The sequence below is a fragment of the Argopecten irradians genome, chromosome 16 (assembly GCF_041381155.1).
Source record: "Argopecten irradians isolate NY chromosome 16, Ai_NY, whole genome shotgun sequence".
NCBI lineage: Eukaryota > Metazoa > Mollusca > Bivalvia > Pectinida > Pectinidae > Argopecten > Argopecten irradians.
In genome coordinates this window covers 26,398,415-26,456,591 of record NC_091149.1, presented here as the reverse complement: position 1 = coordinate 26,456,591, position 58,177 = coordinate 26,398,415, and the positions used below count along the sequence as shown (strand labels likewise).

At 37.4% G+C, this 58,177-nt stretch overlaps 1 long non-coding RNA gene across 1 annotated transcript; it reads right to left on the bottom strand.

The window, feature by feature from the left end:
• Positions 1–25,748: 25,748 nt before the first annotated feature.
• LOC138310678 (uncharacterized) lies at positions 25,749–29,375 on the bottom strand. The gene is made up of 3 exons (XR_011206472.1): positions 28,409–29,375; positions 26,471–27,764; positions 25,749–26,038 (listed from the first exon to the last, which is right to left on the bottom strand). It is a non-coding gene; the product is annotated as an uncharacterized lncRNA (long non-coding RNA).
• Between the last annotated feature and the right edge of the window lie 28,802 nt (positions 29,376–58,177).

Here is a 58,177-nt window from a genome sequence, read left to right as displayed (position 1 = left end):
TTCTATAGCCAAAAATTATCAGTAATATTAAAAGAGTAAAGAAATGAACGACGGCTCACACGAATTCAATCGTAAAAGCGGCGTACTTGCTATTCAGGAGTTTTATAGAATCCAAGGTTACACAACGAAATCCCAAGAAATTATGCGAAATAGTGACCAATCAGAGGCCGAAGTGAATGCGCCTTAGTCTCGAACCCAAAGTTATTTCGGAGAAAACGTTGCAGCAGCACTGCCCGCGTACCGAGAGCTAGTGTAGCTATATCTAGTTAATTTTGTAAACTACTAACCTAAAGACTGGAATGACAAATGAGTTTAAAACAAATCATAGCAAATATACTATGATGGCAAAATACAAAGTAATGGTTCCAGTTACACATATATGTCAAATAAAGCTGAAGTAGGTATTGTCTTTAAATACCGAACTAAGAAATAAATATTTAACATTAATTAGCATAAGATTGTGTTATTACTGTTATCGTAAAGTGTTAAGATGAATAATTATGTTCAATGAAGTTAAACCAGTGGTTGATATTATGAATAAATAATTATGCATACAGCAAAGTCGGCTATTAACACATTTTTTGCTTGCATACTCGCGTTTACGATCATTGCAATGAATTTGCCTCGATGTTAACACGGAAATAAAAAAAAAATACCGCAGTCTCCCTAAACACGCGCTTCGCAAAACATACACGCAACACACAAACAAACCTCATCTCTAGTTAAAACTGGTTTTGTACTAGGAGAAATATGCTCTTCTGATACTCTACCAGATAACTTGTCCAAGAGGGTTGTCCTGGGCACCCTGTAGACCTTTGCTGCAGACTTCTTCGACAGCCGTTCGTCTCCGACTGCAGCAATGGCTAGCTGCATTTGCTCTGGCGCATACTGGCACCTCTTTGCAGCACTCATTCTTAAGGAGAAAATATCATTGCTGTAGTTTATTTCCAAAACTGCGCACGATTAGATAATATAATGAAGTGGTTGTGTTTTATAAGAAATATGTTGTTTCATGGCCCTGTGTTAGTTGAACTATTAAACATTCATATCTTGTCCACGAGTACATGTCATGCTAGTCCGCTAAACCTGTCTATATTATTAGGCTTTTTTAATTAATTTTTTTTTTTTTTTTTTTGCCCAATATATATTAGGCAAAAAAAAATTTTGAAAGCCTAATAATATAGGCAGGTTTAGCGGACTAATGTCATGCATATTTGGTCATTGTATCTAGTATCTGGGTTTTGTCCTGCTCGTCTTTTTTATCGGTCGTGCGTGTATTGTTTCTACTATACATGCGCGACTGTTTTAAATACCTATAATCGTCAATACCACAACATGTCCCATTGAATTTTGGCCCTGCAGGTAGGGCGTTAGAATTGTACCTGCTGCCCCTATTGCATGATCGTAAAAGGCGACTAAATTTAGGATCTTATCTTTTCTCTTCTTCCTAACTGACTTTATCTTTCCTAATGCCTCCCTTGGCACCGCCTCACTTTTGGCCTTGAGTTGAGCGTTCGCCCCTGTGAGGAAGGCTCTGGGTTCTGTCCCCTGGCCGAGACACACCAAAGTCTATAAAAGTGGTAGTTTCTGCTCCTGCTTAGCGCTCAGCATACAGGGAGTGGGACGACTGGTTCGCCCGTTGTCAGTATAATGTGACCGGGTGGGGTGTGTTGCTTGGTGTCTTCGGCGGCATGCTTCAGTGATATAGCACTATAAAAAGGGCAACAGTTCCACTATACAAGAAGACACAACATGAATATACCGCAGTCTCCCAAAACACGCACCTCGCACAACATACACGCAACACACCGCATACATGGGAGGCCGTCCTTACATGACCATAGCTGTTAATGGGACGTTAATTAATCAAACAAACAAACAAACAAATTGAATTTTCCCGGCTCTTGTCACATCTGTTGGTCTCAGATGACGTCACGAATCTACGACCATCTGGTGATATCGGGGGCGACAAGCGATGCGATCGCTCTAGACAAGGGTCGTTGTACAATACAGAGTTGTCTGCCCTTGTGGGTAGTTAATGATTGTGATCGTAAAGGCGGTACGAAAAGCATCGAAATATTCCGTATAAATATTACCTCTAGGAAAAAACAGAAGAAACACATCGAAAGAACAACAATGGGGCACCCTAGTGGTACATATTACATGCGAGGTGTCGATAACTCGAGAGTGTCGATAATAGCCGAATTTGCTCTATATTATTATATCATAGCATATATAATGCGTATTGTGGTGGTATCAATAATGTCAATAAACATTGATATTGATGAAATGGCATCAAATAGTAGAAGAAAAAACCTAATCAAATAATGCTATATAACTTACTACTAGATGATGTATATTGTCTTCCTGTGTCTTTTCTGAAATATGTCAGATCCTGAAATTCATCGTTTCGTCAACATTGTGCATGAGAGTTATTCTCATGTGTTTTAGCCAAAAATCAACATTTACAATTTTGTTTTAGTTTTTGCTTGCCTTTTTCTTATCCTGAACTTTTAGATACAGCCCTTGTTTATCCTGGTTCTAATGCCTACCCTGTAGTTTTTGGCCTTATGACTCTTATATTGTCGATCTTATCATTTCAATCACATAAACATTTAATTTTATCCATACAATGGACCTAACCACAAACCAGGCCGGATATATAGGGACATATACAATACTAAACTCCAGATCTTGGTGCAGATTTTGTAAATGCAAAACTATATCGATGATATTTTTTAACTATTGATGACCTTCAAATAATCATTTTGAAATGATTTTCTCTCAGGTATTGCAATCTTATTATAAGAGGCCCAATAGTTGGTTTGTTTGTGTTTCACGGCAAATCGTCAACTATGGTCATTTAGAGCCAAACTACACATCATGTAGCAGGACAGAAGACTAGTAATGATTGTAAAATGATTTTGGTTTAAACACATGAAAAAAACCTCATGCAATGTTGATGAAACGACACAATGTTGGGTTCAATTTGATTTAAATAAAGATCCTTACAACCACTTCGTTTTTAAAGGATCTGACAATATCACATAGGGGGTTACATACTTCGCTGATGGCGGCCTCGTTGAAAGTGTACACACTTTGTAGAGAGGCATTGATGGTATTATAGATCTTGGTGGAGATTTTGTAAATGCAAACTATATCGAGATATTTTTTAACATTGATGACCTTCAAATAATCATTTTGAAATGATTTTCTCTCAGGTATTGCAATCTTATTATAAGAGGCCCAATAGTTGGTTTGTTTGTGTTTCACGGCAAATCGTCAACTATGGTCATTTAGAGCCAAACTACACATCATGTAGCAGGACAGAAGACTAGACTAGTGATGATTAGGATATCACAGCAAAGTAAAAGAGGCCCAGAGGCCTGTATCTAAACATTATCACAAGACAAAGTAAGAATTAAAAAAAATAGCAAAATTTGACTCCCAAAGTTTAATTTTGAATCACAACCATACAATGATGCTATTGATACCATACAAATATGCTATCCAATACATAGGTTCAGAGACAAAGTAACTTTTATATGAAAATAGTACCTAATTGACCTTTTGACCTCGCATCTATTGCCCGTCTAAGGCCCCGGGGTCAGCCCTATCATTTGTACAATTTCAAATTACCAACCCTATAATGATGCTACCATTGCATTATAGAGTGCTCTTCCATTCTTAGTTGCAGAGAAGAAGTCGTTTATATGGAAAATAGCTAAATTGACCCCTTTTGACCCCACCCTTCAGGCCCCGGGGGGTCAGCCCCATCATTTGCAAAATTTTGAATTCAAACCCTATAAGGATGTAACCATTGCATAATGAGCGTAATCCCATGTTAAGTTGCAGAGAAAAAGTTATTTTATATGGAAATTTGACCACTTTTGACCCCGCCCCTCAGGCCCCCCCGGGGGGTCACGCCCTATCATTTGCACAATTTTGAATTCCCACACTTTAAGGATACTACCATTGTATTATGGGTGCTATAACGTGCTTAGTTTCAGAGAAGAAGTCGTTTATATGGAAATAGCCAAATTGGCCCCTTTTGACCCCGCCCCTCAGGCCCCCTGGGGGGTCAGCCCCATCATTTGTACACAATTTTGAATCCCCATCCTATAAGGATGCTACCATTGCATTATGGGTGCTATCCCATGCTTGGTTTCAGAGAAGAAGTCGTTTATATGGAAATAGCCAAATTGAACCCTTTTTGACCCCGCCCCTCAGGCCCCCCGGGGTCAGCCACATCATTTGTACAATTTTGAATCCCCAACCTATAAAGATACTACCATTGCATTATGAGTGCTATCTCATGCTTAGTTTTCAAAGAAGAAGTCGTTTATATGAAAAATAGCCAAATTGAACCCTTTTGACCCCCGCCCCTCAGGCCCCCGGGGGGGTCAGCCACATCATTTGTACAATTTTTAATCCCTACCCTATAACGATACTGCCATTGCATTATGAGTGCTATCTCATGCTTAGTTTCAGAGAAGAAGTCGTTTATATGGAAATAGCCAAATTGACCCCATTTGACCCCGCCCCTCAGGCCCCCGGGGGGTCACCCCATCATTTGTACAATTTTGAATCCCCACCCTATAAGGATGCTACCATTGCATTATGGGTGCTATTCCATGCTTGGTTTCAGAGAAGAAGTCGTTTATATGGAAATAGCCAAATGGACCCCATTTGACCCCGCCCCTCAGGCCCCCGGGGGGTCAGCCCCATCATTTGTACAATTTTGAATCCCCACCCTATAAGGATGCTACCATTGCATTATGGGTGCTATCCCATGCTTGGTTTCAGAGAAGAAGTCGTTTATATGGAAATAGCCAAATGGACCCCATTTGACCCCGCCCCCCCTCAGGCCCCCGGGGGTCAGCCCCATCATTTGTACAATTTTGAATCCCCATCCTATAAGGATGCTACCATTGTATTATGGGTGCTATCCCATGCTTGGTTTCAGAGAAGAAGTCGTTTATATGGAAATAGCCAAATTGACCACTTTTGGCCCCGCCCCTCAGGCCCCTGGGGGGTCAAAAACCCCATCATTTGTACAATTTTCAGTTAGTAGCCCATTTTTTTTTTTATAAAAAGACGGACGACGGACGACGGACGACGGACGACGGACGACGTATGGGTCCTTCGGACCATGATAAAAACCACAGATTGTAAAGTAATTTTGGTTTAAACACATGAAAAAAAACCTCATGCAATGTTGATGAAACGACACAATATTGGGTTCAATTTGATTTAAATACAGATCCTTACAACAACTTCGTTTTATAAAGGATCTGACAATATCACATAGGGGGTACAAACCTCGCTGATACTTCGCTGATGGCGGCCTCGTTGAAAGTGTACACACTTGTAGAGAGGCATTGATGGTATTATAGATCTTGGTGGAGATAGGGGTTTTTTTAACCCCCCTCCAATACAAATGATTTTCCTCAGGATTGATCTTATTATAAGGGCCCAATTTGGTTGAGTTTCACGGCAAATCGTCACGCACGAGCCAAATACAGATATTTAGGACAGTTATTTTACAAATATTTAAAAGACAATGAAAAAAACCTCACAATGTTGATGAAACAAAATGTTGGGTTCAATAATTAAATAATTTTTTATATATCTGACAATCATAGGGGGTTACAGGACAGAAAATGTATGTATCATTTTAAAATGTTGGTGTAGGGGTTTCCCCCTCCTAACCGACTGAATTGAGTTCCGAAGCACAGATATTTAGTGTTATTACAAATATTTAAAAGTATCCACTATTAACAAAAGATAATATTTTTTATATATTCCAGTCAAAAGGACAGAAAATATGTATCATTTTAAAATGTTGGTGTCAAATGAATTGAGGGTACCCTATGTGTAACGTACTAGTTAATAGATTTAGTTTCATAAAAATTTGATCTGATACAATGATATATAATGGGGAACACTGATACTAGTGGCGGGACAATCCCCAAACAACTTGTACCTACTTAATGGTAAATGAGTATATAAAACCTGAATAGACTGGGGATTAGAATTGGTCTATAGGCTGCATAGGTGTTTTATAGAGTCTCTTTTGCAGTTTCCTTAGACCAAATCTATTTTAAAAGTTACACTACCGGCCTCACTAAGGATGTTCACTTAGGACAAACTTGTTGTTGGTCTTCCAATATTTGTTTAGCTGACCTGTCTCTTGAACAGTTTGTGGGTATTTCCTCGGGTTGACTGGTATGGTCGACTACTAAACATTGTGTCTGAAACTATTTTATCATGCTAATTAATAATCTTGTATAGTTGAATCAAATCACAACGTTTTCGTCTAAACTCCAGTGTAGGGAAACCCAATGTTTTAAGTCTGTCTTCGTAGGACAAGTCTTTGATATTTTTAATCCTCTTTGTAGCTCTACGTTGTACATTTTCGATTTTGATGATATCTTTTTGTAGGAATGATGACCAGATGGTAGTGGCATATTCTAGGTGCGGTCGCACCAGGGATTTGTAAAGAGTTCTGAATATATGTTGGTCCATGTATGTATATGTCTTAAAAATTACTCCCATGATACGATTTCCTTTTTGTGCTGCTATGTTAGCTTGTTCCGTGAAGTTCAGCTTCTCATCTATGATCACACCTAGATCCTTTTCTGTTGAGACTTTCTGGATAGTTATGTTAGAGGATTCGTTCCGGATGTTGTATTGGATGTTTGGGATGTTTGCAGGTAAATTGAGAGTCATCAGCCAGTTCTCTGCCCAATTTACCATTTTATCTATGCTATTTTGTAGTTCTTGTCTGCTACCCAGAGTAGATATTTGTTTGTAAAGTTTGGTGTCGTCAGCAAATATTTTAACAAGGCATGGCACAACTTCTGGAATATCATTTACATAGATCAGAAAAAGTACAGGTCCCAGAACACTTCCTTGGGGAACTCCACTTGTTACAGGTAGACTATGGGAACGTGTTCCGTTAACAATTACTCGCTGTTCCATGTCCGTGAGAAAATTTCTGATCCATTGGAGTACTCTCCCTTTAATACCATATTGTTCCAGTTTGTGAAGCAGTAAGCTGTGACATACCTTGTCAAACGCCTTGCTGAAGTCCAGGTATATCACGTCGGTATTGTGGCCTTCATCCATTGCTATTGTCCAGTCTTCCAGGCATTCCAGTAATTGAGTGGTGCATGAACGTCCCTGTCTGAATCCGTGTTGTTCTTTTCTGAATATGTTGTTGGTATCCATATGTTTGACAATTTCGTCTCTCACTATTCTTTGTAAAATCTTGCTAGGTACTGAGGTCAGGCTGATTGGTCTGTAGTTACTTGGGTCTTTCCTTGATCCTTTTTTGATTATTGGGCAAACGTTGGCTTTTTTCCATGGGTCTGGAAGTGTCCCTTCTTGGATTGATTTGTTGAATATAATAGTTATATAATAGTTAGAACACTTTTTATTTCATTAACTGTTTTTGCCAGCAGCATTGGATGTAGCTGTGTTGGTTTTAGTTCTAACATATTTCCAGAAAAGCTTCGGATTAGTTTTTATTTTGTCAGCCAGGTCTTTTTCGTAGTAGTATTTGGAATGCCTCAGAGTTTGTGTAGCTCGGTTCCTAGCCATTTTATATTCTATGTTTGTTTGTTTGTTTGATTAATTAACGTCCTAATAACAGCCATGGTCATGCAAGGACGGCCTCCCATGTATGTGGCGTGTTGCATGTATTTTTTGCGAGGTGCGTGTTTTGGGAGGCCGCGGTATATTCATGTTGTGTCTTCTTGTATAGTGGAACTGTTGCCCTTTTTATAGTGCTATATCACTGAAGCATGCCGCCGAAGACACCGAGCAACACACCCCACCCGGTCACATTATACTGACAACGGGCGAACCAGTCGTCCCACTCCCTGTATGCTGAGCGCTTGTGAGCGGATTTACAATGTAGGTATTTGGACCAGCATTTCCGTTTTCGTCTAACTGCATCCTGAGCTGTTTTGGATATGTATGGTTTTGAATTTCTTTGGCTGCAAGTTTGATGTAGTGGAATGTTCTCCCTAATTTCCCTATCGAGTTGTTGACTGAAGACTTCCCAGGCTTCCGATACATTAGAACAGTTCTCAATGTCTTGTAGTTGGATGTTTGTAAGATTTTGCCTGATAGTTTCATAGTCTCCTTTATGGAAGTTGTATCTTGTTTTAGTGTTGTCTTTAGGGTTGCTATCAACATACACGATTAGGTCAAATGCTAGTACTAGGTGGTCACTGGATCCTAGACTTGGATTATACTCAAGATTTTCTACCATTCCTTCCTCATTTGTGTTGATCAGGTCCAGGATATAACTTACTTGGCCTTCTCAATATCTAGTCGGATCCTTTACGTGTTGAAACATGTAGCAGTCCTCGATAGTAGACAGAAATTTGTTAGCAGGGTGGTTGTTTCCGACCGTTGTTGACATAGGCTCCAAGTTGATATGTTCGAAGTTCAAATCTCCTACTACTAATATATGTGTAAAGTTCATAGTATACAGCCTGTCAAAGATTTCTAGTTTTATTGTTGTTTCTCTTCTGTGTTATTTGGGCTCCTATAGATATTCCAAATAAGGAGTTGGTCTCTATTTCGTAGATTAATGGTGCAGGATACTTGATCTTCTAGAGGGTCTAGCTCAACGTATTCCGAGCTGATGTTACTCTTAATGTAAATCAATACTCCTCTCTTCATGTTGCTAGCTACATAGTGGTGGTAGTTTTCTATCTTGTAGTGACGATCGTCATAAGTATATGATGGTGTTTTTTTAAGAATCTCGGTTAGACATATTATGTCAGGGTGATCCGTATGTCTTCTCTTCTAATTCAGCTTTTTTTGGTTTGTGTTAGTGTATCACAGTTCGAGTACCTAGTAGTTAGTTTCCCACATACTTCATTTTGAACATCATCTTGGGTAAAACAGGTATCCTATAATATGGTCTTTTGGGAACCTGATTCGGTAATGGTACCGTTGACCGGGTCATCGTCCGAATCAATTGCGTATGCTAGTGTTTCCTCTTGGTCGTCCATGATGGAAATTTGGGAAGAGTTGAGAGTTGTATCATTATATACACTAGCTGTAACCATTCTCAACTTGGCTGACCTTTGGCTGGGCCTTATAGGACTTACAAAGTCTACTGTTTGTAGTGACCTAACATCATCCACGGTTGTTCATTTCTGGATGGTTGAAGGTTTTTGATGACTAGGGTTTCGGATAGGACCTGTGGCGGGGCTATCCCCAGACAGCAGGTCTTTCTCCTTAGATTTTTTTGTTTTCTTGGTTCCAGAGGAGCTTGAGCTTGAGGAGGACTCCTGTAAGTTTTCCTCAGTCTTTCTTGCGTTGAATTTTGCCTTTCGTTCCTCACGTTGTAGTTTGGTTAAGATCTCTTGTCAATATGGCATTCTTTAGAGATGGAGGGGCTCTGTCTTTGATATTTCTTGCCTTCTCAAGGAGTTGTTTACGCTCCTGTTTTGCCTTCATTACAGCTACTAGTGGCCTGGATTGTTTGTTTGTTTGTTTGTTTGTTTGAGTTTTACGGCCCATCGACAACTAAGGTCATTTAGGGCCAAACTACAAGTCAGGCATTAATATCAGGATAAAAGATCAGGGTAAGAAAAGGCAAGTAAGGATTAAAACACAGATTGTAAACGTTTATTTGATAAAAAAGGTTTGCATGTGATAAAATAGTTTTGGCTAAAACACACGAGAAAACTCATGCAAAATGTTGATGAAACGATGAAATGTTGAGTTGATACGATGATATGATGAGAAAAAACGTTCATATTTTATCTAAAATACCAATTTCTTTGAGATAATTAAAAATACTATTATGTCTCACGGCATGAAACAAAGTGTACATGTCGGAGACATCGTAGTGCTTATCTCGTATGTGCTTAAAATCAATACAGTGCACCAAGATATTCTCCACTGTGAGAGGAGAATCACATGCATGACATGTTGGAGGATCCTCCCCTCTCAATAGATAGGAATGTGTAAAATATGCGTGTCCAGTTCGGAGCCGAGAGAGAACAACTTCCTCTCTGCGGTCTCTCCGACTGGACAGTTTTAGGATTAAGTGTAGGTTGAATTTTAAACAGTTTATTGTTTGTTTCGGTAGACCACCTTTGTTGCCAATGGTGTTTGATGGCTGACTGAATTGAAGGTTTGATGTCGGTGTATGGTAGTTTCAAATCTGTTTGTGCTAGGCGAAGAGCAGTCTTAGCTGCTTTATCAGCCTGTTCATTCCCCTTTATACCCACATGACTGGGAATCCAGAGATAAGTAATTTGAGTTTTAGAAGATAATCGAAATGTTCGGATTAAAAGATGGCCTGGATTTGTCTTTGTTATCCTTGCCGAGTCTATACATGGAGAGTGTTTCCGCTATGGATCCAGTGAGGGCTGCACATAACTGGCTGAAGACCTGGGTGTCATGGGTTTTTTATTTCATCTGGTGTGTGGTTTTCACATTCAGGCATATTAAATAATATCACAATACCTTACTTGAAACGTCGTTCTTGGAGTTCTTTCGTTCTCTCGTCAACTAGATCGAAGACATTATCTCTTAGGTTATCCATCATTGTAGATGCTCTGTGAAGTTCCGTCTTGGTTTCTTTGGAGGTGGTTTCTAGTTGATTTAGCCTGCTCTCTATGCTGTCGAGTCTGACTTCGTTTTTCTCACACATCATTTTAAGGGAGTTATTAATATGGTCCAGAGTTGGTTTTGTTCTTTTACCCACTCTGCATGACCAGGTCATGTTATCTATATCACTATTGTTATGTATGACACTAAATACATGTAGTTATGAGATAAGGGAGATAACTCCTATAGTTTTTTATCAATACATCCTATAAAGGTCATATCATTAATCTAGGTTATAGAACTTTCTAGAATATAATCATGTATAAACAAATATGTTTGTAAACATGTTGATTTTAAGTAGAGATCTAGAATGATCTATTTCCAGAAAGTTATGTGTTTATTTGTTTACTGCTTTTAGTTAGATATTTCTAGAAGTAGAAGGTTCTCCAATATTCTTGAATTATGGTTTAGCTATATATACTCCAGCTGTCCAAGGCTAATCAGAACTGTAATGAGACCTGTAATTGGACATATCAAGAATTGTACAGTGCCATATTAGATTCTATTGGGAGAGCTATTGTGACTTTATCTGTGGATTATTACAACACTTTGTGTGGATTTATTCATATTGCCTGGAACTTTACAAATCATCTGTGGACATTCAATTTCCTTGTGGATTTGTGATTATTGTTAATTTGAAACCTGGAAGGATCAAGGATTATATCAGGACATTCGCATACAGATAAGTAACACTTTAAATCATCGTATTACTCTTGTACCACCACCAATTACTTGTTGTACTTTATTGTAAACCATCTCTGTATAATATTGTATATATAATTAAATTGTGTTTTGAATTTAGCTGCTGGTTTCTCCTTTCTGTTATTCGTTAATGTAACACTATTGATAAGACACTGATACGCCATATCCGAAATCCTCGAACATCTTTGGCAGTAGTTTAACCCCACAGATATCACACTGAATATGATTCGTGTGTGTGTTTAAGTTCTGTTTCACATTGGCCACACAGATGTAGTGAGTCTTCTTCTGGTTTGGACCTCTTATTGCGCTGGTCTTTGTCCATGGTGAATACACTTGGTAGACAGAAAACCAATCTGATTAAAATACATATCCTAATTATCACTTCGTTTGATAAGAGGATCTGAGAACATCCCATTAGGGGTCACGTCAAGATGACCTTTTGAAATGGCCAATCAAATTGGCACTGCCAGAATCTTGACTGGGAACGAAATAGTTTGATAAAGCTGTCCAAATTATTTTCGTGTGTGTAGCCATCTCGCCCGAAGTGCACAACAAAGCTTATTACATATGTATACTGGGTCGAAAAGACATTTTCAATTGATGTTGTTAGGTGTAGAAACTGCATTTGCTCTGAAGTACACGTGGTATAAAGGTCATCTGGACGCGACCCCTTATGGGATATTAACAGATCCTCTATTGAACGGAGTGGTTATAAGGATCTGTGTTTTAATCAGATTGGAAATGAACTAGACTATGTGGTATTTAAAGACAGTTCATGTATGTTGTACAAATATATCGTTTACTAGCTCAGTGGCGGAGCAATCCCCAAACAACTGAGCAGAAACTAGTTAGTATAAAAGTTAGTGTTCAGCCACAAAGTACTCTATGATCCTTCTCAGCCAGTATTTGTTTAGAACTTTGGTGGAATGGACCCCGTCAGATAGAAGCGAGTATGATATTTTTTCGGTTGTGTAGGCTTTGTTGCTCTTTCTCGACTTCAACATGTCAAGGGTTAGTTTGGGAGAGACTGTTCCTAATTCGCGGTTTAGGGCGTGGATACCTTTGTTCAGCTCATATATTTTCGCTCTTAAGATAGAGTCTGAGTCGGCGAGTGTTTCAGGATTGTCGTAGCCTTTATTCGCATTCCATATCCGGATACTGTAGTAAGGGCACTCTAGAATTGTGAACTTTACAGAGTCTCCATATTTGTTACTGAGGGAGACGAGTCTGCTGTACTGCTCAATTACATTGTCGATAGGGGCCTCATGTAGGCTGATGAATCGACCAGTCTTCTTGGTAAGATCACACGTGCCCGTCCAGAGAAATATTGACACCTTAGTGTAACGCCTGATGAAGGGCTCCAAGTTCTCAACTATATAGTTAATAGAAACTCGGGTGTTCTGGCCAGGGCGACAGTACCACACAATACTTTTTTCGATCGGTGTCTCAGCTACATCTCTTAGTTTTAGGCCCTTACTGTCAGAGACGAAAATGATTGTACGATCACTACGAACATCTAGCTGGGGCGGGTTTCTGTCTAGAAATTTTTGGAGTTTCGATACACTCATGGGGATAATTATGAAGTATTGGGCAAAAAATGTGAAATTTAGGGGTGTATCATTCTTATTACATAATATAATGTTACTTTTAAATAATGGACAGAAAAGTTGTCTACTCACAGAAGGTCGCCTCGACTCGTCCTCAGGAGTTAAGCCATTTTGAATTTTGAAAATCACATGTCATTAGCAAGTAACATCATCCTCATATATTGAAAAATGTGTCCCTATATCAGAATATAGTCGATAATATGATATAATATGATGAGTACTACATTTATATCAAAATATGACAATGAAAAATGTAAAGAAAAGGTAATTAGGATCGATTTGGATCAGGTGGTAGCCATTTTGATTTTTGAAAATCACTTGACAGTAAAAGGCAACATGATCCTATTCTAGTGCAAAAATATGTCCCTATAATCACCTAAAGTCGAAAAATATGATAGAATATAACTAGTTCTAAATCTTTACCAAAATATGTCACTGAAAAATGTAAAGAAAGTGTGATGATGATCGATTTAGATCAGCCGATCTTCAGAGGAAATTTTCTAACCATCCGCCATTGTGCGTGCGCAACCGGAAGTTCAGATGACCTTTATACCACGTAGTCTTCATATCAGATATATTTTCTACACATTGTCACATCCATTGAAAACGACATTTCGTCCCAGTATACATGTACAATTAGCTTTATTTTGCTCTTTGGACGAGATAACTACGTAAACCAAAATAATTCTGATAGTTTGTTGCACACTATTTCGTCCCTGAAATTCACTGTCAAAATTTTGCAAGTAGCAATTTGATTGGCCATTTCCAAAGCTCATCTGGACATGACCCATTATGGTATTTTTTCAGATCCTCTTAACAAACGTTGTGGTAATAAGATTTTAATAAGATATTTTATGGACGCAGGCAAGTAACATGCCTCTATGTCCATATCTCGTACAATGAAATACAATAAAATAATATCCATGATGTACAATTAGTAATTAAGTGATATCAATTATTAAATGAAGTTAGTTAATTGGCACGTCCGTGTTCCATTTTATAGCTCCCCAAGTGGTTATATTTAAGTTCCAAATTAGCCCAGTACTTGTCTAGACTTATCTCGAAATCTCTTATTGTTGTAGAGCTTATGATATTTTCTGGTAAACTGTTCCATATATCGACAGTTCTAATTCCAAAGGGATATTTCCGTATATCTAACTTGCAATGTTTTTTCTTTAATTTTTGCGAATGACCTCTCGTCGGGGATGCGGTATCATGCTCAAATATTCCAATGGTAACCCTTTCGTCATGGAAATTGTTCATTATCTTGTATACATTTATGATGTCTCCCCTCAGTCTCCGGTAGGATAGTGAAGTTAACCTAGTCGCTTTAATCTCTCGCTGTAGAGTAGATCTCTAAGCCCTGGGATTAGTTTGGTTGCCCTCCGCTGTACTTTTTCTATGGATTCGGTGTCCTTTGGATATGTATTTTAATCAGATTGTGTTGGGTTGATACGATGATTAGTTTTGTTAAAAATGCCAATCTCTGTATGGAAAATACGATTATGTCTCACGACATGGAACAATGTAATATGTCGGAGACATCATAATACCTATGTCGTATGTGTTTTATATCAATACAGAACACTGGAATATGTTCCACTGTGAGAGGATCTCGCATAGAAGAATCCTCCCCTCTCAATAGATAGGAATGTGTAAAATATATGTGTCCAGCTCGGAGCCGAGAGAGAACATCTTCCTCTCTGCAGTCTCTCCGACTGGACAGTTTAGGATTAATTGTAGGTTTGTTTGTTTGTTTGATTAATTAACGTCCTATTAACAGCTATGGTCATGTAAGGACGGCCTCCCATGTATGCGGTGAGTTGCGTGAATGTTGTGCGAGATGCGTGTTTCGGGAGACTGCGGTATATTCATGTTGTGTCTTCTTGTATAGTGGAACTTGTGCCCTTTTTATAGTGCTATATCACTGAAGCATGCCGCCGAAGACACCAAGCAACACACCCCACCCGGTCACATTATACTGACAACGGGCGAACCAGTCGTCCCACTCCCTTTTTGCCGAGCGCTAAGCAGGAGCAGAAAGTACCACTTTTACAGACTTTTGTGTGTCTCGGCCAGGGGACAGAACCCAGAGCCTTCCTCACAGAGGAGAACGCTCAACTCAATGCCAAAAGTGAGACGGTGCCAAGGGAAGGATAAAGTCAGTTAGGAAGAATAGAAAAGATAAGATCCTAAATTTAGTCGCCTTTTACGATCATGCAATAGGGGCAGCAGGTACAATTCTTATTCAGTTTCTGTTTCGGTAGGCCACCTTTAGTGCCAATGGTGTTTGATAGATGACTGAATAGAAGGTTTGAAATCGTTGTATAGTAGTTTTAAATCTGTTTGTGCTAGGCGAACGTGCACCGTCCGTCGTCGTGCGCAGTCTGCTGTGCGTAAACCTTTCCTTTAAATCACTACTAGTCAAGAGTTATGAATGGATTTTAACTAAATTTGGCCAGAAACATCCTTAGGGAAAGGGAAACAAATTTTGTATAAATGGTGAGTCTGACCCCCGTTGGGCCTTAGGGAGGGGGGGGGGGCAACAGGGGAAATTTTGGGGATTCTTTATAACGCTAATAGTCAAAAAAGTTTTTAACGGATTTTAAACCAAATCTTGCCAGAAACATTCTTAGGGTAAAGGATTTTGTATAAATGGTGACTGACCCCCCTGAAGCCTGATGGGCGGGACTCAACAGGGGAAAGAGGGGGAAATTCCTTCAAAACGCTCTAGTCATAAAGTTCTTATTGGATAATGACCAAATTTGGCCAGAAACATCCTTAGGGGAAGGGGTACAGATTTCGATAAATGGTGACTCTGACCACCTGGGGCCTGAGGGGCAGGGCCCAATAGGGGAAATAGAGAAAAATTTCTTCAAAACACTACTAGTCAAAAACGCTACTAGTCAAAAACGTTTCCATTTGATTTTGACAAATTCGGTCAGAAACATCTTTGGGGAAATGTGAACAGATTTTTGTACAAATGATGGCTCTGACACCCCCTCCTTCTTGTGATAATTTGTGGTGATTATTTTCAGATGACCGTTAAGGCCCATGGGCCTCTTGTTCAATGCGGTGTTCCTCGATATGGTCAAGCGCAAGACCGATAGCACATGCTTCCCCAGAGAAAATGGAGGCAACATCCGGGAGTCAGATAGAGGAACAGTGATTAGATGTACAGCATGCTGCCGCAACATTATCAACATCTTTTGAGTCGTCAGTGTAGATCTGAATATGGTCAGGAAAAGCCCCAATGCACTCACAAAAGAAGGATTTGTGTTCTTTTGGTAATGCACTGGATTTCGCCCTCTCATGTAGAGATGAATTGATATCGGGTGTCTGGATGAGCCATAGTGGTACATCCGATACAGTGTACTCGTCAATGGTGTCAGAGTTTATATCGAGTTCCTACAAAAAATTTGAAATTCTGATGCCAAATTTTGCTATGAGCTTTTGATTTTGTGAAATATTTCTTGATGTTGTGGATTGTTTACAAGGTTAATAGCGGGGTATTTGGGAATATATTTGAGTTGAGCAGCATACTGTAATGACAATTTCTTTCGTCGATCGTCCAGAAATGGCTCATTAGCTTCCACATGGAGACTTTTCACATTGTTATTCGAAAAGCTCCAAGTGTTTCTGCTCTCCATATTTTGAAATTGTTATAGTTTGAGACGGTTGGCAAAGCCACAATCTGATTAAAATACAGATCCGTATAACCACTCCGTTAAAGTGAACAGTCGGGCAAGGGTGGCTAAAGTCGGTAAAAATGGTGTGAATGTATCCAGTATAATTTCTTATGAAATGGAAAAATAAAAATCTCTCGTCAAAATCTGTCTGCGTACGAAGAAATTAATTTAAAGTATGGAAATTCTAAAACGTCCTCCCGGCTCACTATGTCCGTGGTTACATTTCCACGCAGCCTCGCTTTCAACTTTTCTGTACTTTAATGGTCAGAACTTGGAAACTAAGCAGAACTTGACCGTCGTATTAATATGTGAGAACTTTTGGAAGGCCAATGAACGTATTTAGACTGGTTTTCTTTGCCCGACTATTCACTTTAAGTGCAGCATATAACAAAATCCCATAGGGGGTCACGTCCAGATGACCTTTATACCACGTGGAATTCCCACCAAATCTATTTCTACACTTCACCTTCCTACATCTCAATTGAAAGCGATATTTCGTCCCAGTAAACATACACAATAAGCTTTGTTGTGCTCTTTGGGCGAGATGGCTACATAAACTAAAATAATTCTGACATGTTTTTCAAACAATTTCGTCCCCTGAAATTCACTGTCCAAAGAATTGCAAGTAGCAATTTAATACAAATGCACGTATCAGAGATTGCCAATGTGGGTAAGCGAGCCAGAGGAAGGGTGTAAATACGAGGGATGTTCCGAAATTAATGTTACTTGCGCAATATCTCGTGGAAATCGTGCTAAATGGGCTTAAAACTAAGTTGAAAACGTAATTGAAATTAGGGCCTTTATCAAAGGTAGGTAGGTCTCTTCTTGGCTTAAAGTCGGTGGATATGCATCGTGAGGTGTGTGATATATATGTGAAGGGTCAAATGTCATATATGACTATTTGTAGGTGGGTTTGCTCGATTTAAGTCGGGACACCAGCAGCTTAAAGATGCTGCCCACACAGGTCGCCCTGCAACAACAACAACAAAGCATAACATTGAACTAATTCGGCCAATCCTTGAAAAAAGATGCAAGGTACACTGTCCGGCAGTTAGTTACATGTAAAATGACAGGCTTATCTTTAGCATGTATTAATTGCATTTTAAAGAAACATCTTAAGCTGGGCAAGATCAATGTCAGGTGGATACCCCATTAACTAACTGACAACCAAAAGAGGTCCCGGGTTGACAAGGCCAAATCCTTATTGAAGAAATACCCAAAATACAGCAAAAAGGCTTTTGATAATTTGGTCACAGGTGATGAAACATGGGTGTATTTTTTCGAACCCAAAAGAAAATGCTCTAATCGAATCTGGGCAAGCAAAAACGCCAGGCGCCCTAGCATTGCTAAAAGAATACGCACCGTAAGGAAGGTTTTGTATGTCATATTCTTTGATAACAAGGGTTTAATCATTCAAATTCCTGTTCCAAAAGGCAAAACTGTCACAGCGAAGTATTATAGAGACATTGTACTTCGAAAACTTAATACAGTCTACAAACGCCGCCGCCCACAGACAGGTTTGAAGTACCTCAGGCTCTAACATGATAATGCGCCAGCACACAAGGTGCACATTGTAACGGAGTTTTTGAAGGCAGAAAAAGTCCTCCCCCACCCTGCATATTCACCAGACTTGGCCCACTGTGACTTGTTCCCCAAACTAAAATTTCACCTGTCTGGAACAAAATATAAATCGAGAAATGCCCTTGGCTCTGCCATTTACCAGTATCGTATGAGTATACCAATTCAAGAGTACGAAAACTGTTTCCTAATGTGGATCGATCGGTTGAAACGATGCGTTAATGCAGGGGGGGGATACTTCGAGGGACAGGGCAAAGTAAATTTATAAGAATTACTTCTATCAAAGAGAAATCACCAAAGTAACAATAATTTTGGAACACCCCTCATATGTTAGGGCATTGCTTTTATAAAGACATAAGCTGTTTTTTATTAATAAACTCTTCGATATGTCTACCTCTATCGTCAATGCCTGGGGAGCCCCAGAGGCTATTATGACCGTTTAAGTCACCCATAATAATATATGGCACTGTTAGTTGCGATAGGATTTTACTAATTTGATCACAACTAAATTGGGTATTTGGAGGTAAATATATAGTATACTGTTATTTTTCGGCGAAGAGGTGCACTTTACGGCAACAGCTTGTAAGGTGGTATTTAGCTGGATGGGCCTTTACAGTCATATGGCTTAATACCAATTACAGGAGATTTGAAATACACAATATGTTGTTAAAAGATTGTAGCTTTTTTTTTAACAAATTGCTTAACCTCCTCCTTCTGACTATCGATTAAGCAATATTTGGAATACATCATTGAAGGACAATTGGGCAAATTTTTCTCTAAAGATTATGAAATTCAATGCTTTTTCAAGTCTTCTTGATGGATTTCCATCCATATTTGATGATGAAAATTCATAGGCCCTTATAGATCATAATAACATAAGCATAAGCTCGGTCGGAAAAAGGGCAAAATAAAATGTTTAAGCTTCAACTCCTTCTCCACATCTTCATCCTTGTATGTATTTCATCCATATCTGACGAATATGCAGACTGTTTTAAGTGAGACAACATGATTTGAGATAATTTCAATCCTGGCCGACCCATGCACGACATGTTTTGTAATAAAAACTAGAAAGCATGCCTTTTCTTCCGTTACGACTATTTGGGAAGTGACCAGCTACGATGGATTCAATTCCCTAACTTGGTGTGAAACATACATCGGGAAGGAAACTCATATTTTATATAAATGAGCTTGAATCTCTCACCCTTTATGAAACATAAGGTTAAATTTAGTGTGATTTTACATATTTTATATAAATGAACAAATTGCGCGATCTTTAGCTTTTAAAATCCTACTCCTCCTTCATCTTGGATTGGGCCTTAACCATCATCAAAGAAAGGCCATTAACCCTTGTCATGAATTTAGCTGGCCCATGATATCCTATAGGGTTATTATTGATGCCTCACCGTGCAAACATTTTCGTGACGATCATAAGATGGCCAGGCTCCCCCACTTCCTGTGTTTTTAAGGTCTCAGTTTGTAGCCTATAGGGGTAGTGATGCTTGACTGAACAATCATGTTATCATGTCTATATCTTATTTATTACACTATGGCTGCGGCCCACTTCCTGTGTTTCGGGTTCACCCCAGATCACAATGAAAATTGGTCTAAAGAATTAATTTAGTGGAGGGAGAATCATATTTTATAAAGGACCACACTACCGGGATGATTCTGGCGGAGGACCAAAACTGAGAAGAGATATGGCTCTTCTCGCGAGTATCAATTTTACCGATACCTAGGGGGCAAATTCACAAACGTCATTTTAATACCGCGACATTAAGGGAATTAATTAAACGACTACTCTACTTTGTGTTTTGTGCCATGAGTCAGATGACCGTAAAGGCCCATGCACCTCTCCAAAAATTACATGTGTGTGATTGTAAATGCCATTATTCTTGCCTATCTAATAACGACCATTTTTAAAAGCTTGTTAATATAGAATCGCTTTAATAAAGCGCCTTTCTGACATCGATTCTAAGCATGGAAATACCCTGATACTATTTTTATACTGGTGGCGATACAAATAGTTTGGTCGATTAATCCGTCCGATTGCATTGAGTTGATTCGCCCCTGTGAGGAAGGCTATCTGGGTTATGTCCACCTGGCCGGAGACATACCAATCGATTTTATCATAACGTGATGCTGAGTTTGCTGTGGCGGTGAAATTCAAGGTGACCGGTTCATAGGGTCTCGTGTATTGAAATACATTTAAGGTAGGTAATCTTTCGAATTGTATATTGGAATATAGTTAAGTAAAACAAAGATATACTGTATTTATTATTAAGATCAATGTATTAATTGAGAATATTTGATAAATACCCAAAAAATAATAAAAATCGGCTGTCCGGTAATACATGACTATATTTCAGATGGTCACATAATTACGGACAGGGCCAAACGTACTTTGAGGGTGGAATAAATTTCATATGTTATTTTATTTTTGCAAAGAATATAAGCCCAATTTGTATTGTTTTTGTATTATGAGTACTTTTAATTATTTTTTTTATTCAATCTATGAAATAGTATTCTAAACGTAATATCGAGATTGGAAAAAAATGTATGAGACTATATTTACAGCAAGTTGTACTGCAAATGATGAATATAGACGTTTTTTGTGTTTTTTTTTTAACTTTTATTGTTAATTTATTCATCAAGATGCCAGGGAAGAGGGTCCAGTACGACAGAGAAGACATGATGAAGGCCGTTGACGCCGTGACTTCGAAAAAGATGTCTTTAAGAAAAGCGGCACAACACATTTTCATCCCTAAATCAACTTTGTCTGATGGGTAAATGAGCGTTATGGCTCTGATCCACACCTCGGTTGTCCGCCCGCGCTTCCGGACGCTATAAAAGATAAAATAGTAAATACAGTCAAGACTGCAGCGAAACAGGGAATGGGCATTGTTTAGGCGACAACGTTGGCAAGAACGGGAGATCTCTGTAGTAAATACAAAGTCACTCCTTTCCAAAAAATTGACTCCGTCAAGTCAGTGATGGGAAGGTATCAAAAAACGGCACCCTGAGCTATCCATTCGCAGGCCCGAAAAACTATCATCGTCTAGAGCACGCATGTTAAACTCCACAGTTGTTGAGCAGTCTATGGCCAGTTTGGGTGATCTGATCACGTCACTAAATTTAAAGAGAAACCAGAATGTATCTGGAATTGTGACGAGACTGGCCGAAGTTTGTACATACTCCCGTTCGCGTAATCGTTGAAAAAAATAAAAAATGTTCTTGGCAGAACAAACAACAATCACACCAATGTATCGATAATGGCATGTGTAAATGCTGCGGGGAAAACCATGTCTCCAATGTTTGTAGTTAAGGGGAAGACTAATGTCTCGATTCATGGATTTGATACGTCCGGCTGCTCCAGTTGGGACGAAATGGGATGTTCAGGAGAACGGCTGGTTGACTGACAAAATTGGTGAGCAGTGGTTTCGAGAAATATTTTTAGCAGAGTGTGGTGAGGAGAGGCCTCAGCTGCTTGTTTTAGATGACCACTCATCACACGAGTCCCTTGCTATTTTAGAATTAGCAATGGAAAACAATATTTCATTTTTATGTCTCCCTCCCTACACAACTCATATTTTGCAACCGCTTGACCGGTCCGTTTTTGGCCCAATTCAGTAATGCATATAACACCGAAGGTTCTGATTATATGGCTCAAAACCAACTCAATTCTGTCTCAAAATGGAATTCTCCCGGGCCTCGTGAAGTGTGCGTGGGATTCGTCATTTACTGTCAAAAACATACAGAATGGGTTTAGGGTATGCGGAAATTTCCCGTTCAACCTTAATGCCATCTCTAAAGAGTCCTACGCCCCATCAAAACCAACGGATCGCCCAGTATCCTCATGTTTGTTTGTTTGATTAATTAACGTCCTATTAACAGCTATGGTCATGTAAGGACGGCCTCCCATGTATGCGGTGTGTTGTGTGTATGTTGTGCGAGGTGCGTGTTTCGGGAGACTGCGGTATATTCATGTTGTGTCTTCTTGTATAGTGGAACTTTTGCCCTTTTTATAGTGCTATATCACTGTATGCAGCTGCCGCCAAAGACACCAAGCAACACACCCCACCCGGTCACATTATACTGACAACGGGCGAACCAGTCGTCCCCTCCCTTTTTGCTGAGCGCTAAGCAGGAGCAGAAACTACCACTTTTATAGACTTTGGTGTGTCTCGGCCAGGGGACAGAACCCAGAGCCTTCCTCACAGGGGCGAACGCTCAACTCAAGGCCAAAAGTCGGTGCCAAGGGAGGCATCTAAAGTCAGTTAGGAAGAATAGCGATAAGATCCTAAATTTAGTCGCCTTGTACGATCATGCAATAGGGGCAGCAGGTATCAAAATTCCTTCCGCATCACTTCTGACAGTTCCATGCCTCTCCTGTCGTCGATCTTCATACACCCTCACATACACCGAGTCCATCGTCTACTATCGTCTCTTCAGTGTCTTTGGAAATTCATCCTCTTGATGCATCTGTACAAGAAGTTTCTCTAGGTTCTGATTTTTCACATCCTTCGGTTTCTCCTCTACTATCTCCACCCGAGATTGAGCACCCGGAATTACTGCTCAATTTGTTGAGTACCGACCAACTTGAAGCGAATGTTGAACCCGCAGACCACATTATATGGAATTCCGAAATTGAAAAACTGTTTTTGCCTCCCAAACCATCCCCAGAGCGTGCAGAGTCCTCGCTGAAAAAAGAAACACCTCACACAGATTACTTACGAGTGACGAAGTAGTTGAACAAAAACGCGAGATCCAAGTCAAAAAAGGAAAACAAAGAAGAACTGAAAAAAAGATAGAGCTCTCAAGAAACTGTCTAAAACTAATTCTAAATAATAAAGCTTAGCCAGTGAAATAGATTTTCAGATGAACAGTGTAAAAGCATGAAATAATTGTTTACATTGAGATGTTGAAATACATATTTCTATTCATATATAGCTACTCATGTTTAAATAAAACCTCGTGACGCTGTGGTGTAAACTATGATTTTGCTGTAATATAAAAGTTAAGCTTAATTATTTTCACAAAGCTACATATATAACGCAATTTCCATGAATGGAGAATATGATTTCCAGTCACCATTTGTTTTGTGCTTGTACTTCAAAATGGCGGGAAAATAGTGTTATATAAAATGTTAAATTCTAAAAACGTCGAGGTATGAGAGAAAAAAAACTTTCATATATATGGATTTTAACGATAGGGATATTTTACCATAGACATTACAAATTGATATATATCCGTCGGCAAGCCTCAGGTTTTACAACACTACGCTACTCTCCCCAGTCTCAGATACAGATTACGCACAGGGAAATATCTTAAATGGACCATTCTGTGGCATTCAAACATTTAAAACTTTACATCAAACACATCATTACAATGGTCCATAATTAAGACAATTAATCATTACATTATCATTTCTGTATAGCCTTTGAAATGCCGTCCAGACTAGCACTGTGGCCTAGACCTTGCATACGTCTTGCCTACTAACGCCAGCGTCGTCTGCTATATGATACTGATTTATTAAGTCGAATCGACCTAGCCGATTATTCCGGATCGGCACACAATAAATTGGCACACACAACAAATTATTCTTTGTACAGGATATATGTTATCTTCAGCTAATTAATCGACGTATATGCATCACAGAAACTGTTATTAAAAAGTCAAAAATATCAGAACGTTAACACAAATCTTATAAAATTCATGTGTCTGAAGGCCAAGTTTACTCTGCGCCAGTTTTACGAAACCATGGGTATTAGTCGATCTAAAATAAACAGTAAATGAACGAGATATTGTCATGGTATTCCTGTATCAAATGTATCCATGCCTGCTGAGATGTCCGATAATATATGACGGGTGTCTGGACTTATATTACTCATACCATTTCGAATCCGATCTTTTTATTAGAATGTTGTATGATTATCCAATGAAATCTTTCGTTGTATTGAACGCTTGAAAGCATTCGGTGTCCGGTAAAACAAAACCGACTGGTAAATGAGCAACTAGATTTCTGATACGAGACATAGCTAACTGTACCTCGAGAATAGTGTCCGGTATTATGTGAATTTTGACCACAGTTATCTTGAATGAAGGTCAAGGTCCTTTATTTGAACAAACATAGTGGCCCTTCATCCCAGATATCACGTTAGTTATCTTGTAGAAAACAATACATGGCACGTATAGGCTTTCGTAATTTCGTCTCTTGAAATTCACTGTCCAAAATTTTGGTTGAACGAGACTAGTACTGAATAGTGCAAGTCTAGAGAGGTTTCAGATGTTCGGTGATATATACGTTTATCTATATATAGCCTAAGTATTAGCTAGCTAGTTGATATGACCTACTTGTAGTATTACTGTTCGTACATGGGAGGTACTGTAGTATTACTGTTCGTACATGGGAGGTACTGTAACAAATTGTTAGGCTTTACTTAGGGGATATTTGTGGAACTGTATAAACAAAACGTGCAGTTTTAACCGAAATATTACGCTTGTATTTCATAAACTTGTTCAAGTATATCCGTATTAGACGAAAAACTTGTTAGCATTAGGACAAGTTCCACCACACCTTCTAAACAACCGTATTAAAATATTCAAAATGTTAATTTTCATTACTGAGTCTTATAATGTTTCCCGACGTCGCCCTAAATACCAGGCGTCAGTTGACTATTACTGCGCCAGACGGCAAAGCAGAGACATGAATCTCAATGCATGTAAATACATCTATATAGAATTGAATTTGTTTGGTGTTTGGAACTTTTAATTTTTGTTTCGGAAAAATAGCCTAGTGGCCCTTTCATGAATTGAATGTGAAAACATTTAAATTATCATTCTTAAAACATGAATTGTAATAAGAACTATGCTAGCGAACTGTGAACAGAACAATTCGTCAAGCTTTCCTATATTGCTTCCTAAAAAAAGTGCTGTCTACGTACGTTTGACAATGCGGTGCTGTCTACGTACGTTTGACAATGCGGTGCTGTCTACGTTAACCGAAGGTCGATTTATACATTGAACGAAATGATTTAAATGAATCAAGTCTTTTGCGAGATATAGTGAATATACATTAAGGAAAAAACTTGGTTTGGTAACAAAAACGACATAGCAACAGATATGCTTTATTTTGGTTAATCTTACTTTGTGACTTACAGTTGTTTTGATAATATACATGTACTGTAACTACAGTACTACAGTCAGATGCATACACAGGTAAAATATTAAATTTAATTACCGAAATACTTAAAAAAATATCTGGAGCACGATCACTACTTATCTCAATTAGAATGGTTGACAATATGTATCACATTTACAGTCTTCCAAAGTTATATATTATCAATCACTGCTCAAAAAAATATTAAACGTCATTACAAGTTTTAAAGAATCAGCTTATTAATTAAAAGTCAATGTTTGTTGCCTTAGAACATTAGTTGGCGCAGATTTCCTACACTGGTAAGGTTGGCAGCCAAAAATTATCTCCCTCCCAGACATGCACAAGAGGTGGTGACAATCCCTCTAGCGTTATCACAGTTCTTCGTCAGACCGGGCCACTCCGCATTGCTGCTCTGTAAGTTGTCGTGTTCCCCAGCTTGAGCACAAACCGCTTTGCGTAGTGGCGGACAGTGACGCTACGTTTGCTGTCCAGGGCAACACCCCGCTGGTGGTACACCTCCTGGACTCCTGCTTCCTCCGTATTAGTCATGTTCCTGATGAAGGTCCTCCCACCGGTCAGATGGATTTTTTCATCCATTGTGGACTCTTGGTCTGGCTCCGACATGGCGAGGTACCCTGCAGCTCGCATAATAGCCACTGGATCTGTAATATATTAAATGATTTGAGTTGGGCATATTGTATATTGAAGACAGAAACGTGTAAAAATGTTTATCAAATGATTTCAATACAGTAAAACACGTTTATAACGAACAGGTTTACAACAAATTCATGGTTATAACGTAGGAATTTTTATTCCTCTCAAGGTTCTTATAAGATGTCTGTAATATGGGTATAAAAAGCTATGCTTAAAATACAGTAGTTTTGTTTGTAGTGATAGATAATGAGATTTTTTTTACAAAATCTAACAAATCAAAAGGATCATATAAATATCAGCATTTTTACCTCTGTGTTTGTTTTATGCCTGTGACTAGCAAGGATGATATTTATTATGGAATGTTATCAGCTTGTCAGTGTATAAACTTATTTATAGTCATTTTATCTGATAGTAATAATTGTAGTATAATAAAACCTCACCTTCATGTGCTTGATGGCAGCCAGCTCTGGGTAACGGGTGCTTCCAATTGCCTTGCTCATAGCTGAGTTTAGACGTTCGAACGGGACAATCCAAAAGTTGAAAACGGGCCCGAACAGCCTCAGGTAAATGATGCATAATATGCATTACAACACCCAAAGAAGAAATAATAATAGATGTAGGAAAACATATTATGGTAATTAGATAGGTTACTGGAGTTAGCATCTTTTTGTCTTCATCTTATGAATTTTCGTCGTTTGAACTCTCTAATGTCACCATTAATTTATATGTATTTTGATTATCATATCTAATTGGAATAAAATGAAAATAGGCCAAAAAGTACTAATTTCATTAATATTTGTAAACAAACAACTTTCTTATTATCAGGAGCAGTTTTGTTTACTGGTTTGAGAACTGTTTCAGATATTTGACAATAAATTTCATGTTAGATATTTGTTTTTTTTTCTGAAAATATCAATAAAAATCTTGATAAATAATAATGAAGAATATTAACTATTATTTTTAACTAATATTATGTGCCTGAATAGCACATGGAAAGTCCCTTTCCATCAAGGACAGACACCCATGCCACGTGGTCTCCATGTCATCCATGTCCATCAATGACAACTGTCTAGAGTACATGCCTTCCACACATTTTAAAAACACATGTATAGTCTCACGTTGGCGTACCCCAAGGCAGTCCTGAAGGATATAACGCAGCACTCCAGAAGTGAAGATCTGAACAAAATCAAACTTACAATACTGATAAAAAAAATCAAGCTTACAATACTGATTATAAATTCTGTAATTTTGAACTGTGGTTCTTTTTTATTATCATCCCAAGAAGAATGCTTGAAGAATTCATTTTGATAAGCGAGTGGCAGACCAAAAGCTAAAATTAGTGTCAAAAGTAACATTTTCCCCTGGTTTTTACCATTCAAATTACATTTTCAGAACACATGATCACTTCACTTTCCGAATAATTCCAGGCCCCTGATAAACTGTACATTTCATGTATAAAGTTTCAATCATATTGACTCGTTTGGAAACCACATTTCAGTACAAACAAAACCCGATACCCAAAGAGAAGACAGATGTAGACGAATTTAAGACCCCACCAGCTAAAAACTAACAAATATTGCTCCAAATGGTTACCTTTATCCATTCCCAAATAAGGAAGATGGCATGTCTCCAAAATCTATTGGCACTCTCACTATCTTCAACCTGGCATCTGCCTTCTCCCTTTCCTGCTTGGAAAGGGTGAACGGAGCAGCTGGAAGAGTTGCTATGCGAGATCTGAAATCAATAATCAATTTCTTAAAGAAAACATCACTTGCATAATAAACTTTATTTTTTAAAATGAATTAAAATAGATTACATATAAACTTTATCACTATGTATGTCAAATAAAAATATACATTCACGTTTTGCCCACCTCCCTACCAACCATTGTATTCTAACTAACATAGATTCACATCATTCCTCTTGGTTGGAGGAGTGGGAGTGACTGTAGGCGTCTCAGTGTCGGAATCTGTTTGGAGTACAATGCATAAAAGAAATTGATGCCTTTTGTCTGCTTAAATCTTTTTAAGTTTTTAAGGATACCTCAAGTTTTGTTGATATCTGAAGACCAAAGAAATCCTAACTAAACATCTACCTACGTTCTACAGCTCATAAATCAACTAATGTAGTACATTGCTCTTAATTTTGTTTTTGTTTTTTTGTTGATGATCTGAACACTGTAAATGAGAACCTTTAACTCTGCTTTAGCCACAATGCTTTTAAGAACATTCTTTTACTTATCTTTTAACATTTTTACCAGAAAGCAAATATCTTAAATTAGAACAAGTACATTTTGAAAATACGATTATCACCAAATAGAATAAGAAAATAGCAGTAATGGCAGATTGTTTAAATGAGAATAGTAACATATTTCCTACCTTTTTCGCATGAAAAGTGTATGTCACATTAGGACAGCATTCATTGAACCGACCACGACTTCTTTCTCTGCTCTACACTTTGGTCCATCATCACTGCCATTAAGTAGCCGAACAATATGTTCAGCTATGACCTAAACAATTAAAAATCAATGAGGTTTAAATTAAATAGTTGAAAATACCAACCAGGCTATCTATTATTTAATTGTTACAATATAACTTGTGACAACCAGACCTTGTCTAATTTGGATCCCTGTGAAATGCTTCTACGTATCTATCGGGCACTTATTAGATCAAAACTTGACTACGGCTCTATTGTCTATGGATCGGCTCGCAGCTCCTATCTACAGATGCTTGACCCTATACAGAATCAGGGACTGCGTCTCGCACTTGAAGCTTTTCGAACAAAACCTGTGAAGAGTCTCCATGTGGAAGCTAATGAGCCATCTCTAGACGAAAGAAATTCTCCTTATAGTATGCTGCTCAACTGAAATCCAACCCCAAAAATCCTGCATTTAACCTTGTATTCAATCCACAACATCAGGAAATATTAACACAACATCAAAAGCTCATACCAGCTTTTTGTTTGTTTGTTTGATTAGTTTAACGTCCTATTAACAGCTAAGGTCATGTAAGGACGGCTCCCATGTATGCAGTGTGTAGCGTGCGTGAAGTGCGTGTTTTGGGAGACTGCAGTATGTTCGTGTTGTGTCTTCTTGTATAGTGGAACTGTTGCCCTTTTTATAGTGCTATATCACTGAAGCATACCGCCGAAGACACAAAGCAACACACCCCACCCGTTATACTGACAACGGGCGAACCAGTCGTCCCACTCCCTGTTTGCTGAACGCTAAGCAGGAGTAGAAACTACCACTTTTATAGACTTTGGTGTGTCTCGGCCAGGGGATAGAACCCAAAGCCTTCCACACAGGGGCGAACGCTCAACCCAAGGCCAAAAGTGAGGCGGTGCCAAGGTAGGCATTAGGAAAGATAAAGTCAGTTAGGAAGAAGGGAAAAGATAAGATCCTAAATTTAGTCGCTTTTTACGATCATGCAATAGGGGCAGCAGGTACAATTCTAACGCCCTACCTGCAGGGCTAGCATTTGGCATCAGAATTTCAACATTTTTGCTGGAACTAAATATAAATTTCGACACCATTGACGAGTACACCGTATCGGATGTACCACCATGGCTCATTCAAACACCTGATATTTATTGATCTCTACATGATAAGGCAAAATCCAGTGCATTTCCCGAAGAACACAAATCCTCCTTTAGGAAGTGCGTTAGGACTTTCCCTGTTCAGATCTATACTGACGGCTCAAAAGATGGTGATAATGTTTCGGCAGCATGCTGTACATCTTTTTTTGTTTGTTTGAGTTTTACGGCCCATCGACAAATAAGGTCATTTAGGTCCAAACTACAGGGAAGGCATCAGTACCAGGATATAAACAAGGACTGTATCTAAAAGATCAGGATAAGGAAAAAGGCAGGCAAAAACTCAAACAAAATTGTAAATGTGGATTTAATAAAAAAAAAGTTACATAGGATAAAATAATTTTGGCTAAAATACATGAGAAAACTCATGCACAATGTTGACGAAACGATGAGTGTTGCGTTGATATGAATATAAGATGAGATGAGAAAACGTTCAAAATTTGTTTAAAATGCCGATTTCTTTGAGATCCGACACTAAATCCGACTCTCTTTCGGTTCTTTAGGCTTTATTTTGTTTAAAATGCCGATTTCTTTGAGATCCGACACTAAATCCGACTCTCTTTCGGTTCTTTAGGCTTTGAAATAAAGAAACCCTAGAAATACATTAATCCAAAATATTTTGATCCGAACATCTCGATTGTCTTCTAAAACTCAAATAACTTATCTCTGAATTCCCAGTCATGTGGGTATAAAGGGGAATGAACAGGATGATAAAGCATCTAAGACTGCTCTTCGCCTAGCACTAACAGATTTGAAACTACCAAATACCGACATCAAACCTTCAATTCAGTTAGCCATCAAACACCGTTGCAACAAAGGTGGTCTACCGAATCAAACAATAAAATTATTTAAAATACAACTTACTCTTAATCCTAATCTGTCCAGTCGGAGAGACCGCAGAGAGGAAGTTGTACATATTTTACACATTCCTATCTATTGAAAAGGGAGGATCCTCCTACATGCCATGCATGTGATTCTCCTCTCACATGGGAGCATGTTTCATTGCATTGTATTGATTTTTAACACATAAGAGATAAGTACTATGTTGTCTCCGACATGTACACTTTGTTTCATGTCGTGAGACATAATCGTATTTTCAATTATCTCAAAGAGATCGGCATTTTTAACAAAAGTTGAACGTTTTCTCATCTCATCTCATCTTATATTCATATCAACGCAACACTCATCGTTTCGTCAACATTGTGCATGAGTTTTCACGTGTGTTTTAGCCAAAATTATTTTATCCTATGTAACTCTTTTTCTTTAGTCAACATTTACAATTTTGTTTTAGTATTTGCTTGCCTTTTTCTTATCCTGGTCATTTAGATACAGTCCTTGTTTATATCCTGGTACTAACGCCTGCCTTGTAGTTTGGCCCTAAATGAGCTTAGTTGTCGATGGGCCGTTAAACTCTGTGTATTCTCACCGTAATTGTAGGCCGTTTCTTTCTTAATTAAAACCTGTATATTCTGAAAACCTGGTTGTATCTGCCAAAACTTTGATCCGTGTGACATTCAGTTTAGACAAGTTACATTGGATTATATTACTTGCCACCTTCTAATTGTTTCAAAGTATATCTACTGTATTTCAGATTGGATTATATTCTTCAGAATAGTACATTTTCACTCAAATCTAGTCAGTATTTAAACAAAAAAAACCTCACAACTACCATATTATCTTAATGGTGTTACTTTAATGGCGTGCTTAGGTTCCACAGGCGCATGGAGACGGCTGTGGTCCAGGCCGAGTCTAAGGTAGGGCGTTAGAATTGTACCTGCTGCCCCTATTGCATGATCGTAAAAGGCGACTAAATTTAGGATATTATTTTTTCTCTTCTTCCTAATTGACTTTATCTTTCCTAATGCCTACCTTGGCACCGCCTCACTTTTGGCCCTGAGTTGAGCGTTCGCCCCTGTGAGGAAGGCTCTGGGTTCTGTCCCCTGGCCGAGACACACCAAAGTCTATAAAAGTGGTAGTTTCTGCTCCTGCTTAGCGTTCAGCACACAGGGAGTGGGACGACTGGTTCGCCCGTTGTCAGTATAATGTGACCGGGTGGGGTGTGTTGCTTGGTATCTTCGGCGGCATGCTTCAGTGATATAGCACTATAAAAAGGGCAACAGTTCCACTATACAAGAAGACACAACACGAACATACCGCAGTCTCCCAGTACACTCACCTCGCACAACATACACGCAACACACCGCATACATGGGAGGCCGTCCTTACATGACCATAGCTGTTAATAGGACGTTAATAAATCAAACAAACAAACAAACAAAAGCAATTCTTCTTTGGATTTAGGACTTTGCCGTGCAAGGTGGCGTTTCAGCTGGTTCCAAACCATTTCAATGGGGTTCAAATCTGCACTTTCTGAAATATTAAAAAAAACAACCTTTAGCTATAAATTAGACTGACAAATTTCATTACTTTTTTTAAAACTAATAACACACATTTACCATACCCTTAACTACAGTTTTATATGTGCGTTTGCATGAACAGATGCTTATTTAACTTTATATTCTCGCGTATGACAATTCCACTGACTATGGTAGTGTTAACAATTTTCAATCATTAAAGGCTGAAATTTATTAGTATTGTCTCAACTTCTTATTGTGATATTAATTGGTAATTGAAATCTAATAACACTACAATAATTATGATATCTTTAAATGATATCCCATTTACTTGATTTAGCTTTCCGTTCTTGTCCAACCTTTTTGTCTACATTTATATCAATAAAATAGGCTTACTTTCGAAATTAATCACAGAGAAATCAACGGATTATGGACCGCAATGTAAACATTAATATTTAAAAAAAAAAATGACTGCCTATCGAACTTTTGTTTACCACTGTAATAAAACGGAACTCTGCGAAACATGATTCTGGGATTAAATTTAATAAATTTCAAATGGTAGGACAATTATAATAATTAAAAAAAAATATCGCAAAACTGTTTTTGCTGTATACCAATATATAAAGACTCACCGGAAGGCCAATCATTCCACCAGTTGATGCCGTTGTCTCTCATGAAATCCTTGGCCACACGAGAACGGTGCTTTGGATCGTTATTCTGTTGGAACCTGTGGCTATCTGGGAAAGTATCCTTGAAGATGGCGTCGGCGAAAAAAGGTCCATCCATAATGCCGTCAAACACCAGAATGCGTGAAGCACCACGTTTGCTTATTGCTGCCCACACATGGATCTTGAGTGGATGCTTGGGCTTCGAAATAGGTCCCCGTGCACTGTCGACAGGCCTGTAAAATGTCATTTTGGTAGTGTGGAGTTGAACAGTGCACTCATCAGAGAATATGACGTCACTGAAATGTTCATCAGCCTCTAGCATCCTTTTGCAAAAGTTCACCCTTTTCTCCTTGTTCACATGTCGATCAATCATTTGACAGTATCTTGGTGTTGTACTCGTGTATCCTGCTAAACGAATAGCGCGCTTTGCCGAACTCAAGGACATGGTATTCCCGTTCTCCTTCAACTCTCTGTGGATCTCTGAGCTTGATCTAGTTGGATCTTCACTAAATAATGTCTGTACTCTGTTTAAGTCATTGGTTGTGATCTGCCGCAATGGTACTCGTTTTTCTGTATCTCCAACTTCATGAATTCCTTTATGCTACTGCTCTGACCAATAACGAATCACTTTTCTCGACACATTCATATTCTTAGACCGCAGGATACCCCAAGTGTCTCTTAAGTTCATCAAGCGTCTCTGATATCGAAATATTTCCAGCTTAACCAAAGGATCAGTTGTGAACTTTCGTCGTGACATAGCGGGATTACTTAGAAAAAACGTGTCCAATCGCAGGCTATAATCCAGGTAAATGATACCGGTAGATGGGGCTTATTAGTAATGTACCGGTACGAGAGAAGCTTTCTGATTGGCCATCACTATCTCTTTTTTTTTTTAACAGAATTTTGATATATCTGCATAGATTTCTTGATGTTTTGATATTAGTAGAATTCATCAGCAGTGAACAATTAATAACAACAGTAAGTTGTCGATATCTAGGTCAAAATGACTGACCTTCTGATTGGCTCATTAATTAACCCTAATTTGGTAGTAATGTAATCTTGTCATTGGCAGAAATCTGCATGTACGTACTACCATTGACGTGCTATTACTTATTCCGACGATCACTGGAAAGTTATCACTTTCTATGCTTTCAAGTGAATTTGATAAATCATACATGTGCATTACTTTGGGCTCTTAATATATCTAAAATATGTTTCTGCCTCGAATGCAGATAAAAAAGTGGAATACAACGTTTCAAAAATGTTGCCAATTAAAAAGTTTATGATTGGGAAATTTTTAGTTAAACAAAAATCCAGCATGGCCAACATACTGTACACTGATTATTATTGATTTATCTTTTCCTACACAACTAAGAAAGCATAATAATATATATGTTACTGTACATATCAGCAGAGAGAAGAGGGGACAATCCTTGATACGTACAAAATACGTATTAATTATAAATGTACATATTTCTATATCAATGTATCCGTATACATGTATATGCATATTATTTAACAAAACCTGTAACGGTAAATAGTTTGTTCCTCACTGCTCGGCGGGCAAAACGATTTTGATTGGCTGAGCAATCAGTGATCATAACAAATGCTTGATTGACGTATTGCATTTCGAGTGGGCGGGGTCTGACAGAATTTGCCCGTGTAGATGGAATATTGAGATGTATATTTCGCTAACTAGCATGAACGGCTATATACCTTGAATTTTACATCAATTATAGTATTTATATGACACATCTAATATGAAACTTTTCATCTGTAGTCAATTCCTCGGGTTTGTATAGACAATGAAATTAAAAAATCACTGTAACGAAAACCGATTCGTTAATATTGTACATGCAATGTTTCAAGTTAAGATGATTTGTGACATAAAGCGATGTGTTTCGATATGATAATTGTCTGTTTAAGGTCTGTTTAAAATGGTTCTTTTCAACAATAATGTATTCGAATTAGGTAAGTCGCATACATGTAGCATAAACCATCTCGCATACAAATGAAAACGCCAACTAATTATTCAGCTTTCATAACTTATATAATATATATTCATGTATCAAAAAATAAATAAATGGAGGTCTAACAAATAAAAAAAACCATAGAACACTGTGTACTTCCCTTCTTTACATCAAATCAAAATCCATTTAAGGTTTGGTTTGTTTTTTGTATTCCGTCCTATTATATTTAATTAAGAGGCAAAATCGTTTAAGGATGTGCCGGGTTTAGGAGGCGGACCAGTGGATGTAATTTTTTTCTCCAATGCAACAAATGGTAATATGTATCTATGAAAGCAGCAGATGAATCATTATTTTTCTTCAAGGATTTGTGCAGTCATAAAACGATGATTTCAGTTTATGCTGGAAATAGCTTTATTAGCACGTGTAGAAACCTCTCCGTATCGCGCGCGACCGGAATAACATGTAAGCTGTTGATATCGGGGTCAAATTTTCTGACCGCCCCGATTATACATTTTTCTAGCACTAAAGCGGAAGTGACGTTATATAACAGTCCATGGCTTATAGCCCTACTATAACTGATCTGCTATCACTTACATCGATGGTCACAGGAAAAGCCGATCAACTATTTTTATGATTACTTTTGAGTCAAGTCATTCGTACGATAACTTTGGCTCGAATGTAAATGCATGTCGCTTAAAGTGTGAAATTCGATGGTTGATTTATGCTCTAATTGCAGGTATTTTCGTGTAATTATGAAAGAAAATACACACAGAAAGTTTCGGATTTTTTTGTCAATGAGCTCGACGAATAAGTTTTAATAAGATAATATTTTCTTGTAGTTTGTATCTTTGATACATTGTGAATTCCAATGTTTGAGACTATAAATTGAAATGTTATGTAACAATTCAAGAAATCCATGATTAAAGCATCAAGGACGAATATACCTGTCGTAGAGGTCTTTAAATATGTCGTAGGCATCTCTGACCCATCAAACCAATCAAGGTCCCGCACGGGGCAATTACATACAAAACATTTATGATAAAGTAGACATTATACAGGATAACTTTTAAAGTGAAAACGCACTTATGACTAGAGATTCGTGACTAGATAACCCTAAAGGTTATATAATAGTAGATATACAACCAACAGTAGATAGATAGTTAAAATGTATACAATTTGACAGTTAGATGATGCTTGACGTACATACACACCGATGATTTATCATTACAACATTGTATTGTGTGTTGCTAACCGAATTAATTGAGATACATTTATCACGGTACCGTAAAACGTTCAACATGTGATAGAAAGAATTTATTTTTTTTTATTATAAAAGATCAAAGTAATGAGATATTAGCAAAACAAACAATCTGATTAAAACACAGATCCTTATAACCACTCCGTTCAATATCCCATAAGGGATCACGTCCAGATGACCTTTATACCACGTGTACTTCAGAGCAAATGCAGTTTCTACACCTAACAACATCAATTGAAAATGTCTTTTCGACCCAGTATACATATATAATAAGCTTTGTTGTGCACTTCGGGCGAGATGGCTACACACACGAAAATAATTTGGACAGCTTTATCAAACTATTTCGTCCCCAGTCAAGATTCTGGCAGTGCCAATTTGATTGGCCATTTCAAAAGGTCATCTTGACGTGACCCCTAATGGGATGTTCTCAGATCCTCTTATCAAACGTAGTGATAATGAGGATCTGTATTTTAATCAGATTGCAAAACAAACAAACTATTCTTTTCAGACCGTGCGGTCGCTTTCAAATTTTAATCGATATACGAGGTTACACTGATATAGATATAACCATGCCTTTGATTTGATTGTTAAGTAATACCTGGATCAGGATGTTGTTTACCTGTACACAGCGCCATTCATCGAACTCACCTGTAATTACCTAGCCGCGGACAATTTGCTATTCGGTGGACTATATCGAGTAATTGCTATTGTCAAGCAGGTTAGGACATCCGTTAATTGGATTGTGATTTGAATTATGGAAACCCGTATATCTATGCTCTAGGTGTTTTATTGATACCTCCATTTTTTAAAATGAAGATGTGAAAGCAAATGGAAATAAAATATCCACGATCATACCTAGAAATATATCTTACATATATGAATGTCGTACACAGGTAAACATTAATGGAAGTTGACTTATTCAGAAACAAAAATGGTTCTAAGAACTATTTCAACTAAAGGTTTAATCTTGAAAATTATTCCAGTCAAGTACTGTAATTACGGAATCGAAACCAAATGAGTCAGTAAATAGTTACTTTTTATGATATTTTTAAACAAAACTTTTTTAGGATTCTCGAAGCCGTGCGTAATGTGTCCGGGTCTAAAAAGTCTAACATGTATTCAAAATATTTAAAAGTAATATCACTTCAATTTGAGATTTCATATAGCAGCCCATGGAATAAAAACGACTGAAAAAGTAAACAATGAACTCTACAGCATGAAAACTGAACGATTTCACCATTTTATTTTTCGAGATCTATCGACAGACATAAGTACACATGTAGATCTGCATGTACGTGTAACGCAGTGGTTTATAGCATTCCTTTAAAACAAGATATACATGGTAAAGAACGAAAATTTAAGACATATCTTCTAAATCTTCCGTCCTTAAAGCTAGTAATAAACGTAGTGAAATTTAATAAACTTTACATTGGTGTTTCGTTTGACTCGATAAGACAATATCCCCGGTTCATAGGCGTCTCGCGTGGTGTTTAGTAGTGTAACGAGACAGAGACGAATCCTTCTCACTAATACATCCTTGATATTCTGTTACATTAACGAATAACAGAAAGGAGAAACCAGCAGCTAAATTCAAAACACAATTTAATTATATATACAATATTATACAGAGATGGTTTACAATATCTAAAGTAATTGGTGGTGGTACAAGAGTAATACGATGATTTAAAGTGTAACTTATCTGTATGCGAATGTCCTGGTATAATCCTTGATCCTTCCAGGTTTCAAATTCACAATAATCACAAATCCACAAGGAAATTGAATGTCCACCGATGATTTGTAAAGTTCCAGGCAATATGAATAAATCCACACAAAGTGTTGTAATAATCCACAGATAAAGTCACAATAGCTCTCCCAATAGAATCTTATATGGCGCTGTACAATTCTTGATATGTCTTATTACAGGTCTCATTACAGTTCTGATTAGCCTTGGGCAGCTGGAGTATATATAGCTTAACCCTAATTCAAGAATATTGGAGAACCTTCTACTTCTAGAAATATCTAACTAAAAGCAGTAAACAAATAAACACACATAACTTTCTGGAAATAGATCATTCTAGATCTCTACTTAAAATCAACATGTTTACAAACATATTTGTTTATACATGATTATATTCTAGAAAGTTCTATAACCTAGATTAATGATATGACCTTTATAGGATGTATTGATAAAAAAAACTATAGGAGTTATCTCCCTTATCTCATAACTACATGTATTTAGTGTCATACATAACACACCCCCTCCTTAAAGAAAAGAAAGTTTTCTTGAAAAGGAAACTTTCTTGACATATTAAGTCATATTTAAATCCTTGATAAAGCATCAGCTAGAATATTGTCTTTCCCTTTGATATGTTTGATGTCAAGATTGTACTCTTGCAAAGTCAAACTCCACCTGAGAATTCTTTGGTTTTTGTTTTTCATTTTCCCAATGAATGTCAAAGGGTTGTGGTCGGTGAAGACCAACACAGGCACAACTGTAGTGCAGAGATACACATCAAATTGGTTCAAGGCCAAAATCAACGCTAAACATTCTTTCTCAATGGTGGAATAATTTCTCTGGTGTTTGTCAAACTTTTTCGAGAAATAACAAATTGGATGGTCAATTTGTTCAGTACCTTCTTGCATCAAAACAGCACCAACACCTACATCACTGGCGTCAACAAACAGTTTAAACTGTTTATTAAAATCTGGAGCAGTCAGAACTGGTGAGTTTGATAGTATGGCTTTCAATTTCTCAAATGCAGACTTACATTCGTCTGACCAAACAAATTTGACATTTTTCTTTAACAAAGCAGTAAGTGGAGCTGCTATAACAGAGAAATTTTGACAAAATTTTCTGTAGTATCCAGCCATACCAAGAAACCTCATCAGCTCTCTCTTGCCTCCAGGAGCTGGAAAATCTATAATTGATTCTACTTTGGCCTGAACAGGTTTAACCTGCCCCTGTCCTACAACATGGCCTAAAAATTCAACAGTTGCATGACAAAATTCACATTTCAATAAGTTTACAGTCAATTTCATGGTAGTGAGTCTTTCGAAGAATTCACGAATCCCGCGTAGATGGTCTTCCCACGTGTCGTGGTAGTTGATGACGTCATCAATGTATCCATCACAGCCTTCCAGGTCTGATATAACGCTGTTAAGAAGACGTTGAAATGTTGCCGGGGCATTCTTCATACTAAATGGCATAACTTTGTACTGGTACAAACCTTGTGAGTTTACAAATGCCGACACTTCTTTAGCTCTTTCTGTTAATGACACCTGCCAATATCCTTTCAACAGGTCAAACTTGCTTACGTACTTGGCTTTGCCAACTTTGTCAATACACGAGTCAATCCTTGGAATTGGATAAGAGTCTGTTTTACTGACAGAGTTTACTTTTCTGAAGTCAGTACAGAACCGGTATGTCTTGTCTGGCTTTGGTACCAGAACACATGGAGAGTTCCATTCACTTTTGCTTGGTTCAATAATATCATTGTCCAACATGTATTGAATTTCTTTCTTTAAGTGTTCTTCTTTCAAAGGATTGACACGGTAAGGATGTTGCTTGACAGGTGGCGCATCGCCTACATCCACGTCGTGATAGATAGCATCTGTTTTGCCTGGTGTATCCGGAAACAAATGTTTATACTCAAGTATCAAATCTTTAAGTTCATTGCGTTCCTTTTCCGATAGATGACATAGTTTCTTGTCCAAGTTCGCGAGCACATCTGAATTCCGTAACTTAACACCACAGTCTAAACCTACATCTTGTACACCACCATCTAAGTCTAATTTACAAATATCAGCTGTACTTTCACTTTGTGATGGTACAGAGGCCAAAGTAGCAATAGGTTGAGAGGTCTTGCTCTCTTCTCTATCTACATATTTCTTAAGCATATTAACATGACATAATTGAGTTTTCTTGCGCCTCCCTGGAGTTTGTACAATGTAGTTAACATCATCAACCTTTTTCTCAACAATATAAGGTCCAAAATATCTAGCTTGCAAAGGCTGACCCGGTATTGGTAATAGAGCCAAAATTTTGTCACCTGGATCAAAACTTCTTGCACGGGCATCTTTATCATACCATGTTTTCATTTTGGTTTGAGTAACGGCCAAATTTTCTTTTGCCAGTTCACATGCCCTTGTCAACCTTTGCTTAAAGTTAGACACATACTCTAAGAGATTCACTTTAGAATCTTCGTCCAAAATTTTGTCTTTCAAAATTTTCAAAGGACCACGTACAGTATGTCCAAACACAAGTTCAAAAGGACTGAAGCCAAGAGATTCTTGTACAGATTCTCTAACGCCAAACAACAACATGTGTATACCTTCGTCCCAATCTCTTTTGTTTTCAAAACAATAAGATCTCATCATATTCTTCAATGTCTGATGAAAACGTTCTAAAGCACCCTGAGACTCTGGATGATAAGCACTAGACTTATACTGCTTGATCTGGAGCTGGTACATGACTTGTTGAAAAATACCAGACATGAAATTCGAACCTTGGTCCGATTGGACAGCTTTTGGAAGACCAACCAATGTAAAGAATTTAACCAAAGCCTTGACTATGTTAGGGGCTTTAATATTCCTGAGTGGAATGGCTTCAGGAAAGCGTGTGGAAGTACACATAATAGTTAAAAGATACTCATTCCCAGACTTAGTTTTGGGTAGAGGACCTACACAGTCTATAATAACTCTACTAAATGGTTCCTCAAATGCTGGAATGGGGTGCAAAGGTGCAACAGGGATTTTCTGATTAGGTTTCCCTACCACCTGACAAGTATGACAAGACCTACAAAAATCAGCCACATCCCGTTTCAACTTGGGCCAAAAGAAGTGATCTAAGATCCTGTTATAAGTCTTGGTCACACCTAGATGCCCTGCCATAGGTACGTCATGAGACAAACTTAGAATATCTTGCCAATACCTCGGTGGGACAACTATTTGATTGACAACCTTCCAGTCTTCCTCGGGAGACACATCAGGGGGGCGCCACTTGCGCATCAACACACCTGACTGACGGAAGTAACAAACCGGGACTTTCTCAGCCTCTTCCTCACTCAAAGCCCGATTACACAATAAGGAGATTTCAGGATCTTTTTCCTGTTCTACTATAAGCTCCTCTCTAGACAAAGATGATTTACTCATCATGTCAGCCAAAGAAGTACCCTTGTTAGGAACAACTCTATCACTATCAAAGTCTACAGGATTGCTCAAAAGATCACACTTGCCCCCGATATCCTCTATATCATGAGCCAAGAAAGTGTCACCTAACCCTGGACTATAATGATCCTCAACTACTGCAACATCAGAAACCTTCTTACCCATTGAACGAGTTACAGCACAAGAAGGGAAAATACCAGGAAATTCCTGTTGAATAGTCTCAGCATCACCTGTTTTATCTGGAATACTGGACACTAAGGGATCTACCCTAACTTTCTCTCCAGCCAAGTCATTGCCTAAAATGAGCGACACGCCCTCTATGGGAAGTTCCGGTCTAACACCAATGGTGACAGGCCCAGTAACCAAGTCTGACTTTAAATAAACAGAATGGAGAGGCACATTAACAAAACCTAACTCTACACCTTGAAGCAAAACACTACTACCACATGAGGTCTCCTCAGACAAAGGCACTACGCCATCTAATATCAAAGAATGAGAAGCCCCAGTATCTCGCAAAATCTTCACAGGTTTCAAGTTGGTAATATCACTAGTAAGTGAAACAAAACCTTCAGAAATGAAGGGAGAGTACTTCTCCAAGACACTATCAGACTCTGAGCTCTTAATCTCAACAGACACTTTAGAATCTTCCACAATATCACTAAGTTTCTGACTAGGCTTTGACATAGCTAACACAGAAGGAACTGACTGTTTACGCCTTTGCTCCTTACGCTGGAGAGAATAACATTCAGACATAGTATGCCCTACTTTCTTGCAGTAATTACAAACAGGACCAGAAGGAGACCCCACACCCGCCCTATGATCTGTTTTAGAATCAGACTTAGTCTTATCACCTAATTTAGGTTTGTCGTTAGAAGGGCCACTAAAGGTTGGGTTCCTAGGCTGACCAAATTTACTAGTACCTGTGGTACTGTTTTTGTCTTGAGAACTGTTTTTAACAAATGAGCCTTTGTGGGTGAGAGCGTAATCATCAGCCATTGTAGCTGCTTCACTAAGTGTTTCAACTTTTCTCTCATCTAAATGAGTTTTTATGTTTATGTGGACACAACGTTTAAACTCCTATCAACAATAATTGCCTCAATTTACCGAAATCCTCATCAATTTCTTTAGAATCACACCACCTATTAAATAATTGTTCTTTTTCTCTGGCAAATTCTACATGAGTTTGTTCATCTCTCTTTCTCGAGTTTCGAAATTTCTGGCGGTAAGCCTCAGGAACTAACTCATAAGCTTTCAAAATAGCTTTCTTGACTACTTGGTAATTTGAAATGTCATCTACAGATAAAGAAGAATAAATGTCTCTAGCTTTACCTATCAAGACACTTTGAAGAAGCATTGTAAGCTTATCTTCAGGCCATTTCATACTATCAGCTATTTTCTCAAAATGCAGAAAAATACTTGTCAACTTCTTTCTCTTGAAAAGGAGGAACTAACCTAATGTTTCTACTGACATCAAAACCTCTGTTTCCTTGTAAACCCCTAAAAGTTAGATTACTTGAACTATCTTGAGAAGCTAGCTCTAATTCTTTCATTCTAAGTTCTGTTTCAGCTTGAATTTTCTGCTTCTCTAGCTCTAACATCTGATCTCTCTCAATTTCTTTTTCTCTTAACTCTCTTTCTTTGTCTATTTCTTTTTCTCTTAACTCCTTTTCTATTTCTCTTTCTCTCATTTCTTTCTCTATTTGTTTCATTTTCATTTCATGTTCAAGTTCCATTTGTCTAATTTGGATTTCTGAAGTGACTGTTTCCTCTATACTATCTAATGCACTGGAGTCAAATTTGCCATTGTCAACAAAATATCTTATAATTACATTCCTAATTTCAGCTTTCCTCAAATTAGTTTTGATAGTAAGGCCTAAATGTTTACCCAATAACAGTAAATCCTTCTTACTAACTTGCAAAAGAACTTTCAGGGATGGCGCTTTAACAAACTGTTCTACCTGCATAGTAGTCATATTTATCTAGCTGTTGGTTTCAAATGTAAACTCAAAGTTTGTACACAAATTTTGAAAATTTCTTAATTAATTTTTCAAAGTTAGATTTCACAAATTGAATATCGATCTCGGACACGAGCCCCCAATTCTGTTACATTAACGAATAACAGAAAGGAGAAACCAGCAGCTAAATTCAAAACACAATTTAATTATATATACAATATTATACAGAGATGGTTTACAATATCTAAAGTAATTGGTGGTGGTACAAGAGTAATACGATGATTTAAAGTGTAACTTATCTGTATGCGAATGTCCTGGTATAATCCTTGATCCTTCCAGGTTTCAAATTCACAATAATCACAAATCCACAAGGAAATTGAATGTCCACCGATGATTTGTAAAGTTCCAGGCAATATGAATAAATCCACACAAAGTGTTGTAATAATCCACAGATAAAGTCACAATAGCTCTCCCAATAGAATCTTATATGGCGCTGTACAATTCTTGATATGTCTTATTACAGGTCTCATTACAGTTCTGATTAGCCTTGGGCAGCTGGAGTATATATAGCTTAACCCTAATTCAAGAATATTGGAGAACCTTCTACTTCTAGAAATATCTAACTAAAAGCAGTAAACAAATAAACACACATAACTTTCTGGAAATAGATCATTCTAGATCTCTACTTAAAATCAACATGTTTACAAACATATTTGTTTATACATGATTATATTCTAGAAAGTTCTATAACCTAGATTAATGATATGACCTTTATAGGATGTATTGATAAAAAAAACTATAGGAGTTATCTCCCTTATCTCATAACTACATGTATTTAGTGTCATACATAACAATATACATATATTTCATAATAAAATTATCATGCCTAAGATGTTTTTCAAACACTATTCAAAACAAAGGCTCCAAGACCAGTTCATCCAAAACTGGTTTTCTGATGCCCACAACTCATCGAGGGGACAATTCTATTTAATTTTTAAAACTGAATTTAAATTTGAGAAGTATTTGACAATATTGTCCGAAAATAACGGATTGCAAATGACCAAAATACGTACCTGTAACTTAAATCAGGCAATTTTTTTTACATAACCAAGAAGCAAAATATATCATAAACGTATTGTTCTACATTTCTTATGAAACATATAACGCCATATAACGTAAAAAATTGACAAATTCCACGACATTGTTAAGTATTTTTATTAATATCGTTGAAATATCAAATCGTTGATCAATACGATTAAGCAGGTATAATATTGACTCTGTACCCATACATATACACGATTAAACGCCAATTATTGTTCAAATGATGAATATCATTTATGCTCTGTCGACGGTGGAGCATCTTTAAGTAACAAAAATTACTAAAATATTTTATGTCTATTAGAACTTTTGATATTCACATAATTATTACCTTTTTGCGTACCGGTATATACGCAGTTGCCTTCTTTGGTAATAAACAGTCATTCGAAAAAAAAGTTTTGATTATCAGATTTTACAACTTTATAACAAACATAAGTAATACACCAGACTTCAATATCAAGTTACGCTGACTCTAACTGAATGATCTAAAGTTTTTCTTTTCATTTAACAGACAAAGCCTCCAGGACGAGTGCTCTCTCGTGGATCGCCGCCGAGATCCTTTGCTGTTCTTGAGCCTGCCGTGGAGCTGCTTGAGCGTCCAGGGGCACAATATATCTACCCGCCTTTAACCCCTCAACAACAACCAACCACCCCTCATCATTCATGCATGCCCATCGGCCGACTCCAGTCATCCACCCCTCTGTCAGCAACCCCTCAACATCAGCCAGCCAGCCGTCAGCAAGCCATTCCTCAACACCAGTCAGCCAGCCACCCCTCAACACCAGTTGGCCAGCCGTCAGCCAGCCACCCTTCAACATCAGTCAGACAGCCGTCAGCCAGCCACCCCTCGACGCCAGTCAGCCACCCCTCTGTCAGCAATCTCTCAACACCAGTCAGCCAGCCACTCCTCAAGACCAGTCAGCCAGCCGTCAGCCAGCCACTCCTCAACACCAGTCAGCCAGCCGTCAGCCAGCCACCCCTCAACACCAGTCAGCCAGCCACCCCTCTGTCAGCAACCTCTCAACACCAGTCAGCCAGCCACTCCTCAACACCAGTCAGCCACCCCTCATCCAGTCACCCCTCAACACAACGGAGCCAGCCAGCAGGTCATTGGGATGTTGGGGAAATCCTTTCCGGGATCCGGAATCTAACCCGGAAGATCACTACGTTAGAGAGGCGGATGACATCCGTTGAAATCAAAACAGATACAGCACTGGAGGCACCACAAATCAGCAGATGGCAGTGGCAATCAATCACGAGGATGCAGATCCCAATCTAGAAATGTTTGTGCCAGAGGACCTGGCGATTGACGACGAAATCTTAGATAGTTTGCGGGAAATTTCGGGAAGTTGTTGTGCGAGCGGCTATTTCCAGAACTGTTTGGACCAGGAGGACTGAGATTGCAATATAGTTGGAACGGTGGTGGAATGTTAGGAAAACTGGAATTAGATGGAGAAGAAAAGATGTGTTAAAGAATTATGTTCTGAAGTTTTATCCAGAAATGAAAACACCGGACAATTTCCGTTCTGCTGTCATCACACGAATCAACGAAGGACTTCGGCGCCCTCTAGTCAAACAATGCAGAAGCCGGGAATCGACATATCTTTAGCATTATGGTTATTTTGCTTCCTGCATCTCTCTATGGTATTGGTTTGACCAATAATTAAACACATTCTTATTCAATCGTTATTGTGATATATATTGATGAGATAATGATGATGATATTTGATGAGCTGATGCTGATGCTTTGTGAAATGATGCTTTGTGAGATGATTTTGATGATGATGGTGAGAATGATGATAATGATGTTTTATGAGCTGATGCTGATTCTTTGTGAGATGATGATGATATTTTGTGAGATGATGATGATACTTAGTGAGCTGATGCTGATGATAATACTTTGCGAGATGATGATGTTGATATTTTTGTGAGATGATGATGATTGTGATGATGATGATGATATGGATACTTAGTGAGATGATGATAATACTTTGTAAGATTATGATGATGATATTTTTGAGAGATGATGATGATGATACTTTGTGAGATGATGATGGTGATATATGATTATGATGATAATGTTTCATGAGCTGAAGCTGATGATTTGTGAGAATGATATGATGATGATAATTAAATTAATTGAAAATATACAGTTTTGTTTTAGTATTAATTGAAGTTCGAATTACGCAGCAAGTTACATTAAATAACAAGGACGTATCGGTTATAAAAAAATCTTACACGTAACAACATAGAATATGAGCATAACAATACTATAAATGGAAGTAAACAGACAGATGCTAAAATATAATAACTGCAATAACAGACACCACTTGTACTTTCCGTATGAGGAAAATGATACATATCGGTATTGTGAGTCTCTCTTTTTTTTTGTCAAATGAAAGTTCTGTTTTCTTCCAAATGTTTCTCAATTCGACACACCAACAACACAAAAATTCAACCAGAGGTTCACAAAATATAGTAAACCGATAGTGAACTTCATTTAAAATGTATGAAAGGGTATTTATCTTATTTTATTACAACTTTAAAATTATAATAATTGTTCTTATGATACCCTTCCATTTTAGAAACTGCAGTAATAAATTCAAAGAAAACCCAAGACTTGAAGTCACTAGTGAAAATTACGTAAACTCAATTATATTTTTTACTGAATTTCAATTTAATTTTCAGAAACTATGATGGTTTTACTATTCGGAATGCAAGCAAACAGATTTGATAAAAATATCACGCAAATAAAATAATAATATTGTGTTTACGCAGTGACGTCACAAAGTTGTATTGCATGGGCAGTCATGTAATACAGCCTCTGGGGACACGAGTGTTTTGTGTCGGACATAGAGAAAATGATATGCCTTTTTTCATATGAAGGCTGATTAAGGGTATAATATGAAAACAGGCATATCATATTCTATTTATCATATACCTGCATTCTTACTTCTTCCTGAGTGACAAACAAAATTGAATTAACTCAAATCCATTCGAGTTTAATAACATAAACAGTTTTCAGAACTGTGTTTTGATTCTGCATGTATTTTGTGATCCGCCGACGACGGCCAAATTACCGACTACATGTATATGTAGAACTATATCACAGAGGTTACCTCCCTTGTAAAACATATAGCGTTATTTTTGTCTTCTTCATACTGTATATCTACCTTTATTCTATGTATATCAATGACAAGAACAACTTAAATAAATTCACTGTTCTGTACTATCTAAATGAGTGTTTTACAAGATGTTTATGTGATATATTTATTTAAATCAACATGAATGTTTGAACCAGAATCATCAGACGAAATAAATTTTCTTTTAACTTCATGTTTTTTTTAAAGAAATTGCCCAACGATAACCATTTATGAATGGAATATATAACTAACACATACACATTTTTTGAAGAATGTGTATACTGTAATGTAATTGTAACCTCAGTTCGTGCGTTATTAAACCAGTATTTTTTTTACGAAATATCAGTATAATTTTGTATGATTATCGTTCGATATTAAAACTCCAAAGGCCAGATACATATACAGTATAACTTGTCTACACCGAACCCTGTATAAACCGGAAACCTGTCTATACCGATTAATTTGTGTGGTCCCGGCAAATTTCTTAATAAACTATAGTACCCAAAACCTCCATAATCCGGAACCTGTATACTCTGAAAACCGGAACTGTCTAGGAAATGTTACTATACCTTTCTTTGTAAAATTAACTTGGGCAAACCGGCAACAATGTTTTCACAACATGGGACTGATCATGAGGCGCCTTAGGGGATTTACCTGTACCGGTATACTAAGGATTAGATAGTGACAACTTTTCATTCGACGGTTTTGTTACATGTACATTGTATTTGTGAATACTTTTCACGGTCAATTCTAACAATAAAACATACACATAACTTCCGAGAGTTCATTTGAATGTAGCACACCGAGGAGAAATGGTCGTACATGTACACCTAAGAAACCAAGAAAACAGTAGGATGGAATTCTATGTTCTTCCATGTACATATGTGAGAATAAATGTTTGTGCTGTAATAAAAAAAATTTTTCTGATGATTCCCATGTAAACATATTGTGATAAGGTTCTATCCTCTATAAACCGGACACCTGTATAAACCTAACAAATCGACTGGTCCCGTTCACATCCGGTTTATAGACAAGTTATACTGTATAATGTATACATGCACCAGTAAGTTCTAGTTATATATCATATGAAAACTATATAGACGATGATCTAATTTATGTCCATGCTTCGGTCCATGATTTTGGTTGCGCGGCTTCATCAGTTCAGTTAATATATAATAAAAATTATATTCTATAGAAAATGAGACATTAATGCATTAGAAGACCGAATACGCCATGAAAGGCTAAAAGGCCTAGCAACGAAGTCTAGTGGTTTTTTTCTTTTTTTATTAATACCTACATACATGTATATAAATATATGATAAAAGGAAACATTATTGTAAATATTACAAACACCTCTTGTTATTTTACTAATCAGCCAGTAATATGAATCATGCAAGGCATGGGAAGAGCGAAGCTCATCTTGTTCATTTTATTTCATTTCCTATTTCATGTAGATGACATAATTTAGAAATAAAATGGCGTACTTTAAACTATAGAAGTAAATGATATAATACTTGTCTAGCATAAACTGAAAAAATGAACTCAAAAGGCCTGCCACAGTTCGGCGTATTCGAATCCTATGATTTCGCGCCATTTGTTGACGTGATGTGAGTGTGACGTCATGATAATAAATGTTTGTGCTGTAATAAAAAAAATCTTCTGATGATTCCCATGTAAACATATTGTGATAAGGTTCTATCCTCTTATAAACCGGACACCTGTATAAACCTAACAAATCGACTGGTCCCGTTCACAATCCGGTTTATAGACAAGTTATACTGTATAATGTATACATGTACCAGTAAGTTCTAGTTATATATCATATGAAAAACTATATAGACGATGATCTAATTTATGTCCATGCTTCGGTCCATGATTTTTGGTTGCGCAGCTTCATCAGTTCAGTTAATATATAATAAAAAATTATATTCTATAGAAAATGAGACATTAATGCATTAGAAGACCGAATACGCCATGAAAGGCTAAAAGGCCTAGCAACGAAGTCTAGTGGTTTTTTTCTTTTTTTTTATTAATACCTACATACATATATATAAATATATGATAAAGGAAACATTATTGTAAATATTACAAACACCTCTTGTTATTTTACTAATCAGCCAGTAATATGAATCATGCAAGGCATGGGAAGAGCGAAGCTCATCTTGTTCATTTTATTTCATTTCCTATTTCATGTAGATGACATAATTTAGAAATAAAATGGCGTACTTTAAACTATAGAAGTAAATGATATAATACTTGTCTAGCATAAACTGAAAAAATGAACTCAAAAGGCCTGCCAGAGTTCGGCGTATTCGAATCCTATGATTTCGCGCCATTTGTTGACGTGATGTGAGTGTGACGTCATGATTCCTTGTGCCCATCTTCGCTTGGTGGATATTTTGACTGCATTCCATAGTGTTATAATTATCGTTAAATTATTATTTAAAAAATAATAAAAAAATGTTTAATTTCTCTTTAATTACTGTTATGCATTTGCATTAGTTAGATATATTTTTACTGGGGAGAGCAGTACCCGGAGCAACGCACAACCGGAACAGTACGAAAAAAAATTAACCATCCATGTATGCAGGTCATTGATCTCAGTATAAAGGTACCGGATACTGTATACATGTACCGAAACAAATCGACTGGTCCCGTTCACATACATACTTTAAGTTGTTATCGATATATCTCATAACTTTCATTAGAATGCAATCATAATTTTAAAGAAGTTTATATAGAGTAGACGTAAACCTTTTGAATGTATCCTAAACATTGTCATTTTAAATCACGATCAAAGGGATTTCATGCCATAAAACGTTCACTTTTAGCGATGGGACGCTTAATGCATTAGTTGATGAATATTAAAAACACTTGTAAAACGGGCCTTTACAGAAGTCTAGTCGCTTTTTAAAATAAGCATAATATATAAATCGCATTAATGTGCATAAAGTTCAAAGTTATTTTACTAATCATTGGTGCCAGTAATTGAATCATGCCAAGCCTAAGGCAAGAATACAAGTTTCATTGTTTCTTTTCTGAAGGAATTTTATTAATTAACCTCTAAATCCCCTAATTGGGCCCCACCCCTCCCGCCCCAGGGAGTCAGAGCCAAAATTTATACAAGTTCTGTTCCCCTTCTTCCAAGGATGTTTTATGGCCAAATTTGGTCACAATCCAAACAAAAACTCTAGGACAAGAAGTGATTTATAGGATTTACCTCTATTTCCCCTATTGGGCCCCACCCGTCCTGCCCTTGGGGGGTCCAGATCAAAATTTATACAAGTTCTTTCCCATTCCCCCAAGGATTTTTGTGGCCAAATTTGGTTACAATCTCATGCAGAACTCTATGACTAGTAGCGATTTAAAGGATTTACCTATATTTCCCCAATGGGCCCCGCCCCTCCTGCCCCCGGGGGGTCACAGCCAAAATTTATACAAGTTCTGTTCCCCTTCCCCAAAGGATGTAGGTCTGTGGCCAAATTTGGTTACATTCCATTTAGAATTCTATTGACTAGTAGCGATTTAAAGGATTTACCTCTACTACCCCTATTGGGCCCCGCCCCTCCTGCCCCCGGGGAAACCAGAGCCAAAATTTATACAAGTTCTGTTCCCCTTCCCAAAGGATGTTTGTGGCCAAATTTGGTTACATTCCATTCAGAACTCTATGACAAGTAGTGATTTAAAGAATTTACCTCTATTTCCCCTATTGGGCCCCGCCCCTCCTGCCCTTGGGGGGCCAGAGTCAAAAAACATTTATACGAGTTCTGTTCCCCTTCCCCCCAAGGATGTTTGTGGCCAAATTTGGTTACATTCCATTCATAACTCTATGACTTTGTAGCGATTTAAAGGATTTACCTCTATTTCCCCTAATTGGGCCCCGCCCCTCCTGCCCCCGGGGGACCAGAGCCAAAATTTATACAAGTTCTGTCCCCCTTCCCCAAAGGATGTTTGTGGCCAAATTTGGGTACATTCCATTCAGAGCTCTATGACAAGAAGCGATTTCAAAGGATTTACCTCTATTTCCCCTATTGGGCCCCGCCCCTCCTACCCGCCCCAAGGGGGTCACAGCCAAAATTTAATATATATACAAGTTCTGTTCCCTTCCCCCAAGGATGTTTGTGGCCAAATTTGGTTACAATCCAAAGTCATAACTCTATGACAAGTAGTGATTTATAGGATTTACCTCTATTTTCCCCTATTGGGCCCCACCCGTCCTGCCCTTGGGGGGCCAGAGTCAAAATTTATACGAGTTCTGTTCCCCTTCTTCCCCAAGGATGTTTGTTGCCAAATTTGGTTACAAACCATGCAGAACTCTATGACTAGTAGCAATTTAAAGGATTTACCTCTATTTCCCCTATTGGGCCCCGCCCCTCCTGCCCCCGGGGGACCAGAGCCAAAATTTATACAAGTTCTGTTCCCCTTCCCCCAAGGATGTTTGTGGCCAAATTTGGTTACATTCCATTCAGAACTCTATGACAAGTAGCGATTTAAAGGATTTACCTCTATTTCCCCTATTGGGCCCCGCCCCTCCTGCCCCCGGGGGGTCAGAGCCAAAATTTATACAAGTTCTGTTCCCCTTCCCCCAAGGATGTTTGTGGCCAAATTTGGTTACAATCCATGTAGAACTCTATGACAAGTAGCGATTTAAAGGATTTACCTCTATTTCCCCTATTGGGCCCCGCCCCTCCTGCCCCCGGGGGGACCAGAGCCAAAATTTATACAAGTTCTGTTCCCCTTCCCCAAAGGATGTTTGTGGCCAAATTTGGTTACATTCCATTCAGAACTCTATGACAAGTAGCGATTTAAAGGATTTACCTCTATTTCCCCTATTGGGCCCCGCCCCTCCTGCCCCTGGGGGGCCAGAGCCAAAATTTATACAAGTTCTGTTCCCCTTCCCCCAAGGATGTTTGTGGCCAAATTTGGTTACAATTCATGTAGAGCTCTATTACAAGTAGCGATTTAAAGGATTTACCTCTATTACCTGTCTATACCGATTAATTTGTGTGGTCCCGGCAAATTTCTTAATAAACTATAGTACCCAAAACCTCCATAATCCGGAACCTGTATACTCTGAAAACCGGAACTGTCTAGGAAATGTTACTATACCTTTCTTTGTAAAATTAACTTGGGCAAACCGGCAACAATGTTTTCACAACATGGGACTGATCATGAGGCGCCTTAGGGGATTTACCTGTACCGGTATACTAAGGATTAGATAGTGACAACTTTTCATTCGACGGTTTTGTTACATGTACATTGTATTTGTGAATACTTTTCACGGTTAATTCTAACAATAAAACATACACATAACTTCTGAGAGTTCATTTGAATGTAGCACACCGAGAGAAATGGTCGTACATGTACACCTAAGAAACCAAGAAAACAGTAGGATGGAATTCTATGTTCTTCCATGTACATATGTGAGAATAAATGTTTGTGCTGTAATAAAAAAAAAATCTTCTGATGATTCCCATGTAAACATATTGTGATAAGGTTCTATCCTCTATAAACCGGACACCTGTATAAACCTAACAAATCGACTGGTCCCGTTCACATCCGGTTTATAGACAAGTTATACTGTATAATGTATACATGTACCAGTAAGTTCTAGTTATATATCATATGAAAACTATATAGACGATGATCTAATTTATGTCCATGCTTCGGTCCATGATTTTGGTTGCGCGGCTTCATCAGTTCAGTTTAATATATAATAAAAATTATATTCTATAGAAAATGAGACATTAATGCATTAGAAGACCGAATACGCCATGAAAGGCTAAAAGGCCTAGCAACGAAGTCTAGTGGTTTTTTTTTTTTTTTTTTTATTTATACCTACATACATATATATAAATATATGATAAAGGAAACATTATTGTAAATATTACAAACACCTCTTGTTATTTTACTAATCAGCCAGTAATATGAATCATGCAAGGCATGGGAAGAGCGAAGCTCATCTTGTTCATTTTATTTCATTTCCTATTTCATGTAGATGACATAATTTAGAAATAAAATGGCGTACTTTAAACTATAGAAGTAAATGATATAATACTTGTCTAGCATAAACTGAAAAAATGAACTCAAAAGGCCTGCCAGAGTTCGGCGTATTCGAATCCTATGATTTCGCGCCATTTGTTGACGTGATGTGAGTGTGACGTCATGATTCCTTGTGCCCATCTTCGCTTGGTGGATATTTTGACTGCATTCCATAGTGTTATAATTATCGTTAAATTATTATTTAAAAAATAATAAAAAAAATGTTTAATTTCTCTTTAATTACTGTTATGCATTTGCATTAGTTAGATATATTTTTACTGGGGAGAGCAGTACCCGGAGCAACGCACAACCGGAACAGTACGAAAAAAAATTAACCATCCATGTATGCAGGTCATTGATCTCAGTAGACCTAACTATGTACTTTTGCTTACGTACATGTTACCGAAACAGAGCTCCGATTCGCTCTTATAATCATACATACACATTTAAGTTGTTATCGATATATCTCTTAATTTCATTAGAATGCAATCATAATTTTAAAGAAGTTTATAGAGTAGACGTAACCTTTTGAATTGTATCCTAAACATTGTCATTTTAAGATCACGTAAAGATAAAGCGATTTCATGCCATAAAACGTTCACTTTTAACAAAATTGGTGATGTTATTAAAACATACGGTTCATTATCGCTGTCTAAAATAGCTACATGTATCGCATTCCTAGAATTCAAAGAATCGTAGAGACGCTAATTACATGTAGCTACCACTTATATATATCAAATGAATAAATTCACAAAAAAATCAAACGGCCCATCCCTCAAGCAAAAAGGTTATCTTATGTGTTAATGATGCATATAAGGATTTTACAAATATAGCTTTCTCTAATTTTGCAATAACTCTTTGCCAATGCTATTGTTTGTATCTGTAAAAATCGAAGAAATGAAATGCCGCGTTACCACAAGAAATTTTAAGACATAACAATTATCGGACATCAGTTTCATAATAGGGACACGTAATGAACAAACAAATACACTTGATATTTGACCTATATTTTCTCTATACACTAACTGTAAGGGAAGATTTTTTAAAGAGAGATGTGGGGAAATTCGATAACTTGTTCACTAGATCCCTTCCAATCCGCCAAAATGTGATAAATAGATTTATGCTTATAATTATCACTACCATACTGATAAAAAATCTAGATATTAAGATACATTTAATATTGAAAGAAAAAATATGAAATATCCGCTGTCAAAGGCCATTCTTTATCTTTAAACATGCCATTTGAAACCAAAACTTGCCTGTAGTACCCGATCTCCAATCTACTACTAAGCTAAGAAGTCGTTTAAATTTCTTTTATTTAGAGCTAATCTTGTAACAGATCAAAAATGTCTTTGCGGGTCCCCAATTGAAGATTCACAGCATTTATTTTTTAATTGTAATTCATATATTGACCAAAGAATAATTTTATTCCGTCAGTTGAACTACATGTAATATATTCCACTCTCTGTAAATGTATTACTTTTCGGAGATATGAACCTATTAAGTACTCACGAAAATGAATCAATCTTTATGCACACTCAGGAATATCAAAGATACTCCTAGATTTTAGTTTTTGTTTATAAATTGAAACTGTGCTTTTCATTATCTGCTTTGCTTCCAACATCTTTTGAATTTTGTATTTATATGTAAATAAGAATGTTAAAGCCATCCGAAGCTGATGACAAAAGATAATATATATATAGTGGTTACAGAAGCTGAATAAATAATCCCATCTTTCTATATATGTATATTTCAGATGACCAATGGTCAACACAGTATGCGACATATTTTATCGAATGAATTATTTAAATATCCTGACCAGATCTTCAAGAGAAAATTACCGTAACGAACTGGGAATGAATTTACCTAATCGTTAAGCTTGTTTTCCAATTCCAAAATATTACTTGATTTACTCAATAAATGAATAAATACTATTTAAACTATCTAAACACGTCGATTTACGTCACACACACACCGGAAACAGTGTGAAGATTTCGGATAAACCCCGTCTGACCAAAATACAATACGTCGATCAAACCAAAGACGTAGATAACGAATCCTTATATATATATATATATTATTATCACTTATACATTCTACTTCCGACATCATAATAGCTTTTGGTGAGAACATCTTGTTCTTAAAAGCTGTTGCCAGGATATTTTCTTCTTCGCCATACTGGTCATTACTCAAGACTTTTCAGTAGCAAGTCGTTATTACCTCCATATTGAAGAGCACAGCATCACATTACATTAATGTTTATATAAATAAAGAAATAATATGCAAAAATAGTATTAAGAGAAACATATCAGCATGTTAATTTTGTCATGGGGTATTAAGGTAAGAGTTCCTTTTGAACCCCCCTCCTGTTCTTCCTAAAAATTCGTGGATAATGTCATCTTACCATGTTCAGTTGATATACAATTTGTTCAAGAAACAGTAAATAAGTAACAGACTTTTCCTCAAAGACAAATGGTACCCAGAAAACCATGTATTTTTATATAGAGGCACTTGGTTTTTGTAAATGGTTTTGCATTTTTTACGGTTACACTGGAACCTGTACGTCGCTCGGCGATGTCCAACACGTTCGATGGTATACAGTTTTGTCAAACTTGCTCGACAATTTGGACAATTCACTGACGTAGGCAGTAGCTTGAAATCCTCACAAAACTTTATACAGTTACTATCATCAGTTAATATAGCACCCAAAGAAAACAAGTTATGAAATTTGAATTTCCCTTTTCTTTTGGAACGCGTTGTCACTCCAGAAGCACTAGTACTGGGAGCAGCATTGGCATTGTCACCAACACCGTTGTCCGGGGGGTTATTGTCATTGACATCAAAAAACAGATCCACACTTACATCATGATTTGACTCCACCACACTTTCTCTATTGTCTGGAGTTCTCTGGCCACAGGGTATTGAACTATCCGAATCAGATGAAATACCATAAAAATGAAAGCTGTCGTCTTTCGAGCCGTGTTCGTTGTCCACAATTGGTAAGTTTGGTGGGAAAACATATGAATCATCTTCTTCACTCATTATAAATTCTACTCAATAAACAAGATCTCTGTTTAAAAGAACCCACAAAATTAGCATTGTATTCTAATATGTTTCAATCATTTAAGTGATTCGGATTGATTTTAAAGCCATAGTAAATTTGTATAGTTTTTATTGACATGGAATCGCCAACTGATCCAGTGGAACAATGATTAAGGCGTTGGACTTTGGAGGCAAAGGTAAGTTATGTGGGTTCAAGTCCCGCCAGGAGAAAGGTAAGTAATATTAAAAATGTGTTTGTTAGCAATGTACTTTATATATCTAACCACATTACCGAATATGGTACCTTGTATATATGACCACATTTCAGAATATATAAAATATCACATGAATGCGATTAAAATAGATACAAATGTATAGAGAAAACTATATATTTTTATTTTTTTTTAAATTTTTTTTAAATTTTTAACCCCAAAAAGACCAAGCCCCAATTTTTCTTGGTTCCCCTTAAAAAGAACCCATTTCAGACACTTCACTAAAGCGATAAAAAAACTTTTTGGAGGGGGGGGGGTTCAAAAGGAACTCTTTCCGGTATTAATGGCATTAACTCTATAACTTAATTCCTTATTTAAAGGATCATAACAAATGGTGATGGAATCCGCACTTTCTAATTAAAATTTTAACAAAACCAGAGACAATTCAGGTAGGCAGAGCACGTATTCATCAAATATTTAGTTAAAACACATAAGATAAAACGGTTATAAATGAAGCAGGAAATTAATGTCATTCTGTTTAAAAAGCGTGGATTTGGTAAATAAAAAATCAACAAGAACACCGCAAATTAATCAATAATCCAATCGATATTCATGTATCCCATAACTATGCATGATTCACAATGGAAACATGTAATAAATTCTACACATCAGGTCATAAAAATCACTATATTCGCGCTCGTACCCGAAACGAATTACGTGACGGTACCTTGAATCCCTAAACTCAACTCTATATTTGCAGCACATCGTGTGCTCAACTTTTTCCTCACCCGATTCTGAATGGCTTTCAACTTTAACTACTTTTTATGCCACGTTTTCGTTAAATTCAATTTCATTTGCTGTATGACAAGAAGTTGCATATCAAAAGTATAAACAATAGAATATGGACTCTATTTAGGCACTATACATGCATTTTATAGCAGGAAGATATTATGACGGCACTAGCCGATACTGGTTCCGGACAATATGGTACCGGCAAAACAACCGTAAAAGTATAAACATGTATACGCAGCAGAAAACTGCCTAAAATACCGTTGCATCACATAAACGAGAGCTCCAAAATGTCTGCAAAGGAATTTACTTACACTCTTTCAAACATACATGGTGGATAACACATTAAAACAATCATTAACTTCAAACGATTTTCGTTATACTAGAGCTAAAACAATTACATATGGATACTAATACATTGACGTTATAAAAACAAATAGATGCAAATGGTGCATTAAGAAGACAGGTGTTTCATGACACAACTAAGATAATGCAGTTAATAGTTTTTACCGATATCAGAACTGAGATTGTGGTCTATATATTACATACTCCAACACTGTTAGAGGTATAGCACGACGAGACACTTTTTTAACATTACGTCGTGCCTAACCTCTAACTTCCGATAGGCATTTTATCCGATGCTGAGGGTAACATTTTCAAAGTTTGGATTTTGACAATATAAAACGTTTAAATCATATTTAAATCGTCATCAAGGTCAAATACCAACCCCTTTTTCATAAATCAACAAATATTTTGACAAAATCAGCCGTAAAACCCATCTAAAGCAAATATTTACATCTACGTAAACTTTCATGATCCAGACAAAACAACGAATTGCAAAGTCCCCAAAACGCTT